General features: G+C 43.0%; 2 protein-coding genes across 3 annotated transcripts in view; both read right to left on the minus strand.

The window, feature by feature from the left end:
- SH3D21 (SH3 domain containing 21) overlaps nt 1–2,141 on the minus strand; it is a gene marked incomplete at both ends in the record, with an annotated part of 13,254 nt that extends 11,113 nt beyond the window's left edge. The window contains 5 exons of the mRNA XM_080922037.1: nt 1,041–1,127; nt 1,213–1,313; nt 1,437–1,482; nt 1,569–1,624; nt 2,054–2,141. Of these exons, the coding sequence (XP_080778163.1) occupies nt 1,041–1,127; nt 1,213–1,313; nt 1,437–1,482; nt 1,569–1,624; nt 2,054–2,141 (378 nt within the window). The remainder of the gene's footprint in view (nt 1–1,040; nt 1,128–1,212; nt 1,314–1,436; nt 1,483–1,568; nt 1,625–2,053) is intronic.
- A 1,579-nt stretch (nt 2,142–3,720) lies between these two features.
- Nucleotides 3,721–41,694, minus strand: THRAP3 (thyroid hormone receptor associated protein 3). 2 transcript variants are annotated; one of them, XM_080921178.1, is made up of 12 exons: nt 41,609–41,694; nt 32,658–32,739; nt 24,834–24,987; nt 18,407–19,309; nt 16,419–17,114; nt 14,587–14,759; nt 13,737–13,848; nt 11,742–11,826; nt 9,997–10,184; nt 7,115–7,310; nt 6,570–6,713; nt 3,721–5,255 (listed from the first exon to the last, which is right to left on the minus strand). In XM_080921178.1, the coding sequence occupies exons 3-12, from the start codon at nt 24,968–24,970 to the stop codon at nt 5,034–5,036; spliced, it is 2,856 nt and encodes a 951-aa protein (XP_080777304.1). In that variant the 5' UTR covers nt 24,971–24,987; nt 32,658–32,739; nt 41,609–41,694; the 3' UTR covers nt 3,721–5,033. The 2 variants fall into 2 exon arrangements, with proteins under 2 accessions (XP_080777304.1, XP_080777305.1); XM_080921179.1 differs by lacking the exon at nt 41,609–41,694 and adding an exon at nt 40,853–40,970.
- Nucleotides 41,695–64,697: the final 23,003 nt, after the last annotated feature.

Genomic DNA, 64,697 nt, shown 5'->3' on the forward strand with positions numbered 1-64,697 from the left:
AAAAAAAAAAATATATATATATATATATATATTAGACTACAAGAACAAGTCCCAACAGTTCAAAGTCCAGTCTCATCTAGGGGTAACCCTCCAGCTGGATCCAAGGAGTTCCATTACCCCTGTTTTATTTTATTTTGTGTGTGTGTAAAATGTGTACACTCAAGTGTAAGCAGCAGGTTCAAATAGGAAATCTTTCTTGATCCCTTTTCTAATTTTTTTTTTTTCTTTTTGTCTTTTCATGACATGGCTTCTCTGTGTAGGCTGTCCTGGTAATTAATATCGAACTCAAGAGATCTACCAGCCTCTGTCTCCTGTGTGCTAGGATTAAAGGCTATCATGCCCCACTTTCTACCTAATTTTTTTGGGGGGGGGCTAAGCTTTTTTCTTTTTGTCTTTGTTTTATTTTTAAGATTTATTTCATGTATGTGGGTACACTGTCAATATCTTCAGACACACCAGAAGGGGGCACTGGATCCCATTACAGATGGTTGTGAGCCACCATGTGGTTGCTGGGAATTGAACTCAGGACCTCTGGAAGAGCAGTCAGTGTTCTTAACCGCTGAGCCACCTCTCCAGCCCTCTCCCTAAATTTTTAAAGTAAAATCTCTCAATCAAACACAGAGCTCACCAGTATGGTCTGTTTTGTCTCCTGACCTTCCTGAAACACAGAGGAGCTATTACGTCCACTTGCCATTTTTATGGGTTCTGAGTGCCTGTCTGCATTTTTATGTGCCCCGAGCCACATATCTCTTCAGCTTATCCCTAGATGTTTTTAGAGTTCTGTGTCCCTTTATCTAGTGATCCAGCAAATCTAGGACCCCTCACTTTCCTTTTTCCTATTCTTCTGAGACAGGGTTCTCTGTGGAACTGGTTCTCCTGAACAACTTGCTTTATGGATTAGGCTGGCCTTAAACTCAGGGATGCATTTGTCTCTGCCCTGGATGCTGGGACTAAAGGCATGTACCACTATACTCAGTTGCCCAATTTTTTTAAAATTAGCATTTCCTTTCTCCTCCCCACACCTGGGGTTCCATACTCACTGGGGGCGGTGGGATTACAAAGTTGTCTGGAAAAACTCCTCTTCTGCCTTGGCATTCTCCTTCCCACCAGCCCTTATCCTCGGTTGTCTGGTTGGGAAACAAGTCATTGGGGAGGTGAGTATCAAGTTTTTGCCTGGGTCCCTACTCTTCTGTACCCCTAATCTTCTCCTACCTTTCTCAGAACTTTCACCAGGTCCCCTTTCTGCAGCGCCAACTCATCCGGGGCCTCGGGCTGGTAGTCAAATAGAACCCTGCAGGTCTCAGGGCAGGGGACTAAAAGAAGGTCATTCTACTGTGTAGCCCTTCCCTCAGCAGCTAGTGACTCCCTCCAACAACCTAGTTGGCTCACCTCCCACAAGGCAGGGTACTTTGGGAGGGCCTCTTTGGCGTGCTCACCTGTCCGAAGGTAGTCCGGAGGGCTGTCATAGGTCAAGTTGCTCAGCTATTAGGGACAGAGAAAGGGGAGAACAAGGTGAGTCTCAAGCCATTTCAGAATTCACTGGTTGAGTCCACCATGACCCAGTTTACCTTAGGAGGCCTCTGTGAAGTAGGGATGATTGAAGGCATGTCTGTATTTCCAAGGCCTGCAGAGGAACAATCGATGGTGTAAGGGAGGCACTAACTTAGCTAGGTCAAGGGAGAGGGTCAAAGGGGTCATGGGGTCAGGAGGGTCACTGGGAGGGTCACTGAAGATTGCTGAGTCTGGTCCCAGGGGATCACAGGGTCACGGTCTCACTTGGGGGCCCACTGTCCAGCAATTCCACAAAGTTGGATGGGAAGGCTCCCAATTGCCCGTTCTTCTTTCCCAGCCACCAGCCGTCCTCAATCTGGGGAGGGGGAAGGATGCGGGAGCATCTGGTTCTGCTCAAGAGTAACTGAGGTGTCTATCCTAGGTTCTACCCAAGGACTACCTCCTCCCCAGTTGCCTCCCTTTCCATCGCCCCCACCCTTACTTTACTCTTTTCTATGTGAAGAGCTCCAGCATCTCCCCAAGTCCCCTAGCACTTCCTCACCTCCTTTATCACTTCCAAAATCTCCCCAATTTGAAGCTTCAGCTCGTCTGCCTGCTCTGGATGGTAGTTGAAGTTCACTTTGCACCATCTTTGGGAGTCCCGAGAGTTAATGGGGTGACCTAGGCCAGACAAGCAGGAAAGCAGCTCGAGCAGGGAGCCCCATCTGCAGCACTGGGGAAGAGATGGACCCCAGAACTCCCTTAAGTAGCTCCAGGCCCCGCCCTCGAGCGGAGCATTGTACTTCAAGCCAATCAGAGGGCTGCAAAATAGCTCCAGCTGTCCCACCCACAGCCGTCATGCTCCACGCGGGCAGTGAACCCCCACCCGCCGGCCCAGTGCCCGACTCACCGCGACGGCGCGGAAAGCGAGGTCTGGACTCGGTGAGGCCCCAAAGGGCCTGGGGAATCTCCTGGGAAAATCACATGGGAGCGGCACTCAGTACAAAGCCTGAGGCTGAGGCCGGAGCCACTCCCATTCTCCCGCTCGGCCATACCCGCACCAGGCCTCACCTGCACCAGGCGCTTGGGGAAGAGACCACGGCGGCCCCGCAGCTCCCCGAGCAGCCAACCCCGAGCGGGCCCCGCGCACACCTGCTGGATCACGTCCCCCGGAGCTAGACTCAGCTCGTCCTCCGTCTGAGCACGGTATCTGGCCAGGACCAGGACCTCTGCCGGCGGAAGCGGGCTAAGATTGGCTGGGGGACGTCCCTGGACTCTGCCCTTCGGGAAGTGGGGTACAGAAGAATCCATCCCGAACCCCACACACATACCCATGACTTCTGGAGCGCCCTGTACAGCCTGACCGGCAGGCTAGGTATTGGGTGCACGGAGAGCGGGTGAGGGAGGCCACCAGGCTGGATGTGGTGGATGAGGCGGAGACTCGAGTCATAGGTCAGGATCCAGGTACAAGGAGTGGGCGGCCTGGCTCAGCAGGTTGGGCCCCAATTCCCGAAGGAGGAGTCTAGGGTCTTAGCCCAGGGCTCAGGTAACAGCTCCCCCAAGAGCTCTACTATTAAGTACAACTACTAAATTCTAATCTAGTCAAGTCTCCCAACCTAGGCCAAACTTCACGGTCTTTTATACATTTCCTGGCCCACCCTCTTCTGGCTTGCAAGTTCTTAGCTGCAGGGGAAGGTAGGAAAGGTACATACCAGGGTGGGGCCATTCCTGGGAAAGCGGCATACTGGCTCCGGTCTCTTAAGAGCCAGACAGGTATATTCCAAACTCCTAATCGCCCCCCCCCCCACCGCCAGCTGAGCTTTGACTCATTTGGGGGCCTAGTTGGATTTCTGACTACCATTGGAGATTATCCTTGGGGAAAGGCAGGAAGAAACCTTTAATAAGGCCCAGCAAGAGTCTGAAGGTTAGGGTCCACCCATAAATGGTTTACCAGCTGGGCTAGGCTCACCTGAAAGTCCTCTTCCTTCTGAGCCACTGACTTGACCCCTGCCCCACCACGAAGGAGGCTAAAGTCCTGGCTTCTGGCATGGTAGTTAGGTTTGGGTCTTGGAGGTATAAAAAGCACAGAATGCAGCCACTCCATTGAGAGAACAAGAGGTGCTTCTTCCCAGAGAAGGAAGACGGGTGTGTGGGACTTCTCCAGAACCTGTCTACGGCCCCAGGTCACTCTCACAAACAACACACAGTCCATTTATTTACATCTGCCACTTCATTTATTGTTTTTATTTGCAGGAGGAGTTGAAACAAAAATTTAAGGGTTTTTTTTTCTCTCCCCTAAACATGAATCATTCAAGTAAAACCAATTTAACTACTGAAATTAGCAAAGTAAAGGGAAGTATGCACAACAACCCAAGAGCGAAGGCTAGGGGAGGAGGGTGCCGTCGGCATCCAATAGATGCTCGGATGCAGTGGTTCACCTGTGGGGACCGCCACCCCGGAAGGCAAGCACAAGACCCTTTAATGAGGATGTCCCCAACATCTGAAAATGTTTCAACCCAAAACGTAAGGTTAACAAAAAGAAAAAAAAAAAAAAGAAAAAAACCCAAAAACACACAACCCCACAGACCACCCAGCCATAACCACCATCCTTAATCAATCATAGGCGTTTCTTTTCATTTTATAAAAAGATTAATAAAAAATATTGAAAAAATTATTTTCTCATCTTATATTTGTAAAGATAATAGAATTCAGAAGTTTCTTAGAAAACCCCGTCCAGAAACCGCCCTCCAGTTTCCACTCCGTTTGCTGAAGACCAGCAGGACTACAAAGTTTGGGATACTGGAGCTGCTGGTGGAGAGTGGGAAGCCCAGCCCAGGAGAAATCAGACAAGAGCAGGGTGCACAGGGGAGGCTGGGAGCAACTCCATGTGACACATGGCTGTGTAGAAAGGGGACACGAGGTGATCAGAAAGGCCTTAAACTCCTCCTTAACATACAAAACCGGTTTGTACAAAGATCCAAGCAGTTTGGTCCCAAACTGAGGTGAACACTTCAATTTTTATTCACATGCTTTGTTTTCTCTCAAGAATCAGTTGCCCAAATTAAAATCTTTATGCTAATATTACTACATATACCCCCAAAAAAAGAAAAAAGGAAAAATATAAGGACTTTTTAAAACTCAGGACAGGAAGGGACTGAAAACCAAATTCCTATTTAGTTTCAAAGGAAATGAAATTAAGAAAAGTTGGTTTCTAATTGGGGGTGAAGTAGGGATGGGACCACAAAACCAAAACAAAGTCCAAGCATCAGCATCATTCTCCCTACCCTGCCCCCACCCCACACACTACCAACAGCAGGAGCCCAGTGTGTGTGGTCTGTTGGAAACGTGGCCTGATGTAGGCTCGGTGGCAGCATTCTGTCCAGTGAGACGGCACCAGGGACACACTCTGCTGTAGTGGGATTCTGTGTGGCTAGTGGGTTGTGGGGTGGGGTTTTCAGGATCTTCTTGAGGCTCCTTGTTTAGCTCCACCAGCCTCTCCCAGCGCCTTTCTCCAGGGGAAAGGGCTCCATTAAGAGTGGCCCCTACTCAGCTGAGGGCTGTAAACTGTCCTTCTCTTCTCTGTTCTCTGTCCCGCTCTCATCGTCTTCAATCTCTCCCTCCTCGCCACTGAACTTGTCATGGGCCCACTTGGGGCTGGTACTGGATTTCCTGAACATGAACCGTCCCCGTCCCCGGGGGAAGGCTCCTCGGCCACGGCCTCGGCTCATCCATTTGTCGCTGCCCTCGCCTTCCCGGTCATCATGCTGCAAGGAAAGCAGACTGGATCAGTGCTGGTGTTCTCTCCTGTACCCACATCCTCACAGGCAGAGCCCACAGAGAGCCCAGGCCTCAGCCTCCCTTTTGCCTTTCTCTCACTCAAAATGCCGACAAGGCTCAGACCCAAGAACATCAGTGGTGTACCTTAGAACTCTAAGGAACTAAGGCAATAGTGTGAACATTGCGGACAGCGGCAGAATGATAGAACACCTTCAAAAAGCAGGAAGACCAAGGCATCATCTCATTTCACCCGTTTACCCTACTACTATCATTATTATGCAAATCCTATAATTATTTAGAATACCATTTCTCAAAAAAATCTCGAAAGTTAATCATGCTAACATGAAATGGAACTGGGCCATTAGATAAAGAAGAGCTGGCAGAAGACACGCCCGAGGCCCCAGCACTTTCAAATCTCCCACCCCAGGTTGCCCTCTTGAGCTGTATTAAGGAGGCAATGTGTCACAGAAGGAAAAGCAACTTACACCTCCAACAATCCCTGTTCTGAGTTTCCCACAGCAGAGAGCTAACCAAAACATGGATGAATGAGACATTTTGAAAACCTGTACTGACAACCGCATCTAATTATTAGACTTCGTAGTATGAGGCACCACCTCAAAAGCTAGTCTTAGCTTCTGAAGCTCAGCCAAGCTGCTAGCTGCTTCTGTCCAAGGCCGCAATGTGACATAATGATCAGATCAGATTGGCCATGCTCCTTCTGGTGGCAAACAGAAGCAGGGAAGGGCCTTTATAAGGCCCTTCTTTTCACAACAACCCCACACCCAGTCTTCTAGAAGCTTCAAATTGGCTCCGAGCAACTGGGCACAACCCTCAAGAGTCACACAGGCTTGGATATAGGCCTGCTGAATCATAACGAGGCCAAGAGTTACTGACTAGGTAACAGTACAGAGGAGCTGGAATGATCCACAACTTAGGTGAGGGAAAATCTCAGTTGCATTTCATTATAGCAACATATTTTTCTCCTCAAACAGGTCTAGAACTGCCTTTCATATCAATCCAGTAACAGAGGGTGACAGAGAATGGGGGAGTGAGTGAGGAGTCAAAGATCACAGGATAAGAAAGGCAACAGTAACATCTCTTGCTTGTTCTGGAATCCATAAACACCCAGAAGAACCAAAACTGACTTAGCCCTCCAGAGGCTGCACAATCCTAACAGATGCACAGTGCTCTAAGTCTGTGCACACATTTAGGCACATGGTCAGACAGACCAATTAAAGCCTTCAAATGAGCCACTGAGTTAAAGGGCTCTCTGGTCCTTTCTGCTTAGTCCAGACACCTACCAAGTAATACTTCTTGCTCTTAGGTGTATACTCTGGATCCCATTCTTCTTCCCGGCTTCTCTTTTGAAAATCATTGTTGCTGTTGTTGTTATTGTTACCGGAATAGTTTCCTCTGCCCCAACCTCTCCCTCTTGCTCGAAATTGCTGTAAAAACAAAAGCAACAGGAACATAGGTGAGCAGTAGAAGGTCCCCTGTGTTTTGCTAGGAAATTTCCTGACAGGGAATGGAAGTTGTCTCCCAGTCAAGTAGTTTCTACCCATCCCTTTCTCCACCCGCCCCCGCCCCCCAAGCAGACAGTCCAGGGGGTATACATAGCCAGAGGCCTTCCTTCAAGCAAGATCTAAGGTATTGGGGAAAATTCTGGGTTGGGAAGCTATAAAAGGCTTTGGAAGAGATTAAAAACAGAGAAACAAGTGAATGTAGAAGTTTAGGGAACCAAAGAATCTACAACTGACTAGCTCTCAAACTGTAGGCAAAAGAACTGGTATCCTACTGAGATTTAATTAGGACTAGAAGGAACCAGAAGTAAGAGGGAGGCCCTTACAAAGGTTCCCCGAGCTCTGCCGCCTCTTTCATTTGGACCCACGAAGTCTTTGGTCCCCAATCTAGATTTGTCAAAACCTGTGGTGCTCTCCTCCCTCTCCTCTGCTTCCTCAGGATACTCCTCTGCTTTGTAGGAGTGAGATGACTGGGAAGAGGAGGAGGAGGACCTAGACCGGTCTCTTGCTCTGCGGTGCTTCCTACATAGACAAAAAGAAAGAAATCAACACTGGTTTGGCAGCCAGACAGATAAACTACCAAGAAACTAACTCACCAACTTGTCCACCCAACCCAACAATAGACCTGGGGCTTCCTCCTGGTTCTCCAATCATTTTCAGTGATACAACAGTTTCTAGGCCTGTGGTAAATATGTATCACACATACAGAACACAAACAACCACGGCCTCCAGTATCACTCTAACACATGAATCAACAGAGAAGACAAGTAGGCCTGTGAGTCACACTGGCTGGTGCTGGTACCACAGCAAAGCCCCTTTGTTAGTGTGCTGTCACTACTAGTACTAAACAAAACGCTGTGCTGTGGGTGGGTGAAGGGTGTGGGTGGCACTCTGAGGATGAAACACCTTACTGATAAAACAAGTATTCAACAAAGTGACCAGGGAATTCCACATTACTTAGTTTATAGGTAACAGAGCTGAGCAGAGCCTTGATTCAAACTGAATTCTAATTAGCCCACTCCTATTCTAACCACCCCATACAAAGCTCTAATAGGCTGTGCTGTTAAGCCCAGAATCGGCAGTAACTCTTTCTGGAGTAATTTCTCTTCCATTCTCTTCATCTGGGGGAAATTACAGACTAGACAAACTAGATGAATATGATGACTAAGTGTCTATACACTACAGAATGGTACCAACCCTGCCAAAGGGAACAGAGAAGTCTACTTCTCAGTTCTTCATTTATGAAAAGCACTTTGGGGTTGGAGAGTTGGCTCAACTATTAAGGGCACTTGTTTGATTCCCAGCACCCACATGGCAGCTCAAAACCACTAATAACTCCAGTCCCCAGGAGCCAACACTCTTTCTTGGCCTCCTTCAGCACCAGGCATACATTTGAGAAAAACAGTCATACACATTTTTAAAAAAGGAATTTGCCCTCTATACTGGCTGGTTTTGTGCCAAAGTGACACAAGCTACAGTCATCACAGAAAGGAGCCTCAGTTGAGGAAAGGCCTCTATGAAATCCAACTGTAAGTCATTTTCTCAATTAGTGATCAATGGGGGAAGGGCCTAGCCCACTGTGGGTGGTGCCACCCCTGGGCTGGTAGACCTGAGTTCTATAAAAAGGTAGACTGTGTAAGCCAGGGGAAACAAACCAGTACGCAGCACCCCTCATTGCCTCTGCATCAGCTCCTGCCTCCAGGTTCCAGCCCTGCTTGAGTTCCTGTCCTGACTTCCTCCAGTAATGAACTATAGCTCTTGAAAGTAAGCCAAATAAAATAAACCCTTTCCTCCCCAACTTGCTTTTTAGCTGTGGTGTTTCATCACAAAAGTAGAAACTCTTGACTAAGACATCTTCCTTCACCCCCACTTATTTTAATATCTACTTATGAAAAGGAGAAGCTTACACTGTTCTTCTCATGACCAAAATGTGAAAATACAACCACTTTGACTCAGTGCTATTGCAAAAAGTTCTGAGAAGTTTACACTCTAGCAGTCCCCATTTAAGCAGTGGTGGTGCATGCCTTCCAACCCAGCACTCAAGAGGCAAGAGATAGGTGGATCTCTGTGAGTTCAAGGCCAGTCTGTCAAGGCGATACAGAGAAATCCTATCTTGAAAAACCAAACCCAAATCAAAACAACAAAAATGTCAAAACAGTTTTTACTTTTTGTTTTCTGTACAGTTGTACATAGTAATAAGAAAATCATGCAATCAAATAATTTTCCTTTGACTCAGTCACTCAAGCATGCTGTGCCCAAAGGAAGCCAAAAGGGCATCTGTTGGGTCCCTAGGACTGACTGGATGGTTCTGAGTTGTCATATGGGTGCTGGGAATCAAACAAGTACCTTCTGTAAACTGGGGGACTAGAGCGGCTTAGTGGTTAAGAGCACTGGCTGCTCTTTCAGAGGACCTACGTTCAATTCCCAGCATCCACATGGCAGCTCACACACTTCCTTAACTCCAATTCCAGGAAATGACACCTTCACACAAACATAGGCAGGCAAAACACAAAGGCATATAAAGTAAAATAAATAAATAAATAAAATAAAAAATAGAAAAACTATGGAGTACCTTGAGGTCTCTACTTCTGGGAGCTTGGTTCTTCTGACACCTTAGAGTTATTTAGTAGCCCACTGTTACCTTGTTAGGGCTGGTATTGCCCTGTAAACCTGCTTAAGCAACTTAATAGTTACACTGCAACTCAAGGTTGGCATACTTCAGAAAGAACCAGCAGAATTACTTTTTTACACTCAATCCTAAGGTTCTTGTGGGAATTTGCCCCTCTTCACCAGTGACAATGTAGTGCACATTTATCAGCCCAACCTTGAGAGGTAAACAAGGACCAGGAATTCAAGCCACCCCAAGCCAGCCTGAGACACCTGAGAGAAAAGCCTGCCAGTTCAAGTTTGGAACAGCAGAGAGGTTGTTTTTTGAGAAGGTAATTCCTAACCAGTGTAACCAGGACAGTTTTTTGAGAAGGTAATTCCTAACCAGTGTACCACAAAAGCCCAAAGGAACATGCTGTGTGCTCTCATGTAATCTCAATGCTGGAGGGGCAGAGTTTGAGCAGTCTCTTCTACATAGTAACTTTTAATCCAGTCAGGGTTTTGTGTTCAGACTCTGTAGTAAAAGGCAAAACAAAACTACTACCACCAAGACAGTGAGATTACTCCAAAATCTAGGGTGACAGGCAGGGGCATCACATACTTCTGCTTTTTTGATCCTTTGTGGCTTTTCTCTGTCTTTTCAGTTGATCTTTCTCTTGAGTGGCTAGAGTCTCTGGAATCCACCGACTCTCTTGATTTACCTCGCTTAAGATCTCTCTCCTTATGTTTTTTACGACGTTCAATATCAAGGCGAAGATCAACAGGATCATCTTTGTATTTTCCCTCAGCCTGCCAAAAAGATGTCAAAATTACAGTTTTGGGATCCAGAACTGCTGACTCTCATTCTCAAATGTGGTTTCTACTAATGGAAGCCCTGGGGATCTAAGAGCCTCGTCCCAGCCAGGTTTTGTTTTGTTCTCCAAAAGAACAATCAAGGTGCTATCTCTTGAAAATGTTGTATGAATTTTACTTTGTTTCCTATGTCCCAGTAATAACTGGCTAGGTGTTCACACGGAGATGGCCAAAATGAGTACTGAAAGGTGTTTGTATTAGGTTTACAGGAAACGCTTAACTTCTCTCTACCTAAAGCAGCTACTGTGTAGAACTACCCTAAAGTATTTTAAGAAGTAAGAAAAGATAAAAAAGCAACATTGGCCAGATCACCTCTACAATGCCTTCAATAACACCCTGGGAAAATTTAAGAGGGTGAATGCCTAAGATGGTTTCAGGGACACCATGCACTAGGACTGGACTAATGGAAACAAGCCCTCGACAACAGGAAGCTGTCCACTCTATTAACATCTCACATACATGAACCATAGACTTCCTGATGCAATACTATTTCATTGAAAATAATAGCAAGAATGATAGGAAGGTTTATTATTTTATCAATCTGCTTCTGAGAGGGTCTAAGCCAATAAACAGACAAATAAATGACAACAAATGACAAATGCAGCAACCGCTCCTGGGGCCACTAGACAGCATCACTGAGTAGCTAGCTGTTGGAGGCATGGAGCACAGACTTCTGCTGCTTCACTAGGGCCAGGCATGTGGAAATAGGGAAAAGGGAGGGTAGAAGACCAGAGATTGCACAAGAGTGTCTCTCAACATTTTCAACCAAAAAGACAAATTTTTTTGAAAAAAATTTAAGACAATATATTTTTAAAAAAGGTTTCAGCAGCACAGAACAGCCATCTTTCATTTCAAGTTTCAACTGTATATATAAATAATGATCAATTAATAATATTAAGATCTTAAAAATTCCATCCATTTATTTTATAGTAAGAGACTGCATGAGTTTAAACCTCTTAGTAACAGTGTTATGTGCACATCATTGTAAATACAGCCAGGCCATTTTAAATTAACAGTAACTGACAGATGATATGGTACAATGTTAGGAAAAAACAAAAAAGCGCACCAGCTGTTGAACACAGTGTACTGACTTTAGATATGAATATTTCACTCTGCTCTGACATGCATGTCTTTCTGAAATCATGGTTGAAAATAGTGCATGTAGACAGTTGATTTGATAATACTTACAAGCAGAAAAATATCACAAAAAGTTTCTTCTCTCATCATGGGCACTTGTTCCAAAACGCCTCTCTTTTTTTTCTCAAGCTCACCTCAATAGACTCTGGGGTCATTTACCATATTCTAACCACTTCACAAAGGTTGTTGATACATTTTAATAAAAATTAACCCTTTGTAGTTCATTTTTAGAATTATGCCCATCCTTAAAAGAAAAACACAAACTTAAGTAGAGAGTAATTTAAACAAACACATTTCTGTCAAGTTCATGCCCAACGCACTCATTTGTTGGAATTACTGATCAAAGCAACAGTTCACCTTGTAGCCAGGTTCCCGTGGACTTTTCAATTCCTCATGAGTCAAACCATGCTTTCTGAATGTACTGGGGGAAATGTCTATCCTCCTAAAATTAAAAATATAGAAATTGTATACTATTCTACAGAACAATATTGGTTATCATTCTAGATCCTAAGGAATGTAATGCAGTCATAGATACACAGTTACTTTTCATAGTTTATTGCTTTAGCCCCAGCACTGGGGAGGCAGAAAGAGTTCCAGGATAACCAGGGCTACACAGAAAAATTCTGACTCAAAAAGCAAACAAAAAGTATCAGTTTATTTGTATTTGCGTGTGCCTGTGCATTCATGTGCTCACCTTTAATGCACAAGCTACAGCAAGCAGGGAGGTCAGAGGACAACTTATGGGAGTTGGCAACATGCAGTTTTACTGGTTGAGCCATCTTGACAGTCTAAGTTCTTTTCTTTCTTTGTTTTTGAGCAGGGGAAGGGGAATTGAACTCAAAGCCTTGCATATATACTAGGCAAGCACTCTACTACTAAACTATGGCCCCCAGCACTCCATTCTTATTTTGTTTTTGAGACAATCTATGAAGTCATACATAGCTGTCCTGAAACTTGCTATGTAGACTGAGCTGGCCTCAAACTCAGATCTGTTTGTCTCTGCCTCCCAGTGCTGGGAGTAAAAATTTTTATCGCCATGCTCAGCCTCTGTTCCTTCCCAACAGAGCTACTGGTTTGCAAGATAGATTCAATTTTAGATCTACTGCCCTGACTACATATATATGTTCTGCTAAACTCAAAGAGCAGTTTCCATCTTGAGAATCTGAGTGTATGGGTTCATTATTTTTCTGTGAGACTAGTTCTAGTGAGAAACTGTCCTAGGGGAACAGACCCTACCAGATGCTGTACCTAAGGCTGTTTTTACAAACTTGGTCTTCCCCTGTACTAATCTGATCAACTACTAAGGGCTTACAGGTATGATCAAGTTTGTTTTCATACAAGATCTTCATGTGCCTGACAAATTCCCAAATTACAAGTTTAATTAAAAAAAAAAAAGATGATGATGATGATTTATTTCTCTTTCCGTCATCTTGGCACCTGTGGAGGCCTGCTGGAAACAGGATTTCTAAAAAAAACTCAAGTATGTCTGGAAGGCTGTGATGCAAGGACATTTTTGCTGGCTACAAGCACACAGCTCTTCTTAAAATTGAAGGTGTTTATGCCAGAGATGAAACTGAGTTCTACTTAGGCAACAATGTACAAAGCAAAAAAACAATACAGTGACTCCAGGAGACAAATCAAACAAAATAGAGTTATCTGGGGAAAGTACTCAGGCCCATGGAAACAGTGCTAAATTCCAAAGCAACCTTTCTGGAAAAGCCATTTGACACAGAATCTGTGTGGTGCTGTATCCATCCTGGATTTAAACTATTGAAGAGTAAATAAATAAAAGTAGATTTGTGCTCTGATTTAGACAAACAAACAAACAAAAAAAAAAGATTTATTTTATGTATATGAATGAGTACACTATAGCTGTCTTCAAACACACAAGAAAAGGGTATAGGGTCCCATTACAGATGGTTGTGAGCTACCTTGTGGTTGCTGGGAAGAACAGTCAGTGTTCTTAACTACTGAGCCTTCTCTCCAGCCCATTAATTACAAGTTTTAAACTTGCTGGACCTTACTTTACTTAAACCCCTTGAAGTAAGACAATTTTAAGCTTCTCCCTTAACCCTCTTCTCCAGCAACTCCTCCTAAACAAAATATATAAAATATATAAGGTTGCTTAAAAGAAGTCAGTGTTTATTCTTACTACAGGAACATGAGGTAACTGGACCCAATATGATAAAACTACAGCCTTCAAAGCATTCTTTCTACTTTCAAATACCAATGTCCCCAGATATTCAAGAACCCGAAAGTATTAGCCTAAATTTTGGATCAAAAGTACATTAGTGAGTACTTTACAAATGTACAAAGTACATTACAACCCCAGTGTAAGGTTGAAGACCTCACCTGTGTATCTCTGGGCTTTTCTTATTTTTAGCTGCTTCTTGTTCACTTCCTCTCTTTAGGTATTTAGTAAAGCGTTCATGCAATGTCATTCCAGAGGATCCAAAGTGATGCTCTATTAAGATTCAAAGAAATACATTAGTAAGCTATCAAAGGCAGATACAATGTTCAACTCCCCCAAGAACCTATAGCCACAGAGATACAACTACTCAAGTATTCACAAGTATTTAAAAAGGAAGGAAAAGCAGCTGGTTCAGAAACAATCCAATGTTGGGTTTCTAGTTTGCTCTCATATCTTAGGAACATGATACAAGGACAGAGGACCCTGGTGCTCACCTCCCTTTGGGGCACAGGACCAATTACTACTGGACTTTAACTCTAGATTGAGCCTGTAGCCAGCCCAGTTCAGCTTTCTGAATCATTGTTCTTGGCAATTTCTCAACCTGCCCAGCTCCATTTTCTCAGAGGCCAATAGAAAGTGGGAAAGAAAGGTTGCTGTGCTCCCAGGACACAAGTTTGCTTTCTAGCACCCTTCTCAGACAGCTCAAAAGCAAATGTAACTCTAGCTCCAAGGGCATCTGATACCTTCTTCTGGTCTCCATGGGAACCTCCCATCCCAAACACATACACATAAATAAATGTAAAACAAATCTTTAAAAAGTCACTCTTCATACTTTTGTGTTGAAAATTTTGTTATCATGATTAAAGATTGCTAGCATTTCAAAACACTCATGGAAATTTCTTGCTGAAAGTTGTTCCTTTAACCTAGCCCGCAGCTTCAAAGACCCGAGACTTCTTCATTCCCTAGTCATACTGTTTTAGAAAGACAAATATGCAGAAATAATCAACTTACCTTTAACATGGTGAACAATGGTCACTATGTGCTGGGCAAACAATTCTGAGGGGCTACGCTGAGACTGAGCTGACTGTATGTGCTGGAAAATGGAACGAAATTCCTGCTCCTTTTTGTTGCTATGGACTAGATCCCGACAGAGCTTTCGTTCCTGAGCCAATAAGCCACTGGGTCTGAAAAACAAATACATGGAGATTCAATTTAACAAGAGATACAGAAAGTCAGAATTCTTTAACCATAAAAACATTCTAATTCTCAAGATAGCTGGCTGTGAACTTGTGTTTTCTGCCTCAGTCTCCTCAGTACTGGGACTGCACAAATGGGACAGCCTTTATAGGCTCGTGTGAGGGTGTAGAATGCTGGGCATCAAAACCAGAGCCTTGTACATACTAAGTATCTGGGTCTTTGAACACTGAACCATAGCTTCCTCTCATTTTGTGGCAGGGAGGGGAAGATAAAAGTGTGTGAAATACACAAGTAACAGTCAGAAGACAACTTGTAGGAGTCATTTCTTTCCTTCCAAATCACCAACCAGGTTTAGTGAATCTTGCCAACCCTCCTTCCTTTTTTCTTTCTGAGACAGTTCCAAAGTTTTTCTGTTTGTTTTTCCTTTGTTTTTGAGACAAGGTTTTTCTGTGTAGCCTTGACTGTCCTGGAACTAGCTCTGTAGATCAAGCTGGCCTCAGACTGCCTCTTCCTCCTGAGTGCTGGGATTAAAGGTGTGGCACCAACTGCCTGGCAATTCCAAGGAGTTTTAAAGCCTATCCACAAATGTTCCTTCTGTTTTCTATCACATTACAGCTAAGAAAAGGTTGGTCCAAAATTCACTGAGAATCTTCAAGTAGGGAAGTATCAAACCTTAGTGACTGTACTTAAAATTTTAACAATGAAGATACTGTAAACAATCAACTATGACAATCGGCTATGAAGGTCATTCAATGAGGCAACATAAAGAAGCAAAGAGTAAGGCTGGTGAGATGGTTCAGTGGGTACAGGTGATGGCCACCAAGCCAAGGCCCACATGGCAAAAAGAAAAAACTCATTCCCACAAGATGTCCTTTGACCTTCACATGCATGCTATAGCATGTCTGCCCCCCCCCCACACTTTTTTTTCTTTTTAAAGACTTATTATATACACTGTAGCTGTCTTCAGACACACCAGAAGAGGGCATCAGATTCCATTACAGATGGTTGTGAGCCACCATGTGGTTGCTGGGAATTGAACTCAGGACCTCTGGAAGAGCAATCAATGCTCTTAACCACTGAGCCATCTCTCCAGCCCCCCTCCCAGCTTCTTAAACAGAAGTGGAAAGAATGGAGCGTAATGGAGCGTGTGGCTAGAACACCACTCAGGCAAAGTTCCAACTGATTGGGTAGATTAAGTCAAAAAGCAGCCAGTCTGGGCTCTACCATGCTTTCCTGAAGTTAGAGGAAGAACGGAAGAGGCTGAGTCCATTAATTTGAAGTTTTCTGATATTTAATAGTGGCAAAAATAATCAGATTCTGGTGACCCACATAAAATAAGAGACACAATTCTCAAGTGTCTTCATAGGTAAAAGAGACAATGTGGGTGGGAGTTGGCTTGAAGGGAAAACAGACCAAAATAGTCGCTCCAAGTTCCCAGAAACAAAGAAAGCCAGCCACCAAGGGCTAAAAGATTCTTTACCCCAACAATGCTCATGGGCCAGCATCACTCTCCACTCCAGGGACAGATATAAAGATGCTGGCACTGACAGGTGGCAGCAAAAGAACCTTTCCATCCTCAGAAGACTGGATAAGAAAAACTATTTAGGCCATTAGAGCCCTGAGGGTCAACAAGGAGCACTCCTCACCGTGCAAGGTCCTCATCGAAGGAGTCCATCCGGACATTGACCTGGGCCTCCCGAGTAATGGAAAAGGAAGACTTCCCTGAGGAAAAGTCTCCTTTGTTTCCCAGCTTGTCACGGCTCTCAGATGTCTTCCTTGGGGGAGGCGATGAACTTTTCTCCTGGACCGCCTTGTATGCAGTCACCCGGAAATTCTTTTCTGGCACAAAGCCCCTGTGTCCACTGTCGCTCCTCTTGGACCCTCCACGTTCCTCCTTTCGGGATCTCTCTGTGAAGGGCTCCTCCTCCAGCTCCTCCGCTTTCCTCTGCTTTTCCTTCCCTGCATGCAGGCTCTCCCACTTGCCTGACTTCTCTTCCTCTTGGTTTTTGCTTGCACCAGCTATGACTTTAGACATAAATTTGGGCTCATCATCAAACTCTGGTTCCTTCCTTCCCTTACTTTTGTCCTTATCTTGCTCATCCATCTCCTCCTTGTGGAAGTCAGCCATCTTTTTCTCAAAGTCATCCCGGAGCTTATACCTTTTGGGCGACTGGCTGCCTCGGAAGGGCTTCTCAGTGTCCGTCTTGGGAGCAAATGGATCAGATTTCATTTTGACATCAGCATCAGAGAAGCCCCCTTTATCCTTCAGCTTCTCTTTATCAGAATTTGTTTGTTTCTGCTCCTTATCCTTCCCATTCTCCGTCTTCTGCTCTTCCAGATACCTAGTTATAAAGACACAAAGGAGACACACAGAGGCTTCCTAAGCCTCCTGGCTCTATCACAGCACCTGTTCCTGCTCTGGTTTCAAATCTCTGAGCAAACATACCTATCTCCCACTATTTATCAGAACTGTCTACCTGTTCTTTTCTAATGACTCCTAATAATTTATGAACCCTAATAATTTAAGAGTCAGTGGAACTGTGCCTTATGAAAACCAAAAAACTAGAAGAACAAGTTATTTAGGATACTGAAATTGTTTTTTACTTACCTGCAATGTGGTCTAAGGGGAAAACAACTAAAGTCTTACCCCAACTTTCACTCATTCATTAAAATCTGCTTTCAGCAAAGCAAACAGAATGTTCAACCTTGGACTGTTTTGATTTTATACAACTCACATTTGGAAATACAAGTCTCAAAAAGAGACTTCAAATTTGCTTCAAGTCACCTAGAAGATCTACATAATGAAACATACTGTGAACACATAAAAACAAAATACTTGTTAATGGGGGAAAGAGTACAAAGGAAGGTGGCAAAGTCATTATTCTCCTAAATAAAAAAGCAGGGACCAGATTCAAACCTACACTCAGTCCTGACAAGGACTAAAACATACACTGCAAAGCAACCTAACTGCAGACTTTGAACATATGTAATTATGGGCAATTAATGGGCAACACTAATGAACATGGCAAAGAACCATAGCACAGCAGGTACCAGAGAAAGTGCTAGCAAGATAAATAACGGAAGGAACCTCTTGCTGAGTCTCCCTTGACTAAACCTATCTGGCACTTTTCCTGTAACTTCTGACTACATACAATCCACATAGAAACAATTCTTTATCACCCACCTTGGGTTTTTAAATAATGGCTCTCCTGGATTAACTCTTGGCCTTTCCTATTTTGCTCATTCTCTTCAGTGTGGCTCTTCATCATGTACATCAAACATGGCAAGATGGTGGGTTCTAGAGGTTTATTGCTCCAATGGCCAGTCATGTTAGTAAAGACGTATTTTTTGGTAGCTGACTCTCAAACCATTACTAATTTCTAGCTTAGATTGGTAGAAGCGGGGGGGGGGGGGGGGGGATCACTGCAAACTAGTCTAAAGAAACTTGCATTACAATAAATATTTAGAAAAGCTACAGTTAAGCTAAAGGTTTCCTTGGGTGATGCCTTTAATGAAAAGGTAAGGAAACAGGTACCACCTTATCACTATTAATCAGAGCAGTAACTCGGGCATTATCATCACAATTAAGCTGCTGGCTAGTGACCACTTGGGGATGGGAAAATGAGATACTTACCTTTTTGTGTACGCTGCTCCTCCCGAAGAAACGCTCTCCTCTTTCTGAGATGAACCATATGCAGAGCCAGTGGCTGGTGGACTCTTACCCACAGGGCTCTTTTTAGATGGACTCAAAGACCCAGAACCATGGTCAAACTGACCTTGGTGTGCTCCAGACTGATATCCAGCACCACCTGACATAGATGAGCCCATCTGGGATGCATTAGAAAGTGGAGGACTAGGTTTTGGCACAGGGCTAGGGCGTGGTGACCTTCGCCTAACCACCACAGACTGGAGGGGGCTTTTGAGAGCTGGACTTCTCTCCCGGGGACTCAAATCAGAAACTGAGGCCCGAGATGCAGAACCAGTGCCATAGGTGGTGGCATCTGGCCATGGTTTTGAGCTCTCAGACCCTTTTATATCTTGAGAGCTGCCTCCAGAGAATGTCTGCTCCTTAGCCTCATCCCCCTGGTTATCGCCAGCTGCCTGAGATGGCCGGCTATCCTTGGAAGAGGACTTTTTCTCTTTTGTAGACTTTCGCTTAGACGACTCAACTCTGCTGTGGTTGGAGGACGACCGGGAGGATGAGGAGCGTCTTGACCTGTCAGAGGATGACTTATCAGAGTTCCTAGAATGGCTCCTTGACCGTGGTGAAGGGGACCTTCTCTTTGGGGACCGGGATCGAGAACGGCCCCTACGAGGGCTGTATGCTTGCCGGTAGTTCTGCCAATTGGAACGGTAGTTTCCATAGCCACCTCGGTTATACTGGCCCCAGGGATAAAAGCCTCGGTTTCGCCCACGGAAGTAATAGGGCCTCCTGTAGCCTCTGTTGTGACCTCGGAAATCTCGATTCTGATATACTCTGGGGTGATTTCTTTCTCTGTTATGAGCTGGAGAATATGATCTGGAACGAGACCTAGAACTGCAGAGAAAGGGAATGGGAAATTTTTTTTTACAGAGCATTTTCATTTTAAAAAAACTGCCAACAAAGTTAACACTGCAATTCGTACAGTTCTGTATTTATTTTCCGTTTTGTTGTAAAAGTAAGGGTATAAACTTTCCCTCAATTTTATAAACTAAATAAAGACTACAGGCACAAAACACTCAATAGGTGGCCAGAGGTAAAAGCTCTATGTGCAGGTGAGTACTGGTGACTACCTGGGTCTCTGGCTCTAACACTTCATTCTAGTTTCCTTAATAGATGAAAGTCTTACATAGAAGACCTGAGGTTGTAAAAGCACAATTGTAGCAGCTTGCCATCAAACAAAGAACACAGCTATTAAAAAGCTCAAAAGAATCTGCCAAAATCAGGTCAGAAAAACATGAAACACTACTTTTGTGCTAGAGACTGGAAATGGTTTAATTTAGGTCAAATTTCTGTGGCTGAGCTTCATGATGTCACTGAGGTGCCACAAGGTGGCACTATCTGACTGTAAGGCATTCAAGCACAGGAACAGTCACTTCCCCATAGTGTGAATGAACATCTTTAAACTCATCAGCAAGGCCAGAACTGTTATTTTATTTACAGGGCTGTGATGGAGCCAAGGTCTACTGACAGAACCACGAGGACTCAAGGATACAATGCCTTGAACAACCAGGAGCCATCAAAAAGGCCAAAGCCAGGACTAGCGTACTGGCTGGTTTATGTCAACTTGACACAAGTTACAATCATCAGAGAGGAAAGAGTCTCAATTGAGAAAATATTTCCTAAGATTGGCTGTAAGCAAATTTGCACTACGTAACACATTTTCTTAATTAGTGATTGATGGAGGAGGACCTAGCCTATTGTTGGCAGGGCCATCACCAGGCTGGCGTTCCTGGGTTCTATAAAAATATAGGCTGAGCAAGCCACCTAAGTAGCACTACTCCATGGCCTCTGTATCAGCTAGCTCCTGCCTTCAGATCCTTAGCCTGTGTGAGTTTCTGTCCTGATTTCTCTCAGTGATGAACAGCAATGGAAGTATAAGCTAAATAAACCTTTTGGCTTCTCAACTCATTTTTGGTCATGTTGCATCATAGCAGTAGTAACCCTAACCAAGATAGTGAAGAAGTCAAAGATCAGGGTAGTCAGCGATAAGTCTTGACAACCCAAGTTCCATTTTTGGTTTGATCTGATCTCAAGGACCCACATGCCAGAGAGAACCAACTCCCACAAGTTGTCTTCTTATTTCCAGATATGTGCTGTAACACACACATACAACAATAAAGTAATTTTTAAAAGTGGCTTGTACAAATTCACTGAGTTCTCTCCTCTCTACCACCCCCCCTTGGTATGGCGCTATCTAAGGATAGCCCTGGCTAGCATGGAACTTACTATGCAGACTAGGCTGGCCTTACACTTCCAAAGAACTGTCTCCTCTGCCCACTAAGTGCTAGGATTAAGGACACTTGATGAAGTTCTTAAATACCAGTTATTCTGCCAATCATAATATTAATATTACTAAGGGATACTAAAAAAATTATCTCAAGATATAAAATAAAATCCCTTCAGGAACAATAACATAATCAAAGTATATGGTATTCATGTATGGAAATCAATAATGAAATTTACTATTTTGTATTAATTAAAATAAAGTCTAGCCAGGCATGGTAATGCACACCTATTAACCTCAGCACTTTCAAGGTAAGGCAGTAGCATCAGGAAAAGGCAAGAATATCTCAAAGCTACGCAGCAATGAGTATTGTCTCAATAAACAACAAAAACAACTAGGGAATGAAGAACTGGGTCAAAGGCTAAAAGGATTTGCTACTCCTCCAGAGGACCAGAATTTGGTTCCCCATACCCGCAGCATTTCATAATGTGTAAGCTGTCACAGCTGTAACTCCAGCTCCAGAAGATTTGATGTCTTCTAGCTTCTGCAGGCACAGGCACAAACACAAAACAAAAACCTTCAGTCGAGCATGTTAGTATACACATGCAATCTTAAGTTATCTGGGAGGCCTGGACAGGAGAATTGAAGCTAGAGGATGGTCTAGGTGATTTAGCAAGACCCAGTTTGAAAACAAAAATTAGAAGATATATAGTTTACTGGTACAACACTTCAGTAAAAACATAGTCTTTCTAGATAGTATATTTGCCTGAGAGGCTTTTTTTGCGGGGGTGGGGGAACTGCGTATAACCAATCAGAACCTTACATACACTCAGCAAGCACTCTCTCATGGAGCAACATTGAGCCATGTTTGATTCTGTTTTTGAGATAGGGTCTGACTATGCAGTCTTGACTGGCTTTAAATTCAAAGATCTCCCAAATGTTGGGACTAAAAGAGGACATGTGCCAGAATGCCTGGCTATATGTGCTTTTAAAATGATAGTTCCCGAGGCTTGCCAGATAGCTCACCAGATAACCATGTCTGTCACTAAGCACTTCAACTCAGAGTTCAATCCCTGGGACACACATAAAAGAAGAGAATCAACTCCTGCAATCTATTGTCTGACCTCATGTTAACTATGGCACTGTATGTACACATACACACACATTAATTAATTAATAAGGAGTTAGAGATGACAGCAGTTAAGAGCATTTGCTCTTGCAGCAGACCTCACATGCTAGCTCACAACTATATATTAGCTCCAGTTCCAAGGAATCTGCTACTCTCTACTAGTCTCCAAGGTCACTGTATACATGTGGTTCACAAACGCACACAATCAGACAAACATTCATAGAGATAAAATAAAAACAAACCTTTGAAAAAGTAATACGTTTCCTCCCCCTTACCTTTATTCAAGGTCTTGTTTTGCAAAATCTCTTATGACAATGCAGAATCAAAAATATTAAGTGATAAATTCCAAAATTAACTAGTTCTTTAGTACCCCATTTATTTATTGTGTTGGATGTATTATGTCAGGTGTATTACACATAGGAGGTTAGAGAACAACTCTTCTACCTTGAGGATCCCAGGGATCAGGCTTGGTTCCAACTTCCTTTATCCACTAAGCCACCTTGCCGGCCTAGTTCTTTAGTATTTACCATTTTAACAATTTTTATTATGGTAAATTTTTATTAATAGTATACTCATTCATTGCTGTTAATTTCTTTTTGTAGTTAATTTGTATATTAAACTTTATCATAGAAGTGTATACAGAAAAACATAAAACTATGTGTAGGGATCAGGCCTAGCTGTGATACCAGATACACACAGATTCTTGGAGACAGTAATTCCCTTTGGGAAGTGTTCTCATCTTAAGGATTTGATAAATAAGCAAACTGTGTCTTTAAGAAGAAGTTTAATCTAAAGATGAAACAGAATTGGTTTTCTAGTATTGTCCACTGTTCTTAGATCTATTTATCTAGACCATAAAGAATAACTAGCAAAGATGTATCTAACTGCTGATTAACAGTTACTATCTAAGCAAAATTTAAAAGTCAAGAATAAAAACTTACCTTTTATAGTTTTCATTCAGAAACAGTTAACAATTAAAAAGGGAGAGGCAGAGGCAGGCTATGAGAAGAAATATGACCCCACTGAAGGAGATCCATCACCAGCACTAAAGAAGGTGATAAGTCATGTTCCCATACTTAGGCCTACTACTGCTCTGTTACCAATTACTAAAGTAAGGGAGGATCCTGTGGTCCCCTGCATCTAAAGCTGCAGTCACTAAGATGCAGAAACACAAGGTTCTGCAGACTGCAAAAGTAGTTAAGGTCACTGAAAAGGATACAGTCTGAAATAAAGGGGGGGAGTGGGAGGGGAAGCAACTTTCTCCAATTCTATAGAACTCAGCACTTAGATAATTTAAAGGCATGGTTTCTTAAACTTTCAGGATACTTTCCTTATAGGAGAGGGAAAACAAAAAGAGAAAACAAAAGCAAAACCTTGAACCAGATAAGCCAGAAATAAAAAGCTGAGCATACAGTGGCAAACAATCTGCTTCTTAAAAACAGAAGTCAGTCAACAGTCAAAACAAAAAATGTTTTCTAGGGGGAAAAAATTCTTCTAGAATTTACAATCTCCTAGGTAACAAGATAGCACTTAAATTGGCTCTCGACCTACCCAACAAATTGCCTGTTTACGACAATGCTCCTTCATTCTCAAGTCAATCTCCACGCCAAATGTGTAGATCAGGAGACAATCTGCCCAGAATTCCCGCTGGTTCAGAGTTGGTTGGCATGTTTCGATTTGGTCTTTATCAGTTCAATTTTGTTGTTTAGCTTTGGCTGTTCAGTCATGCTTGGCTTTGAACCACTTATTTAGCTTCCATTTACTGAATTAAATTTTAAAATGGTATCTTTCAGAATAAAATGAGCTGAAAATGAAATTTAAGTCACCTAAATCAAGATTGGGTGCTCGCAAGGCAGGACTCTGTTCCATCATCCCATGGCCTTGACATTAATCTCTTGAGGGATCAACATAAAAATCAGTATTCACACATCCCCTTTTGTCTAATCTCTAGACTAAAATTAATTTTGAGGCTGACTTTTCACAGATTTCACTAAGATTTAACTTACGTTTTTGTTAGGAAAAGTTTTTTTTTTTTTTAAACCAATTACACATTTAATGTCATCAAAAATAATGACTTTGTGAGGTTTAGGTTCATAAAGAAACGGTCAAGAAAAAGATTGTGGATCCTACTTATTAGAATTTCTAAGAGGATAAAATGATACAGTAATACCTTGCTAGTTCAATGGGGGTTGGGGGGGGAACTTTACAAAGATCCCCTTGGATATTTACAACAGTGGTTCCCAAAATTCACAAGAAAAAAAATTATAAGCATTAAAATTAATCCTTAGAGAAAAATTTAAACCTTTTTAACCACCCCAGAATTCAAGATACCAAAACTTAAGGATCTCAAAGTCAGTACCACCCTGGACTATATGATCTGTCATGAAAAGAACAAAACTACCACTCTTTCAATGAATGAGAAACCTGCCTTAACAAACTATCCAAAGAAGATGCTGGGCATCTACTGGAAACATAACAAATGAAGATGTTTATTGAAAGTTTGAAAACTAAAAAAAAAAACAAAAAAAAAAAACCCAATCATTTTCACATTTAGCAAAAGAAAACTGTTAGTGTTTATAACTGACTTTCATTTTAAGATTTGTTTGTTAAATTAAACCAACTTGTTAGCGACCAGCAGATTGAATACATACCTATGATACCTGGTAAATCTCTAAAAGTTAACTGAGTTTAGTGTATTATGGATTCTCCCCCAATGGAATGCTGTCAATACTGTAAATCCTTAGTTGTCCTTTCCTTACTGATAATTAAGTTTGGCATAAGCTTTCAAAATCACATTATCAAAAGATAATCATATAATTTCAACCAGAGTTTAAACACAAATAAAATGCTCTCTTCTAAAATGAGTAGAAGTACAGTGCTGTCAAACAGAAATGACGTAAACAATCTTGCAATGAATGCCCACCCTACCTGCCATGAGACAGGAGTCCTTCAATACCCAAACCAAACCAATCAGCACCTCAACATACAAAACCATACCCCCTTACCTCAGCCTGCGCTTCCTTGAACGAGAGACAGATCGGCTTCGGGACCGAGACTTTGAAAACGAACGAGACCGAGATCTAGATGCAGATCTTGATCGAGAAGAGCGAGACCCAGACTTGGATTTGTTTGTTTTTGACATCTTGGAAGAGTTTATACCTAATGTAAGAGGATATAGTCAAACAAAAACAAAGAGTTCTACAAATCTCAACTTCTCTAAGCACTGAGGGCCACAGGGGGAGACACAACACAATTATTAAAAGCCAACTCATAGCCAGGAATTCATGGCTATGTTCATGAACACCAATAATCCCAGGACCTGGAAGGAGAGGGAGGAGGACAGGAAGGTCTATGTAGTTACAGGCCAATCAGAGCTCCATCCATAATGAGACTCCAACTCAAAAACCAAAACAACCTTACTTTATCCTTTTCATGTGTAGATGTTGGGGCCAGAGAGGTAAGTAGTTAAGAATACTGCTGCTCTATCAGAGGACCTTAGTTCAGTTCCTACCACAATGTGGCTTGCAGCCATATATGAACCACTCTTTGAACAGACAATAAAGAATATCAAATCCCCTAAGTTACAGTAGACTGTTTTAAGTTGCTCAATAAAGATGCTGAGAATCTATATAAGGTTCCCTACCAGAGTAGTACAGTTTCACTGACTGGACCACTCTCTAGCCCAAGACTAGATTTCTAGCAATCAGAACTCAAGGCCTCACACTTTCATGACAAATACCATCTCCCCAACCTTACTGATTTCCTAGTTTCCATATTCTGTCTGTCTGTCTCTGTCTCTTGGTTCTCTAAGAGAGAATTTGTATAGCCTTGGCTATCCTAAACTTGGCTCTGTAGACCAGGGTGACTTCAAATTCTGCCTCCGAAAAGTTGGAATTAAGGGTATGCACCAGCAAGAGTCATACCTAAAATAAGTAGTTTCAAGGCTAAGTATGGTAGTATATACATTTAATCATTATACTCAGGAAACAGCAGATCTCTGTGAATCTGAGGCCAGCCTGGTCTATGTAGCAAGCTCTAGACCAGCCATGGCTACAAAATGAGAGCCTATTTCTGTCACCAGCTAAGGGGAAAAAAAAATATCAATATCTTACATTGTTAGGCCTTCATAGCATATATTTCTCACAATCAGCACTGTCTTGGCCTTTTATGATTTAATGAATGTGCTGGAGTGTTTTGCATACATGTCTGTGTGTCAAGTACCTTTGAAATCTCAGGATTTAGAGTTATGGATGGTGGGTGGTAAGGGACCACCAAGCAGCTTCAGGAAACCAACCTTGAATCCTTTGTAAGAACTGTAAGTGCTCTTAATCATTGAACCATCTCTAGTCCCTCCCTGAGATATTTATTATCAACAGAATTAAAGCATAGGTGGGTCTTGTGATAGCACTCTTTCACTTAAAGGCCGTGGTATATCACAAAAAAGGAGGGAGGGAAGATGGGAACTTTCAATAGCTACACTAATGGCAGCACACAGAAATTCCTGTGAAACAGCAAGGTAACTGAGACATGGCCGAGGTTTCATCTAGGTCAATTGGTAAAGTGGCTGCCTAACTCATAGAAAGGTCCTGGGTTCAATCTGCACCAAATAAAACTGAGTATGGGAGTATGCTTGACATCCCAGCACTGAGAAGATGGGCAAGAGGATCAGAAATCAAGTAAAGCTCACCAAACCCTGGAGGAGATATAAAACAGAGAGATTCTGTACTGGCTGGTTTTGTGTCAACTTGACACAAGCTGGAGTTATCAAAGAGGAGCCTCAGTTGAAGAAATGCCTCCATGAGATCCAGCTGTAAGGCATTTTATCAACTAGTGATGGGGGGGAGGGGGCAGCCCATTGTGGGTAGTGCCATCCCTGGGCTGGTAGACTTGGGTTCTATAAGAAAACAAGCTGAGCAAGCCAGGGGAAGCAAGTCAGTAAGTGACATCCCTCCATGGCCTCTGCATCAGCTCCTGCTTCCTGACCTGCTTGGGTTTCAGTCCTGACTTCCTTTGGTGATGAACAGCGATATGGAAGTGTAAGCTGAATAAACCCTTTCCTCCCCAACTTGCTTCTTGGTCATGTTTGTTCAGGAGTAGAAACCCTAGGAGAGACCCTATCTCAAAAAAAAAAAAAGAAAAAAAAAGGGGGTGTGTGTGTGTGGTGGAAATAAAAAAGGGGAAAAAATCCACCAGCCATAGCATTAAAACAACACACCCTGTTTATGTTATTTGCCTCAGGGTAGTCGAGGCAGGAAAGAGCTCAGGTGAAATTTTAAACGTGTTTACTATTTTCTTTGTTTCTCCTGAGACTGTGAGACTGTACTCTTACTCTCCAGAGTAAAAGGAAGAGGGGAAAGGGGGAAACAGCAGCAGAAACAGCTGAGGCACCTCTAGGGAACAATTCAAAAAAAAAAAAAAAAAAACCACACTTCTACAAGAATCAAGTTACAGACCTCTTTCTGACACTTCGATTAAGTGGATGCTATTTTGTACTATAAATCATGTAAAAAACATTCAATTCTAGGATCTTACAGTTTATATTATTCACACCTCACATTCCTTTATACAAAAGGAAAATGTAAGACATAGGGACATAGGGGGAAGACTGACCATCCATAAAGCAAGAAAAGAGCAAATAATTCACTTGCAGCTCTCAGAATGAACCAACAACCTGTCAATACCAGGACTTTGAACTTCTGGCCTACAGAACTATCAGACTCCAACAACACTATTTAAATCATATTTTGTTACAGAAGCCACAGCAAATTCAGTAACTCTGCACTACCTACACAATTTCTGGGATTTTGTTTTTTTTAAAATGGTTTATTCTTTTTATATTTTTTATGTGCATGTATGTCTGTATGAAGGTGTCGGATCCTCTGGAACTAGAATTACAAACATTTGTAAACTCCCATGTGGGCTGTGGGAACTGAACCCTGGTACTCTGTAAGAGTAGCCATGGTCTTGATTAAACAGAAGCTTTGGGAGGAAAGGGGAAAAGGTCTTGCCTCTGTGGACCCTAACATCACTGTGCAGAAAGATCAATGATTATAAAGCCATTGTGGTGGTATATACCTGTAAATTCTAATACTGGAAAGTGAATGTAGGAAGGTAGGAGTTTAAAGCCAGGGTATGAGACAGAAAGAAAAGGATAGGAAAAAAAAATAATCAAAACCAAAACACTGTAGCTGATCTTTGCTACTTTGTGGGTCCTCCTTTTCCCCACCCTTTATCCCCTTGGTTTCACCTCTAATAACTAAATAGGAAAGAAAGAATAGGAGAGAGATCCTTGAATCTAATTTTTGTTTCTTCTTTGAACACAACTAACAAACTGCAACCACACTACCACCACCATGAACCACCTGCATTTATATATATACCCTCTGAAAACTCCCCAGAATTTCAAATGTCACACAATCGCAGAAACTATCTACAACTGGCAAAACCATGCTTCTAGAGCATGAGGCAGATCATAGCTGCTGCAAAGCAGTCCCATATCCTCACACCTGGGATTAAAACAAAACCATTTTCTTAAAATACTTCTGTGCTTTTTAAAGAAATAAAAATTCCAAAATAGTCACTATACAAAATAAAATAATAGGAGCTGGGGGTATTGCTTAGTCAAAAAAGCATTTGTCTTTCAAGTATGGGGACCTGACTTTTAGCCCCAGAAACCCATGTTTAAAACAAAGCAAGATGTGAATAACTGTTTCTTAAAAAAAAAAAAAAAAAAGGAACTTATTTGTTATATATAAGTACACTGTAGCTGTCTTCAGATACACCAGAAGAGGGCATCAGATCCCATTACAGATGGTTGTGAGCCACCATGTGGTTGCTGGGATTTGAACTCAGGACCTCTGGAAGAGCAACCAGTGCTCTTAACCACTGAGCCATCTCTCCAGCCCAGAGAATGACTGTTTCTTGCTCCATCCAAAATAGTAAATAACATACAAGTTAGTCTGTTCAATTTAAATAATAAAATAGGTACCCAAATAATACATATTTAAGGTTGTTTTAGTGTATTTATTTTGCCTTTGTATATATTTATGCATCCAATGCATGCTTGGTGCCCTTGGATGCCAAAAGGCATAAGATTCCCTAAGACTGGAGTTATATATGATTATGAGTTGCTATGTGGGAACTAGACCCAGGTCATCTTATGCAAGAGCAGTAAGCTGGGTTTTTTTAATTAATTTTTCTGTATGTGTGGGTGTTTTGCCTACATATATGTGCATGTCTAGTGCCTATGGAGGCCAAGGCCAGAAGAGGACATTGAGTTCCCTCTGGAACTGAGTTACAGATGGCAGTGAGCCACCAACTGGGTGCTAGAAATTAAACCCAGGTCCCCTGCAAGAACAACAGAAGCTCTGAACCAGAGTCATCTCTCCAACCCCAGAGCAGTAACTTAACTTAGAAGCTATCTCTCCAGTCCCTGGCACTCAGTACATCTTAAATTGGGTTTTGTACTAGGGTGGCTAGAAGGCATATTTTAAAACTTCCTTTAATTTCAGAGATTTTATTCTTATTGTGATTTACTTGTTTAAGTAATAAGTGGTCAGATATCTTCTTATACAAAGTAAACTGCTGTATTACACTGAAGAAATATACTAAAAGAAAGACCTGTATTACTAAGACAGCAGTGGCAGCAGTGGCACACACTGGGAATCCCAGCACTTGGGAGGCAGATGGATCTCTGTGAGTTCAAGGTTATCCTGGTGCACAAAGACATTTCCAAGATAGCAAGGGCTAAAAACAGAAACCCTGCCTGTCTCCAAAAAAAAAAAAAAAAAAAAAAAAAAAAAAAAAAAAAAAAAGTCTGATGCTGTTGTGGGTGGGCAGAAATCAACAGTAAGCTGAGGGGCCACTCATTTAAAACTTCCCTTACAATAATATTCCCAGTGTAAGCAACTTGTGATATCTTCTCTAGAGAATTTACTCAATATAAAGGGTCTACTATGGTATGATCATCTATGCAATTAATTTTTCACCAGTAGGGAAAGAATAAACCACAGAGCTGGTAGTTCAGGCAATCTTTGACTCACCCCAGAGGCTCCTTTCTATGTCCCTCAGAGAGAGTGATGGCAATTCAGTATGCATTTAAATGAGTATGCATTACCATGGGAATATTTCCTCACTTCTTAAACTGAGCTTTTCTGACTTAATGGCCTATGATATCCTTCCAATTTTCATTATTAAACCAAATTGGCGGCCAATTGTTATGTTAAGACTTTTTTTTTTAAATCACGGTGTATGTGTAACATGGGTGCCAACAGAGGCCATCTCAGATCCCCTACAAGTGGAGTTACAAGTACTTGTGATATGCCCAATATGGTGTTGGGAACCAAATCTGGGTTGGTCTTCAGTCCTCTGGAAAGCAGTAAGTGCTCTTAACCACTGAGCCACTTCTCCAGCTTTTCTTAAATAAAATTATTACTAGATTCAGATACAGTGGTACAAACCCAGAAACCCAGCTATTGAAGAGCTGAAGTGAAATATTCCAAAGGCTGGTTAGGTCATGGTCTCTACAGTATATAATCATGCTCTGAACACTAATGCACATAGCCATTCATCTCTGGATTTTTATACAAAGCCTATTCACAACTGTATTGGAAAAAATATGGTAGCTTAAATGAGAATGGGCACCATAGGCAAAATGTGAACATTTGGTCCCAGCTGGTGGAACTATTCAGGGAAGATCAGAAATGTATGGTCTTGTTAGAGTGGACTTTAAGGTTTTTTTGTTTTGTTTCTTAAGATTTATTTATCAGAAGAGGGCATCATATCTTATTACAGATGGTTGTGAAGCCACCATGTGGTTGCTGGGATTTGAACTCAGGACCTCTGGAAGATCAGTCAGTGCTCTTAACCGCTGAGCCATCTTTTCAGCCCAACTTTAAGGTTTTAAAAAGCCTGAGTCATGCACAGTGTTTTGTCTCTCTGCTTACTGTTTGTGGATCTGGATATGAGTTCTCAGCTACTGTTCCAGTGCCCTGCCTGGCTGCCTGCTACAATGTTCCCCACCATGATAGTCATGGAATGTACTCTAATCCTCTGGAACCTATGAGCCCCAAATGAAACTCTTTCAAGTTGCATTTGCCATGGCAATAGAAAAGACAGTTTTACATCTTATTTTTCCAGACATGGTTTTTCTGTGTAGCCCTAGGGGGCTGTGGCTAAACTAAAACTCTGTATTTTGTCCATATCCAATCTCAGTACCTCTGCACCCATCACCAATCCCTTCCTTCCCAAGCAGGTCTTGTCTCTGTTGTAAGCCTGGAGATGGAGGATTTGTACATGCTAAGATACAGTCTTGATTCCAGCAGTTTAAATTTTTTAAAGATTTACTTTATGGAGTTTTCTTTTTCTTTATTTTTTTTTTTTGTCTGCATACATGTATATGCACCACATGCATCTCAAAATTGGAGTTACAAATAACTGTGAGACCCCCATATGGGTACTGGAAACCAAATCTTAGTCAGTGCTCTTAACTACTGAGCCATCTCTCCAGCCCCAATAGTATAATCTCTTGGAGTTGTACTTGCTACCCAACATTTTTGTGCTCTCTTTGCTTAAGAAACTAACACAGAAAGGTGTTCTAAAATCAAAATAAACAAAGGAAAAATAAAAGAGAAACAAACAAAAAATACCCAGAAAAACTAGGGAAGGCATGCCTATAAAAGGCCAGCTTGTACTACAAAAGATCCCATCTCAAAACAAAAGCAAATCAAAAACAAAAACAAATCTGGGTTTGTAGATTTAGCTTCCTAGTTCTGGTTGACAAAACAAAGTTTCTCCTTCTATCCCTTTTATTTTTTTAAGATTTATTTATTTTATGTATGTTGAGTACACTGTAGCTGTCTTCAAACACACCAGAAGAGGGCATCAGATCCCATTATAGATGGATGTGAGCCACCATGTAGTTGCTGGGAGTTGAACTCAGGACCTTTGGAAGAGTCAGTGCTCTAACCACTGAGCCATCTCTCCAGTCCCCACTTATACCTTTTTTTGGGGGGTGGGTGAACGGTTATAGTCTGTAACCCAACCTGACCCCATAATTTAGTCATTCTGCCTCAGCCTTCTGGATGCTAGAATTACAGACACATAAGCCACATCCTGACTTCAATTTTTCTTTTCCTTACTTAGGAGAGGAGATTGGGTCTCCAGTCCAAGCTGTTCTAAAACTCACTATGTAACTCTCCTACTTTCATCACCCAAGAACTCAGATTAGCATTATAAACCTAATCAAAGACTTCTTAAATAACAGGGCTTATTATGTTATTATATGTCATTATGTTGTGGTGGCTTTGCCTTTAATTCCAGCCTCAGAAAGCAAAGACAGACATCTCTGAGTTTGAGGACAGACTGGTCTACAAGAAGTTTTAAGCAAACCAGGGCTACATAGGGTAACACTGTCTCAAAACAAACAATAACTATATATCCTGGGGGCTAGAGAGATGACTTAGTAGTTAAGAGCACTTGTGCAAATCATGAGGACCAGAGTTCAGATCCAAGAAAGAATCTCTGGGGCCTAGTGGGAAAATATGAGCTCCAGGTTCAGAGACTCTGCTTCACAGAAATAGATCAGAGTAAAAAAGAAAGATCCCAATGCCTTCTCCTGGCTCTGTATGAACACATTACAACATAGAACTGAGATTTAGAGATCCCGTGGATTTAGAACACCTCTGGATAATAAATTCAATGTAACTGGTGTGTGGGAGTGGGGTGTGTTTTGAGACAGGGACTCACTATAAAGCCCTGGCTGAACTGGACCATAAATGTTTCTTAAAATGAGCGTGGGAATTAAGATTCTCTTACCACCAAGCATTTACCTTAGTAGAATTCAACTTGAACTGCCTCCAAAAAACACCAGCAGCACCACTGGCTTCTCCAATTTACAGTCAGGGTATAACTCTGCAATGAGAGAAAGTGATAAAATAGCTACTATACCTTAAAGATTCTGTTATTGCTTAAAACCCACAGCAAATATTCTACTTTAGAGGCTGGAGAGCTGGCTCATTTATTAAGTAAAAGTGCTTGCTATAGTTACTTGTGGTAACATATGCCTTTATTCCTAGCACCTGGGAGGAAAAGACAACTAGAGCTCTAAGCCCGGTCTACATAGTGAATACCAGGACAGCCAAGGCTATAAATTGAAACTGTCTCAAAAATAAAAGTAAAATATCCCTATCCCAACTGTTTGCTATTCAATTGTGAGAACCTAAGTCACTAGCATGAACTTAAAATCTGGGTGTGTGAATGTGTGTAGTAGTGTGCATGCGTGTGGTTTTTCCCAGTGTTAAAGGAAAAGGGGAAGAAGTATTACAGATGACCAGCACTAACAGATGAGTATCTATCAACCATCAATTCTGCCAGTAATAATAACTCTAAGCTGAAGTTAAAATGGAATTCTATTCTTAAACTGGGTGGAGTGGTACCTGCCTAGAATCAACATTTAGGAGGCTAAGACAAGAAAACTGACGGTTTAGAGTGAGCAAAATAATTATGTCTCAAAAAAATTGGGGAGGGGAGTATACCTTTACAAGATGTAAGGGCACTTGATGTCAAGACTAGCCTCAACTCCCCAAGATCCATAAGACTCCTGAAAGTTGTTCTCTGATCTCAACATCCACCCCCTTTCATACATAGAAGAACATGCAATAAAAATTTTTGTTTCAAAAAAGAGAGGGGGACTAGAGAGCTAGCAGTTGAATCTCTGTGAATTCCAGGACAATTATAGCTACACAAAGTACCTTGTCTCAGAAAAAATAAACAACAAAAAGGTGGGAGAAAGATGACTGGTAATGCAGCTCAGTAGCCAAGGATGCAAAAGCAGCAGCAGATTCAATCCCCAATAATTTAATCCAGGTAGATATGCCTACATGCATGCCAGTGATTCCATCACTATGAACTAAGAGCACTTGCTGCTCTTCTAGAAAACCCAAATTTGGTTGCCTGGTTATGACCCACACACACATTATATGGTCTGAAACAAGAAAAGTGGTTCAAGATCATCTGCAGCTACATAGTTTGAGGCTAACCTATACTGTAACACTATTAAAAACAAAACAGAAAGGAAAGAAACACAGATTAAGTTGTCTATGCCTTAGAAAACCAGACAACTAAATTGAAACCGTGGCTACCTCGAGCGCGCGTGCGTGTGTGTGTGTGTGTGTGTGTGTGTGTGTGCGCGCGCGCGCGTCAACCTCTATTATCACACATATACAATTCTTACCCAGAAAAATCAAAAGACCATGTGTGATGGCTATTCCTGGTTATCAATTTGACTACATATATAATTAACTAAAATACAACAGCTGAGCACACCTGAGGGACTTTTTTCTTTTCTTTTTTCAAGTATACAGAGTATGTTGTATACCCAGTCAGGGACAGTAGCAAGCCACCAACCATGTATGTAGGTGCTGGGAATTGAACTTGGGTCCTATGGAATAGCAGTCAGTGCTCTTAACTGATGAGCCATTTCTCCAGCCAGCCCAGAAGAATTTTTCAACAATTAGGTCATTTAAGTGGGAAGACCCTCTTCTGATCTGATCTTTGAAGTGGTTAGATACACTTTTAATCCATATCTTTTTTCTAACCTCCCTGCACCCCACACCAAGGAGACAGAGTCTCACTTTGTAGCTCTGACTATTCTGGAATCCAATCTGTAAACTAGACTGTCCTTGAACTCGGAGACCCACCTGTCTCTGCCTCATTAGTGCTGGGGATAAGGGCTTACACCTCCACTGCTCAGCCCTGGTTGTAATTTTAGTGTAATAACTAAATCTAAATGTAGCACAGGGCCAAATGCATTTGAGAAGTTTTAGTGTGGCCTACTAGCACTACTTAGTACTCTACCAAACAAAGTAGTAAAAGTCCTTACTTCCATTTATTATTGAAGACCCAGAATGACTAATAAATAAAATGAGTTAAGTCTGTGGCTGTTTCAATTTTTTTAAGCTATAGTAAAGTTTCACTGAAATATTGAACTTTACAATATATATGCATTATTTCTATTTGTCAAATGTATACACATTATTCTCAAAATAGACAAGGAATAAAAAAATTTTCTTCCAGAAGTTCCAAGTAATTTGTATTCAAAAGCCTATTAAAAGCTGATAAAGTTTGGTCAGTTTAATCCCAGCACAAAGGCAGAGGCAGGAGGATCTAAGTTTCAAAACAGTCAAAGCTACACGGAAAAACCCCATCTTTAAAACAAAAAAGCTGAAAAGATGGTAAAGTGCTTGCCCTGTAAGAAGAGGATGCCCAAACTCTTAAGAGGCAGCTAAAAGCAGTTGTGAGCCACCAAACATGGGTGCTGAGACTCTAACCTGAGTCCTCTGCAATAACAGTGCCTGCTCTTAAGCTCTGAGTCATCTCTCTGGTCGCTTCTTTTAGATACAGCTTTTGGGTCTGAAGAGATGGCTCAGTGGTTAAGAGCACTGGATGATCTTCTAGAGGTCCTGAGTTCAAATCCCAGCAACTACATGGTGGCTCACAACCATCTGTAATCACAACACCTTCAGGTGTGTCTGAAGACAGCTACAGTGTAGTTATATATAATAAATAAACCTTAAAAGAATTTAGATACAGCTTTCACTGTGTAGCCTCGACTAGCCTGGGACTCACTATATAGCCTAAGATGGGACTGAACGCTAGAAATCCACTACAGAGTGATAGGACCAAAGGTATAAACCACTCTGATCAGCAGATTCTCATTCATTCTCAAAGTTTTGTTTCTTAAACACCCACATGCAAGCATCAGAGAACAATTTGCAGGAGTCAGTTCTCTCCTTCACCATCTGGGACTTGGGGGTCAGACTCTAATCATCAGATTCACTGGTAAGCACCTTTCTTTCTTTCCTAATATTGGTTAAGACTCCAAGATACTAGTTTTACTATCATTGATGCTAAGAATAAAAGCCAAAGCCTCCTGAAGTAATGCTGGCTTTCTCACAATGAAATTTCCTGAATAACTTTAGAAACACCCTCATCTCAGTGAACCATTCTATCAATTCTCCGTAACTCAACCTTTCTACTAAAATAGAGGGAAGTCAGTTCTTAATCATTTATCCCAAAGAAAAAGAACTACTAAAAGCAAAGCAATGGCTTTCACAGATTTGTATTAATTTTAAAAATAAAAATTCTCAGTGTCACTTATGAAGTTACAATCACTCTGAGTTTGTCCACTTTTCTTTCATAGAAGCTAACCACCCTTCTCCATCTGGTCATTCACAAATGACACTGTTTTTCCTCTTTCCATTTACTGCCCCCTTCCTTTGAGCAGTTGTCAAGTCTTAAAGCACAATCATCTCTCGAATGTTAATAAAGAGCAGAGTGAGCTTGGTAGCAGGGACTCATTCCTTTAACCCAGAGCTCAGAAAGGTGGTAGTCTCTAAATTTGAGGCCAGCCTGGTCTGGTCTACAGAGTCAGGACAACCAGGGCTACACAGAGAAACTCTCAAAACAAAACAACAAAATAATTCAATTAATTCCAGGGGTTGTTTTTTTAAGCAGTATCAGAATTTGAACCTAGAGCCTCAGAATGCTAAGTAGGCTCCCCACATCCTAAAGCCCCTCAGAGTTTTCATTTGAGGCAGTCTTGCTGTGCTTTGCTACTAGGACTTACTTCAGACTTGTTAATGTTGACCTTGAAAGTAAGTGATCATGAGCCTCAGCTTCAGAAGCCATTGGAACTAAAGGCACAACCAGGGCAAACCATGGTAAATCTCAGACAACCAGTCCAAACTCTTGGACTTGGCCTTTCCCTTTGTTTGGCCTTCTGAGACAGACTAAGCTTGCAGTTACATTTCAGATACTACAAAGCAAAGCAAAGGAAAGCAAAAAAAAAAAAAAAAAAAAGAGGGGGGAGGGGGAGAGAGAGAGGGAGGGAGAGGGAGGGAGGGAGAGAAAGAGAGAGAGAGACTGAATATAAATAAGCTAAAAAGGCAAGGGCAGATCTTTTTAAAGGCACTGCCTTCTAAAACTCCTTGTGCTTCAGTTCCAAAACAAAGTACTTCCTGTTTTAGGGGACCCTCCCTTTAAAAGAAAGAAAGAAACAAACAAACAAACAGACAAAGAAAACTTTCTAAAAAATGTTATCAGGCCAGCCTTGGATCCCAGCACTTAGGAGGAAGCAAGTGTAACTCTCTGAGCAGGTCAGCCTGTTCTACAAAGTGAGCTCTAAAAGAGCCAAGTTTGTAGAGACCCTGTCTCAAAGGGCTGTCTGTAATCAAGATAGTGAGGGAAAAAAATTTTTAATAAAAGTTTCAGAAAACAAAATTTAAGATTAAATAAAGCCCAAATAAATAAATAAAAGCCACCAAGGAAATAAGGCACCAGCATTTTTTTCTTTCCCCGAAGTGAAGAGGTGGCTGCAGAAAGTAAAATGCTAAATCTCTAGTAGGCCAGACTCTCTGAACTGATCATACTGGTACTGTCAGGTCTGAAAGCCAGCCCCTCCACACCCAGTTACAGAACACTCAGAGACCTGCATCACAAGTGCAGAATGGGACAGCAGATTAAAATGCCTGCAATAAACAGACCAGGAGGACACTGCCCCATGTCTGGATCCCTATCAGGCTGTGGTAAGGGTGAGGAGGTCTGTGGCAACCACGAAAAGACACATCTCAATCACAAGAGATCACTGCTATAAAACAAACAGATCTACAGCTTGCTAGAATTAATTTTTCAAGAGCAGCCCAAATCTGTATTTACATATATCTATTTTCAAATACTAACAATTCATTCAATTTAACTCCATGTAAACCAAACAAAATCAATCTACAGACTGGATTTAGTCCAAGAGACTTAATTTTTCAACCTCTACCATAAAAACATGGAAATTCCATTAGCACCTAAGGCAGATATATCTCCTATGCTTTCAATAAAGCATACTTTTTAATGCAGACCTGAAAACCACCTGTTCTCACACCAGACTTTCCACTTCTGCCACTAAAATATCTACAAACAAGATCTAAAGGAGCCAGTTGAGCCGTCTTCAGATATTTGCCAAGTTAAGGGCAGCCTGGGCAACCAGTCTTTAAAAAAAAAAAAAAAAGACAGGTGGAGGTGGCCCATACCTTTAATCCCAGCACTCAAGAAGCAAAGAAGGCGTTAGGGGGATCTTTGAGTTTGAGGCCAGACAGGTCTACACAGAAACTGTCTCCAAAAAAAAAAAAAAAAAAAGAGGGAAAAAACCCCAATGTAAACAAAACAGCAAATTAACTTATGTGAAACTAAATTTTAGCTTCCTCACATCTTCAAGACAAAAGGAAACTAAGAATATCTAATTTCTAAAGCACATCATTTAATTATTTCTTTGAAAAAAAAAAAGTTTCTTTAAAGACTAATTAAGACAATCTTTTAGGCCTTTACCTTTTTATAGGTTATAATCCTACATTACAAGATCTAAAGCAAGTGCTCTTTGGTGTTTAATTAGCATTTATTAGTTATAGAAAGGGGCTTCATCACAACCTTTTGGGGGGCAGGGGACTCAAAACAGGGTCTCTGTATCCCTGTCTGTCCTGGAACTCTATCTGAACCTCCTTAGCCTCTCTCTCACAAAGCTAAACTTTTTGATATTTATAAATATAATAGACATTTCTAAAAATGTGCACATTGCATAAAAATTATACAGAGATCCTGGCCATCTTGAACTCTCTGGATCATACAGTAATACTGTCTTGACACTGGAGAACATAAAGCTAATCCCCAACGTCTATGCTATAATTCTATCATACACCTCTATCCATTCTACACTAGGCTAGTGCTATCTCCAGCCTAGACTAGTAGATTAGCCTCTTCATTACCCCCGATAGACACCAAGCTCTGCAAAAATGATTTAATATATGAACTGCTTCCCATAACCTACGTCACAAATCTTTCCTGTCTTCATCTGTACTGGTGAAAAATCCCTTCACCAACCTACCGTATCTCTTAATTCAAATTAAAACATTCATGCCTGTTGACCATACTTGGCTTTCTTTAAAAAAAAAGAAAGAGCAAACAATCAAGAAGAAAATTTACCTATTCCTGTTTGAGCACCTACTATTCCTTCCTCCTGAGTATTCTCTCTTTAATACCCACAAAACTGGTTCCTTACTTTTCTCCAAAAGAACTCTAGCCAGGTAGGGTAACATTCCTCTAGTCCAAGTACTCAGGAGGAAGAAGCTGAGGCCAACCTGATGTACATATCAGCTGCCAGGCAGGCCTTCAGCTGGTAATCACACTGCCTTGGCTTCCTGCATTGACTTCTCAAAGCCTAACCACGTGCTGGGAATATGCAGGCACTACTGAATCATTCACCCACTCATAGCTATTTAGTTCGTTGACCCTAGATATTTATGAAGCAATCTACCAAAATCTAGTACTTGGTCGAAAGCATTAATTACATTTCTTTAATTCAGGATCTCATAATTCTCCTAAGAGGCAAGGTAGCATTCTAAAAATCTACCCAATGTAAACTATATAAAAGCCAGGCATGGTGGCTGGTGTCCTTAAGACATCACCAAGACAGCCTAAACTCAGAGATCCTGTCTCAAAGGGGGGAAAAAAACTAAAATGAACTTAAGTTTGAGCTCTTCAGGCAGCCTAATACCTCTTTTGTGCAAATCTTGGACACACTGCAAAAGTTTCTTCCAAAAATTAACTAATACAAAGCAGATCACTTTTCATAATATAGTTTTGGTTTGTTGAAGAGAAGATCTCTACACAGGCCCAGCTGCCCTAGAATTAAGCAAACCAGGCTGATCTTGAACTGAGAGATCACCTGTCTCTGCTTCTCAAGTCTTAAATGTATGCTCTACCTAGCCCAGCTGTCACAGTTTTCTCTTTCTTTTGCACTAAGGAAACCCAATACTTAAGATTGCCAGAACTGTACTTAGTCTGCAGACTAAAATATCAATCTTACTAAGTGTGACTGTTCACCTGAGCAGTCACCAACATGCAGGAGGAGAGGCCTTACCTAGAGACTAAATCAATCTCTAAAACTAGAGATCCTACATGGGTAGTAAAAAAAATTAAAAAAAAAAAAAAAAAAACAATTAAAAAGTCTGTCTCTTTCTCTCCTGAGACAGGTTCTCACTATGCAATTCTGGCTGGCCTGGAACTCAGAAACCTGCCTACCAGCAGTGCCTTGGTGTGATTAAAGAACCACCACACCCAGTCATCCAGCCATATAGTAACCTCCAACAAGTTCTTTTTACAAAATGTAATCAAACCAGAATGATGGGCTCACCTTTGAGAGGCAGCAGGAGGCTGGTATCAGCCAGAGGTACACAGTCATACGTGTACCTCTTTAAAAAAACAAAACACACACACACAAGAAAAAAACCGAGTTGGGTATAGAGGCAAAGCCTGTTTTAAAAAAAAAAAAAAAAAAAAAAAAAAAACAGCACTGAGGTAGAAGCGGGAGGCTCAAGAATTCAAGGCCAATATCAGCTACATACAATTTAGAGGCCAGTCTGAACCTTGTATGGGGCAAAAGCAAAAATAAATAAATAAATACATACATACGTACATACATATATATATATATATATATATATATATATGCAATCATGCCGAAATAGTTGCATTACCTTTTGATTCGCAAAGTATTAACATTAATTCAGTATACAGGTCTGCAAACAAAGAACTAAAAAACTGCAAAGAACTGGTTTTTTTTCACAAGTTTCAAGGCACCAGCTGTCTTTTTTTATATAGAATATATACGTTTAAGCTGTCTAAATAGGTTTGACTAGTCAGACAATTTCTCCACAAACAAAACTAGGAAAGATCTGAACGGTAACAAGGGGCTAATCTTCAGTTAATTTCATTGAATATTTACAATAACCCACTAAAGGTAGCCAGGGCTGTGCACTGCATCTTAGAAAAGGAAGAAAGAAAAAAAAAAGTACGTGGAAGTAAAAACTAAAATTTAAAATCAAAAGCTGGTAAAGTCGACTTTACTGGCTCTGTCCTATTACGTCCTTGCCACATTTCTTCTATCCAATAAACAACCTCCCCGTTAACACTGTACTCTCACCGATGGCTTCCAACTTCTGGGCCACCAATGTTGCCGCCAACTACCGCCGCCACGCTCCACCCGTTAAGATTCAGAAGAGCAAAGAAAAGAGAAAAAAGTTTAAGTGTGGGACACAACTGCTTCTCATAAGCAGGGCACACGCCATTCACCAAAGGAACGCAAGTCAGCCTCACTTGCAACCAAAGGAAAAAACTGGCAACTATTTTTTCCGATAGGAAATAAACTTGGACTCTGCCTCTTTTGGCCACAAAGGAGGAGGAAGAAAAAAAACAAAAAAATAAAAATAAAAACAAAAAAGCAAACAATAAAAGAAACGGAAGGAAGTATTAACATTTAGCGTGTTATCTGCCACATGCGTCCTAGAAGACGGAACCAGGCCAATAGAGACTCGGTGGGGGAAGGGCGTTCAAGAGTTCCCGGAAAAAAAGAAATGTTAAATAATGGGGTTCGTCCAACCAGGGTAAGGGGAATGTAGAGTTGGTGGGAGCTGTCGGTCCCGCACAGTGCACAGAAGTGTGCAAGCTGTTCCAGAGAGAAGGAGGCCGGAGCCTGGAGAACTAGGCCGGAGCGGAGGAAAGCGCTGAAGGGCGGGGAGGGGGAGGAGCCGATGGAGCAGGCCCGGGCTCAGCGTGGGGGAGCCGCCGTACGCTAGGCCTTCCACTCGCCGGGGACCAGCCGGCACCGAGAAAAGAGAAAAACCCCAAAACACAGAGATTAGTTGAGGTGTCCTAACTCCCATCAGCTGCGTTCACTCACCTTGAGCGGCCGAAGCGACTACAGCTGCAGTCTCGCAACGGCACAACCGGCCCGAACCTCGCCCCCGCCCGATAGCGCGCCCCGCGTCCCCGCTCTCGGACGACGGCGGCTACCGCCTCGGTCCGCTACCTCCTGGGAAGTGTAGTCCTAGGATCCTCTCTTCTGACTCAGCGGACGTCCTCTTGAACTCCATTTCCCACAAAGCTAAGCGAGCGTTGGGCCCGCCGCTTTGCGTCACGCGCCCAAAGATCGGCGGTCACGTGGGCAGCTGCGTTGTGTCTCCATCCCCCTACCCCCGCTCCAGCCTGGGTGGCCTGAGGAAGAGGGAGGGAGGTGGACGGAAGAGGCCGGGGCGTTGCTGACGCCACTGCCCCCACCATTTTGGAGAGGCCTCTCCGGGGAACTGAGGGAGGGCCTGAGCCCCACCCACTCATCTGCTTGCTTATGTCCCCGGAAAGTTTCTGGTTTTGTGGCCACCAGACCTCATTCTTTGCCCTACCCTTTTCCCGCTTTCTGACCTTGAGCAGATCGTTTGTGTATAAAGCGAGGTTCATAATTTAGTTGTTGGGAGGCCCTGACAAAGGAAGGCACTTAACGATCACCCGGAGTCCGGAAAATGCAATGCAAAATGGAAAAGAGTTGTTTTGATAGTGTGACCTCAGGGGACCCAGAAGCCCGGAGGAGAATCATATTTTCTCCTACAGCCGCCTGCAGTCCCATTTAATGACAATAAGAGCCTAAAGAGGTTTTTAGTTTTGGGTGATTTGGGGGGTAGGGGGCGGTTCTAGGCAGGATTTCTCTGTATCCCTGGCTATCCTGAAACACTAGACCAGGCTGGCCTCAAACTTGGCCCAGAGAGGTTTTTTAAGAGTACGGGCCCAGGAAGTATGATGTACCCACTGAGCCACAAATGTCTTGGAAAGTGAAGCCCTGGAATTTGTGTTTTCTTCTTTAATCACACACGGCTTTACAGCTGCCTGGTTTTCTCTCTACAGTTACTTGCCCAAATGAATGCTGCACATGTATGCGTTCCAATGTCACCTTTTCTGTCGTGCATTTACTAGTGGCTACTCCAATCTCTATACTGTAGTACCTACTGAAAACGTTCCTGTTCAGATGGAATGGTATCCTGGGATTCGGAAAGCCCAGGAACCACACAGCTCTGAGAGGAAGCTTCCTCAGCAGAGGCATTGCCCGGGAGCCTCTGCCCTGATCCTTCTTCACTTCTTCTCTTTGTTGCTTCTTCTTGGCTTCTTCCACTGAGAAAGTCACAACAGGCAGCAAATCTCAAAAAGAGATTTATTGGGAGGGTTCAGGGTACAGAAAGACGAATCCAAAAGTGGCTGTCTCCGCTCCTAGAAGTGGACAGCAGGCAGGAGAACAGAGGACAGAGCTTATATAGGATTTATTTGGGGGTGGGGCTTTTCAGGACAGAGATTTTTCAGAGTACGGATTGGTGGAATTTCAAGTCCCCGAACTTGGGAAGCTCAAGGATTGGTGGCTTTCCCCCCCACCCTTTTCCCAGTATTGGGCCCATGGATTAGGATGGCCTAAAATGCCATCACCGTTGAACTGTGAATGGAGGCTGGAGAGTTGATGCCACGTGTGGTAGTACCTCACGACGGGCAGAGGTGGGGGAAGCAGTTGCTGCCGTTTAGACAGTTCCTTTCGGTGTGCTGCTCAGGGACTACAGCACCCCTTCTGTCATCAACAGGCTGTGAGCTTTTTGAAAACAGATGTTAGGGTTGGCCTGATTTTGTATTAAATGCTCAATTCTGTACCCCAAGATCTGGTTGTCCCAAGACGAACCAATCCTTATGTACAGCTTTTGTCGTGCATACCAACACCAATAGCAGCACCAGACTAACCCCAGAGATGAGTCTGGATGAATTTCTCTGAATACCAGGACAAGGTAGACGAAATACACACATCGGTAATCTGCTTGTCAAGAGAGACCAAGCTCAACTCAACCCGGAAGCTCTCAGGTCTCAGCAGCATTCCCACTTCCTCTCTCCTGAAGCATTTCCTGCGAGCAAAATACTACTCTAACTGCTCTTGAGATGTGTGGTTTTGGTTTAAATTTCAGTTCACGGGTTTTCTGGGTGTGGTTTACATGCCGAGCTCAAAGCAAAATACTGCAAATGCAGTGATAAGCTAAATGAGAACTATCTGCCTCTTCTTGGGTTCAGCAACTGTCCCATGGTCCTCACCTCTCTTCTCATCCAGTTCCCTCTCTCCTCCACTGATCTCCTGTGTTCTCCGAGCCTTTACATCCTGCCATTGTTTGAGCTGTTTAACTCGTTTCTAAATGTCAAGGTCATCCTGTTACAAAGTGAGTTTGAGGAGTCTGGGGCCACAAGAGACCCTGTCTCAAAATTAAAAAAAAAAAAAAAAAGTCTTACTATGTAGTCTAGGCTGACCTGTATCTCAGAATTCACCTGACTCTACCTCCTGAATGTTAGGATTACAGGTTGTACTATACCACCCAGTTCTGTTAATTTCGTCAACCAGAATCCTATCTTGGGGCTTCTCTATTGCTATAATAAAAGGCCTCGACCAAAACAACCTGAAGAGGGAAGGGTTTCTTTCAGCTTACATCTCATGCCACACTCCGTCAGTAAGGGAAGTCACCATAGGGCCTCAAGCAGTACAGGGATAGGACATAGGACAGCTGCTTACTGACTTGCTCCCAGTGGCTCACACATCCCTCTTTCTAATAGCTCTGGGCCAGGAGCTATTACCCAGAGGGTAGCACTGTCCTCAGTGAGCTGGCCCCTCACACGCCAATCACCAACAAGAAGAAACACAGGTTTCCTCTTCCAAATGCCTCTGGCTTATTTAACATAAAAAGACTGGTATAGCCGGGCTTCATGCTGACACTGAGAGTACAAAGGCTAAGCTTTTTTTTCCCATAATTTTTATTAGATACTGTGTATTTATATTTGAGATTTTATCCCTTTTATTCCCCCACCCCAAGGCTAAGCTTTTTTTAAAGTAATTTTTTAAAGAAAGCCTTAACAAGTCATTGTGTGAATATAAAACACATTTCTACCTCTTGGAAGTATCTGTAAATTTGATAATAAAACCCTGCAAATTAGAAAATCATTGCTATTTATATAATTTATTGCTCATGTGAACATTCTCAGGATTCACATAACAGAGGATGTTTTAATAAGAAAATATGCTAAATTTTGAAAAAAATGAAACAAAAACAAAACAAAAAAAAAAAAATCCTGTCACTTCCCTTTAAGAGCTAACTTCCAACCTGGCAGACAATACTAAGTATCCTATCACAGCCTGGCGGTGGTGGCACACATCTTTAACCTCAGCTCTCAGGAGGCAGAGGCAGGCAGATTCCTGTGAGTTCGAGGCCAGCTTGGTCTACAAAGCAAGTTTCAGCACAGTCAAGGATACATGGGGAAACCCTGTCTTGAAAACCCAATAGTAGTAGTAGTAGTAGTAGTAGTAGTAGTAGTAATGGAATCCTATCACAAGTAACACAACTGTTACTATGTGAGTGAAATACAGGAAATGACATGTCTTGATAATATAGAACAATGAATACATACAGGCTAAGAGACAACACTAACCCAACCCATTTCATTTGGCAACAAGATAGCTTTTACTACATTTTTAAGTAGTTGAAGAAAACTCAAAAGAATATGTTGTGACAAGCTGGGGAGGTAGCTCAAAGGTTAAAAGTGCCAGCCATCCAAATGTGATGTAATTCCAGGACAGATCATTAGAACAAGCTGGCTAGGCAAAAAGCTTTATCTTTAAGCTCTGGGGTGAGTTAAGAGGTCCTGCCTCATTAAATCAAGCGGGCTGTGATTGAAGCAGACCCTGAGGTGACTCAGTAGATATAGGCACCTGAAAACCTGAGTTAATCCCCAAGACCTACATTGTAGAAGGAGAAATGTTAGTATAGCATTTTTATACAGTATGTGAAGGTGTGTTTTCATCCTTCCTCACCTGCCTAAGGCATTCTCTGATTGGCTTTTTAAGAATTTATTTATTTGGACTAGAGAGATGGCTCAGTGGTTAAGAGCACTGGCTGCTCTTCCAGAGGTCCTGAGTTCAATTCCCAGCAACCACATGGTGGCTCACAACCATCTGTAATGGGATCTGATGCCCTCTTCTGGTGTGTCTGAGGACAACAACAGTGTGCTCACATTAAATGAATGAAATCTTAAAAAAAAAAAGTATTTATTTTATGTATGTGAATACACTGTTGCTGTCTTCAGATTTCAGATACATCCAAAGAGGTGTATTAGATCCCATTACGGATGCTTGTGAGCTACCATGTGGTTGCTGAGAATTGAACTCAGGACCTCTGGAAGAACAGTCAATGCTCTTAACTTCTGAGCCATCTCCACAGCCCTATGCTTGGTTTTAATAAAGAGCTGACCGCCTATAACCATAACCAGAAGGGAAAGGGAAGGCGGGACTTCCAGTTAGAGGTATAGACTATGGGAATAATCAGACACTGGGGAATTTGCCACTGAAACACAGAGGAAGTCAGCTGTACCCGGACTGACTGAGGTAGCGGGCCACGTAACAAACCGAGAGACATGAACTACAATTAGTTGTATTAGAGCTATCTGGGAGGTAGCCAGCAAAGGCCTACACTCAATAAGTAATGAGTCTCTGGGTCATTATCTGGGAGCCGGCGGGGTCAAGACAGTCCAGACATAGAAAAATGAATCCTGTGATTTGCATTTAGACCCCCACAAACACTTAATCACAGACTTGCTGTCTCTCATATACACATGGAGTTTTTTTTTATTTTAAAATTTATTTCATATGTATACATGTTTTGCTTTTATATATAATCTATTCTCCACTTGTGACTGAGGAGACCCGAAAAGGGAATCAGCTTCCCCTGAAACTGGAGTTAGATACAGTCATGAGCCACCATGTGGGTCCTGGGCACCCATACCATGTCCTCTGCCAGAGCAACAAGCACTCTTAAGTACGGAGCCATCACTCCAACCTGAGTTGGGGCTAGGGAGATGGCTCAGCAGTTAAAAGCACTGACTATTCTTCCAAAGGTCCTGAGTTCAATTCCCAGCAACCAACATGGTAGCTCACAACCATCTGTAATGGGATCGGATGCCCTCTTCTGGTGTCTGAAGACAGCAACATAAAATAAATAAATAATTCTTTAAAAAAATTACTAGGTCATGGTCAGGAGTGATAGCATACACCTTTAACCCCAGCACTTGGGAGGCAGAGGCAGGCAGAGGCAAGCAGATTTCTAGGCCAGCCGGGTCTACAGAGTGAAATCCAGGACTGTTGGGGGTTTGATTTGTGTTTACATGGAAGTCCGCTGCAGGTCCCTGCCTACAGTTTTTTTTTTTTTTTTTTTTTTTTTGGACAGGTCAATAAAGAGCCAATGACCAATGGCTGGGCAGGGGGACAGAAGCAGCACTTTTAGGATTTCTGGGCAAGAAACAGAGGGAAGAAGGAGCAGAGACACCATGACAAGGAACCAGAGAGATCAGACTTAAGAGCCCGTTGACATGTTAAGAGTCAGGGTATCGGCCCCAGAAGCCACTCCCCCGACTGGGTCTCAGGTAGCAGAGATGAAATATAGACTTAGCAAATATTAATTCAGGAATATTGGAGGGGAATGTTAGCAATGTGGAGGTTCAGGAATGGCCCGGCCGTTGAGCTAGTAAGGCCTATTAAAAATAATGCTGTGCTGTGTCTTTCATTGGTAAATCCAGAGCTCTTGGGCAGGTGCAGGGCCACACATGCTTCAGTCAGGAACATAGACGACTTTTAAATATTTACTGAAACACAAGACAGCCAGGTTACACAGGAAAATCCTGTCTCTAAAAAACAAAAACCCAGCAATAACAACAAAAGATGAACAAAGCCATTCATAGAAAGAATGGTCCAGTGACTAATAATGCTTATGTTCTTCTGGAGTATGTAAGTTGGCTTCCCAGCAGCCACATTGGGTGGCTCACAACTGCATATAATCCTGATGCCCTCTTCTGGCCTCCGCTGGCATCCACTCATATACAGCTTACACTCGCGCAGATATATACACTTACGAGTCTTTGAAAAAGGAGACTCAAATTATCCATGTTCATTTTTCCACTGTTTAAGAAATTATTGCATGGCTGGCAGTGGTAACCCCAGCAACCAAGAGGCAGAGGCAGGCAAATCTCTGTGAGTTCCAGGACAGCCAGGGCTATTAATTAATTAATTAATTAAAAATAGCCACCACCTATGTATTTGCTTGTGTGTGTGTGGCTGTGAAGAGTCAAGAGCTTACCAAAGGCTCTATGGTCTGCAAAGCCTACATATTGACCTATTGGCACCTTACAGAAAAAGCTTACTGGTTCTTGGTGTAGGATCTGCAGGTCCTGCTATAGGCTAGCAGGTCAGGGGGCATCTTGCCAGCATAAGCTCATGCACATGCCTGAACTCTCAGCAGAAGGTGGTTATAATTTGCATGTGGGTATGTTTTCTCCTTCCCGCCTGGGGGTGGGGACTGAAGTTACTGAAGGCTTAGGACAAAACCAGAAGTTCCTAGGCACTAGAAGACATTTACCATTCAGAGTTATCATTTACCAAGGCCAGGCTCCAGGAGACTCAGAGTTGAATTATTCCAGAGCCAAATGGGGCTTCCAGATGGGGAGGAAATAAAGCTAAGTAACCTGAGAAAACCAACATGAGTCCAGCTTTCTTTGTCTCTATCTCTATCTTTGAGTCATGAGGCGTTGCATAGTTGTCCATAAAAGAAACGGTTCTCTCTCTTCAAAGGGAGTAAGGTATAGTTTATTCTGGAATCCAGTATGACTATGGACGGGGAACACAGATTTTAGATCACCCCAAATTCTATGTTCCAACTGTTACTAATTTGAAGTTTTTATAGTAACAGAAGAAAGTTGTAAATCAATAGTTTGTTCTAATCTATTGATGGAGCCCAGTGTTGATGGTGCACACCTTTAATCCCAACAGTGGAGAGGCAGAGGCAGGTGGACCTCTGTGAGTTCAAGCCAATCCTGGTCTACAGAGTGAGTTCCAGTACAGCCAGGGCTACACAGAGAGATACTGTCTCAAAACAAACAAACAAGCAAAACAAAAACTCAAATACATTGGTGGAAATGCTAAGTATGCAGTTACAGAAAATCAGGGACATATCAGCAAGAGGCCTCAGATAGTATCTGATGATACTGTTACCCTTTTAATCAGTGAAAAGAAGGGTTTTGTTAGGTTGATACATTTCTATGTTTTTTCCCTTAGTTACAGGATATCAGTTAGGTTAGACATAGAGGTGAGCAAGGAATGGCTACTTAAGAGACTAGAAACAGTCCAAGATCATTGAATTAGACCTGGATCTGCAACATTCCAACCTTTCACCAATCAAGTGGGTTTTTTTTTGTTTGTTTGTTTGTTTTTAAGATTTATTTACTCTATGCATATGAGCACACTGTAGCTGTCTTCAGACACACCAGAAGAGGGCATTAGATCCCATTACAGATGGTTGAGAGCCACCTTGTGGTTGCTAGGGATTGAACTCAGAACCTTTGGAAGAGCAGTCAGTGCTTTTAACCTCTGAGCCATCTCTCCAGCCCTTATTATTATTATTATTATTATTATTATTATTATTATTATTATTATTATTACAAACCAATCAAGTTTTTAATCAGTTATAATCAGCCATGAAGAAGTTTCAGAGGAAGGAGCAGCTTCCTCCTGGGAGTGATATTCAAGGCTCCCTTTGACATCTTCCAGGGCCTCTGGTGGGCCTCTGAGTGCTGCTGTTGGCAGGAGGAAATGGATACCCAGGCAGCAAGACTAGTTGCCTTTGGAGCCACAACAAACAACTGTGATCATGACCTTCATACATGCATACAAACATACATGCATACAGACACATGCAGGCAAAAACACCCATACACATAAAATAAAACTAAGTATTTTTGAAAAACCGAGGATCTGAAAAGATAGCTCAGTGATACAGAGCCATTGTTGCTCTTACAGAGAATCAGACTAGATTCCCAGCACCCATATGGTGGCTCACATCATTCATAACTCCAGACCCAGGGGAATCCAATGCCCTCTTCTGACTTCCAAAGACACTGGGCATGCACATGGAACACATTACACATGCAAGCAAAATGCTTATAGAAATAAAATAATAAAATCTAAAAAAATTTAGCTGGGCTGTGGTGGCTCACACCTTTAATCCCAGCACATGGAAGGCAGAGGCAGTCAGATAAGCCTGATGTATAGAGGGAATTCCTGTTGGCCAGGGCTACTTAGAAAAACTCAGTCTCAAAAAACAAAACAAAATTTAAAAAAAACCCAAAACAAATAAAAAGTCAGAGACCAGGCCTATCAGATCTAGGAGGTTTGAGCAAGTTGAAAATTACAGCTCTTCCCCAAAGAGTTCAGGTTGGATAACTTTGCAGAAATTGCTATACACTGTGTTTCAAAGGAATGGGGTAATGCATCAAATGTTGGGTGCGTGGACCTTGTATGACAGTTTCATACAGGAGAAAATTAAGATTCAAGAAGAAAAGTCACTTGCTTGAAGCCACACAGCTAAAAGCAATCAATGAAAGATGGGAGTGGGGCTGGAGAGATGGCTCAGTAGTTACGAACACTGACTGCTCCTTAAGAGGTCCTGAGTTCAAATCCCAGCCACCACAGGGTGGCTCACAACCATCTGTAATGAGATCTGAGATCTGATGCCCTCTTCTGGTGTATCTGAAGACAGTGTACTTATATATGTATGATAAATAAAATAATTAAAAAAAAAAAGAGGGGCTGGAGAAATGGTTCAGCGGTTAAGAGCACTGGCTGTTCTTCCAGAGGTCCTGAGTTCAAGTCCCAGCATCCATATGGTGGCTCACAACCATCTGTCATGGGATCTGATGCCCTCTTCTGGTGTGTCTGAAGAGAGTGACAGTGTACTTACATACATAAAATAAATAATTCTTAAAAAAAAAAAAAAAGAAAGATGGGAACTTACATCTCTTTGTTCAATCTCTAGTAGAAAGAAGGACAAGATCTGACACCAAAACCTGTAAATAAACTGTAAACTTAAATCATAGTCAAAATAGATCCAGGGGTGATAACATCTGATCCCTTCCTAGCTACTTTACTATTTTTATTGGATTTTAGTTCTGAGACAGAGTTTTGCTATACCATTTTTTTGGTGTGTGTGGAATGTGTGTCCACGAATGTGCAATATGTGATAGCTTACCATGTGTGTGCATCCCCGTGAAAGCCAGAAGAAGGTCTTTCTGCTCCTGGAGCTGGAGTTGCCAATGGCTGCCACTCCAAGATGGGTGCTGAACTGGACTCAGGTCCTGTCTGAAGATCAGAGAAAATTTGCAGGAGTTGTAACAACACTTAATGGCAGGCTCCTTTATCCACAGAGCTATCTCAACGACCTCCTTTATTTTCCTGTTATCAATTGCCATAGTTTGAGGCAGGGTCTCCTCATGTAGCCCAGGCTGGCCTTGAACCAAGGAGCTTCCTTCCTCAGCCACCAGAGTGCTGGGATTCTAGGTGTGTACCGCTAGCCTGGAACTGTCAGAGCTCTTGAGGCTGTTACCATGTTGGTGGTATGAACTATATAGTACCATACTGTGTTCAACTTGCTCCAACCCCACCTACAGTAATTTCAGGCTGATAGTTTGACATTGGCCATAAGAACTGGAGAAAACTGCAAACCTTGTCCTTTCGGAAAGCACCCTTCCCTACTCCCCCCATGTCACTTGTAAGTGGCTTCCAGCACACCAGGGAACTCCAAAACCTCCCTGTGACTGGGCTTCCCAGCAGCCTGCCAAGCAGAGAGTTTCCAGTAGACAAGCTGATGTAGAATGACTAAAGAAAACTAAAAACATAGCCCAGGCTGACTAGGATCTTCTTCTCTTACCTCTGACTTCACAAGCTTGTTCATCACAACCAGGCGTGAGCTGTCTCTTACATCTGATTCTATGGAATAAAATGCATGCTACCAACGAGTGGTAGGATACACCTGCAACCATAGCTCTTGGAAGGAGGAGATGTAGTAGGATTTCTTTAAGTGTGAGGCCAGCTTGATCCACACAGTAAATTCTAAGCCAGCCAGGGCTACATAGTAAGACTTTCTCCTCAAAAAACAAGCCAACACTTGCTCTCTTGCTTTCCCTTCCCCCCTTGTCCTTCCTCTCCCCATTCACTTCCCCCTTCTCTCTCCACATGCTCATGGCCGGCCTCTATATCTCTACTTCTCTTCCTCCCTTCTCTCTGCCTCCACTACCTTCTTAACTCCCCCCCATGACCTGAAAAAAACTCTATTCTTACTATAAAAAACAAAACAAGCCAACAGACAAAATGTATGCATGTTGCTATATTACCCTGTACATACACCCCAGAGCTCATCTTTCTTTCTGAGCATGCCCTAGGATATCACAGAACACACTTTCTAGATGGAATGAAAATAGATGCTTAGGCAAGGCTGTGTTGCTAAATACCTCTAAGCACTGGAGAGGCAAAAGCAAACAGATCCACTGAGTTCAAGGCCAGTCTTCTTCCCTGACCTGTCCAAGAATATCTCGTTCTATTTAGCAATGGTGATGAACACCTTTAGTTCCAGTACTGGGGAAGCAGAGGCAGGCAGATTTCTGTGAGTTTGAGGCCAGCCTGGTCTACAGAGTGAGTTCCAGGACAACTACAGAAAAACCCTCCCTTGAAAGAAAAGTGTGCATATGTATGTGCATGTCATATATATATGTCATATATATATATATATATATATCTTGCTTTAAAGTCAACATGAATAGGAGGCAAGATCACAAGGCCAAGAGCTGCTGAGATTATTTACTGATCCCTCACCCACAGCAGCAAAATCCATTTCTCTCTGTGAGCTTTCCAACTCCTATTTATTCTCTGACCTGCTTCTTTGGTCCATGTCTTTGGTGGTGTCCCTGTTTGTCCCATTTTTCACTCTGTGTCTTGCCATCTGTTCTGGTAGGATCCTTGTGTTCTGAGAGTGGCCCATGCCTTGGGCATGTGTACTCCCCACCCACAGGAACTACTCCTGCCACCTCTGCCCGGGAGCTGAGCCAAGTGGTAGGCAGAGGGGGGTGGATAAAGACAGGGAGTGTGGAAGGTCTCCACTCTTCCCACCCACCCTATCCTTCCCTAACTGTGAGGGGGCCAGAGAGGCCTGGAGCACTAGCCAGGCTTTTTTAAAAAAGATTTATTTACTTATTTATTATATATGAGTACACTATAGCTGTTTTCAGCCACACCAGAAGGGGGCATCAGGTCTCATTACAGATGGTCATGAGCCACCATGTGGTTGCTGGGATTTGAACTCAGGACCTCTGGAAGAGCAGTCAGTGCTCTAACCACTGAGCCATCCCTCCAGCCCACTAGTCAGGCTTTTGAGCCTAGGACTAAGTCTGTATGTTCAACCTTCTGTGCCCTTTCCACCTCTCCACTGATTCCATGCACACACACGCGCGCGCACGCACACACACACACACACACACACACACACACACACACACACACACGCACCAGCTCCCTAAATTTCTCCTCTAGGCGGTCCAATAGCTATTATTAAAACAACTGAGAAGTGGACAAGTCCTTAATGTTGGCTCCACCCTGGGTACCAACTGACACAAAACTCCTGACCGCCCCGGAGCCTAGGACCTGCTAGGCTCAAAAGACCTGAAGTCTGTGACCTCTGCTGTGGGCCTAGTTTTCAGAACCCAGAGTGCAGCGTCCAAAACCAGAACATGGCTTCAAAGTATTGAATCCTGGGACTTATACCCAGCCTAATGGCCAGTTTCTGTCACCAGGGCCCATCCCTCCCTGTCCTCTCACTCCCAGTCCCGAGCAGCTTAGGCTACTGTGTGCTAGGCTAGTGTGGTGCAGGCTGAGTTATTCAGCAAGGCCCGGTCCTGTAACCAACACTGTGCACATTCAAGGACTGAGTGTACCCTAACCCCGAAGGACTTCTGACGTTCAACCTTACTCAAACAAAAAAGGCAAAAACAGGGGCAAGGGCTAGTGGGCTGAACGGAGAAAGATGAAGACAGAGGACTGGGAGTAGGGAGGGTTGTTGGGAAAGATGGAGAATGCTAGGTCTGGCTTGATGTCAAAACACTAGCAAGTTAATTTTTTTTTTTTTTTTTGAGACGGGAATTTCACTGTGTACCCCTTTTATGACCCAGAACTTACAGTCTAGACTGGGTTGGCCTAAAACCCGCAGATCAGCCTGTCTCCACCTCCCCAGCTCTGAGATTAAAGGCAGGAGCCATGATGCTCAGTTTAGATAGTTTTAGCACAAGTATATCTCGGCCCACGGTACATGTCTGTATCTCACCTTGGGAAGCTTGAAAATGTGAAGGTCAGGACCGGAGAGATAGCTCAGTGGTTAAGAGCACTGACTGCTCTTCCAGAGGTCCTAAGTTCAATTTCCAGCAACCACATAGTGGCTCACAACCATCTGTAATGGGATCTGATGCCCTCTTCTGGTGTGTCTGAAAACAGCGACAGTGTACTTATATACATTAAAGAAAGAAAGAAAATAAGATTTATTTATTGTATATATGTGAGTGCTCTTAATTGCTGAGCCGTCTCTCCAGCCCCAAATAAATAAATCTTAAAAATAGTGATAATAATAAAGTTCAAAGCTAGCCTGAGCCCAGGCATGTAAGCGTGTAGGATGCAGGCATGATAATCCACACCTTTTTTTTTTTTAAAGATTTTATGTATTTATTTTATGTATATAAGTACACTGCTGCTGTCTTCAGATAAACCAGAAGAGGGCGCCAGATCTCATTATAGATGATTGTGAGCCACCGTGTGGATGTTTAACCCATACCTTTTATCCTGGCACTTTGGTGGGAGAAAGAGGCAGGCAGATCTCTTTGAGGCTAGCCTAGTCTGCAAAGCAAGCTCAAGGCTAGCTAGAGCAGTCTAAATTGGCCTTGAATTTGAAATTCTCCTTGGGAGTCTCCTCAGCCTTCTGAATAACAGGACTACATTTATGTGACATCATGTTGGTCTCTGGTGCTTGTTTTAATGTGTTCAGTTTGGCAGCCTGAGTGGGGAATGATCAGTCCTTTCCCATGGCTCTTGTTTTTTTTTGTTGTTGTTGTTTGTTTGTTTGTTTGTTTTTTTGCTAGTAGCTATAGGTGCGGATGCAGGGAATATGTCTGACACTGCCCACACTGGGGTAAGGACAACCTTAGAGGACCTTTATTTTATTTTTATCACTTAAATCTTCAATTTTTGTTTGTTTTTCGAGACAGGGTTTCTCTGTGTATCCCTGACTATCCAGGAATCTCTTGTAGACCAGGCTGGCCTCGAACTTACAGAGATCTGCCTGCCTCTGCAGTTCTTTTATTTTAAGCATATGCCTGCACCAGTGTCTATATACCGCACGCATGCAGTACCAGAGGGAGACAGAAGAGGGCAGTAGATCCCCACTTGAAGTGCCAGGCAATATAAGCTGCCGTGTAGATGCTGGGACTGGAACTCGGGTTCCCTAAGAGAAGACAGGGCTCTTCACTCTCTAGCTCTCATTTGATTTATTTGTGTGTGTGTGTGTGTGTGTGTGTAGGTCAGAGGACAATTTAGAGTCAAAGCTCTGATGTCACCTTTCTGTGGTCCCAGGGATAGAACTCAGATCGCCGGGTTTCATGGCTCATCTTTACCAGCTGAGCCTTCTCTTGGCCATATATCTGTTTTTAAATAATATTTATTTGTGCCCAGCGTGGCAGCACACAGCATTAATCCCAGCATTTGTGAGGCAAAGGCAAGTGGATCTCAGTGAGTTAGGCTATCCATAAACACACAACAAGAACCTATCTCCAAAAAAATATGTTTAAGCTGTGGAAAAAAACACATTTATTTATTAATGTGCACTGCACAGCACAGGATAAAGGTTAGGTCTCTGCCTTCCATCTTGTTCAGCCAGGGCCTCTTCCATTTGCTACTGTGATCCGCATTCCAGACAGCTGACCTGAAAGCTTCTGGAAAATTCTGTCTCTACCTCCAGTCTTGCCTTTGGAGTTCTGAGTTGCACTTTGCAATTGCATTTGGATTTTTCTTATTTGATCGTTGGGGTTTTTTGTTTTGTTTTGTTTTGTTGTTTTTTGAGACGGTTTCCCTGTGTATCCCTGGCTGTCCTGGACTCGATCTGTAGACCAGGCTGGCCTTAAACTCACAGAGATCCGCCTGCCTCCGCCTCCTGAGTGCCGGGATTAAAGGAGTGCGCCACCACCACACTCAGCATTTTTATGTGGGTTCTGAGGATCAAACTTGGGTTGTCTGTGGCCAGAGCTCTGTATCTCCCCAAACCGTATTAGTTTAACTTTGTGGGAATCAGCATTAGAGCAGCTCGGTATCGATGGTTCTAGTGGGGGGACTTGGAAACTTTCTTGCTGCAGATTCATTCCTATCTTCCTGTCCCCAGTCCCACCACCTCCCTTCCATGGTGACTTCAATCTCTTCTTGCCCACAGTCAGTTTCCTACAGCAATGGTTTCTCATCGTGAGAGAGAGAAAGCAAGCTTCCTGACTTAACAGGACACAACGCACTGGGTGCAGGGCCCCTGCCTCACGTCTAGCATACGGGACATCTTCCCTTTCACCGTGCGCAGTCTGCTGCTGTCTCCTAGGCTCTGCAGCCTTTTCTGGCTTCTGCTGTGTTGCTCATGTTTCTTGCCCGGCCTTTATTGCACAGAACCTGCTGCATGCCAGCACTGGGAAGGACACCGTGAATTGCCAGACCGGAGCATTTCAGCTGCTATGACTCACATTCTGGCAGAGAAGCATTGCTGGGCAAACAGTGAGCGACAAGGAGTTGCTTGTTGTCCTGGGGTGATCCAGAACCCTGGGTAAAAGGAGGCCTCTGGGAAGAAGGGCTAGTTAAGATTTGAACCAACCAACCATCAGGGACCAGGCAGGCAGTGTCTTGGCACAGGGGCAGATTGTCAAAGGCTCTGGGACTCAGAAGGAATCTGTGAGCTTGTGAGGTGTGGTGTGTGTGTGTGTGTGTGTGTGTGTGTGTGTGTGTGCAGGCACATGTGGCAGTCAGACCTTGTATGTCTTACCAAAAGAACGATAGGGTTTTATATGGGTACTCTGCTCTGTCCAGTCTTTAATGGGTTCTGGGGATTTGAACTATGGTATCTGATGCTTTAGGGGCAAGCGCTTTACTCATTGAGCCATCACTGCAGCCCCTGTACAGAGATCTCGAGTCCGGCGCGGTAGAAACACAGGAGAGAGAATAAGAGCCACAGGTGAGAAGTCCTCTGGAAGCTACTCCACTGATCCCGGAGCCTGCCTTTGTGTCTGAGGGCAATGAGGAAGACCGGGAGGGACCTTAGGAGGGGTACTCAGGCATCCTTCGGATGTAGTGCAGAGATGACATTGGAGTCTTGCTGCTCTTTCTAGAGTCAGAGATGAGGTGAGGCAGGAATGAGGGTGATCTCCAGAGTCTGGCTTTGGAGGGCTAGTAGTTTCTGGTCCTGCTCTCTGGAAGGTACTGTTTAAGTTCAGATTTGCTAAGTGCTTCAAAGACACTCCGTCTGCCTTTAGTCTCAACAGTCAGAAGGCAGAGGTGTGTGAGTTCAAGGCCAGCCTGGTCTACAGAGTAAGTTCCCGGACAGCCAGGGCTACACAGAGAAACCTTATTTTGAGAAGAGGATGGGGGGGGGGGGGAGGGACATTCAAGTCAAGATGTCCCACATGCAGAGAGGAATCAATAGCTAAACTTAGGGAAGAAGTATGAACTGAGGCTTTTTTTTTTTTTTTTTTTTTTTTTTAGGGAGATGCAGTTAAAACAGATTCTCACTGTGTAGCCCTGACTGGCCTGAAACTCACTTTGAGACCCGATTGGCCTTTACTTCACAGAGATCCACCTGCCTCTGCCTTCTGACTGCTGGAACTAGAGGTGTGGGCCACCACACCTGGCTGGCCTAGAGGTTCTTATTGGGAAACCACAAGCACAAAGATGACAATATGATTCTATTTGTGGGCTGGTGAGACAGCTCAGCAGATAAAAACGTTTGCCAAGTAAGCCGAATGACCTCCATTTTATCCTCAAGACCCAGGTAAAGAGGAGGAGGAAGAATTTACTCCATAAAGTCACCTCCTGCCCTCCGTCATGTGTCTTGGCAGATGTGGATTCCTGTGTGATGCCCAGCTACAAAACTTAATTTAAAAGTGGGTAAAGGATCTGACACTTCTCTAAGAGGAAAAAAAAAGCATCTGACTCACATGTACAGGAATAGATGCTGAACATTACCAAGCTCGAATAGAAAACACAGTAAAAAAAACAAACAAAATGAAACAGAGTGAGTTGCTTCTTCATGCCTACTGAGATAGCCGTCAGTATAAAACACATGTTTACAGGGATGTGAAAAGTTGGTGCCTTTGCCCATTGCCAGGGTAGAAGTGTAAAGCAACCCAGCTGCTATGCAAAAATAGTGAGCCAGGGGCTGGAGAGATGGCTCAGTGGCTAAGAGCACTGACTGCTCTTCCAGAGGTCCTGAGTTCAATTCCCAGCAACCACATGGTGGCTCACAACCATCTTCTGTAATGGGATCTGGTGCCCTCTTCTGGCATGTCTGAGGAGAACTATAGTATACTCACATACATAAAATAAATAAAAAAATTAAATTAAATTAAAAATCAACCCCAAGCCAACCCTCCCCCCAAAAAAGTGGAGCAGTTCCTCAATACATTAAAAATAGAATGGCCAGGCTGGAGAGATGACTCAGTGGCTAAGAGCACTGACTGCTCTTCCAGAGGTCCTGAGTTCAATTCCCAGCAACCACATGGTGGTTCGTAACCATCTGTAATGGGATCTGATGCCCTCTTCTGCATGGAGAGGCTTTCAGTTTTTTTTTTTTTTTTTAAACAGTTCCTCAAACACCTCTGGTCACAGTACTTAGTAGGCAGAAGAAGGTGGATCTATGTGTAATGTATACAGTGCACTCATATACATTAAATAAATAAATCTTAAAAAAAAAAAAAAAAGCTATGTGATCCAGTGATTCTACTTTTGGATGTATGCCCAAAAGACCTGAAAACTAAAGACTCAAACACACTCAGGTACCCACATTCACACAAGCATTCTTCTCAGAATAATCTTGTCCACAGAGGAAAGGGAAGACAAGAGGTTGCCTTGTGCTGAAAAGCCTTAAACAGGAAGGACATTCCAACAGAAGCTACAACATGTCCCAAGCATGAGCATATTGTCCCCAGTGAAATTAGCTAGCCATGAAGTGTTGTGTGAGTCTGTTTGTCTGAGGTGCCAGAGTTACCAGGCATGGTGGCACAAGTTTGTAATTCTAGTATTCAGGTAAACATAAGTGGATTCAAAGTTTGAATCGAGTCTAGGCTGCACAGAGAGGCTTTCAGTTTGTTTTTTTTTTTTTAACAGTTCCTCAAACACCTCTGGTCACAGTACTTAGTAGGCAGAAGAAGGTGGATCTATGAGTTCGGGCCAGCCTGGTCTACAGAGCAAGTTCCAGGACAGCTAGAGCTACACAGAAAGACACTGTCTCAAAATGCCATAATTAGTTAATTAATTAAAACAAAGATATACTGCTCATTTATTTTTAGACAAGTTTTTTTTCCCTTGGTAATTCTTTTTTTTTTTTTTTTTTTTTTTTCCGTTTAGTTTAGTTTAGTTTTGGTGTTGAGACAGAGTTTCTCTGTGTAGCCCTGGCTGTCCTGGAACTTGCTCTGTCGACCAGGCTGGCCTCAAATTCACAGAGATCTGCCTGCCTCTGCCTTCCAAGTGCTGGGACCAAAGATGCCCACCACCACCTCCTGGCTTAGACAACTCTTACTTATCCCAGGCTGGCCTCAGATTTACTTTGTAACAGAGGATGAGTCCAAGGGCTGAGATTATAGGCTTGTATGAATTATCATGCACCATTTCTGTGGCAGTGAGGATCAAACCTAGGACTTCCCAAGCTCACCCCAATAGTAAGCCAGTCAAAGTCTTATCCAGACAAAGTAATAGAGAGTTTAATAAATAGTTTCAGTTGCGGGATATGGAAAGTTTGGAGGGTGGTCATGGTTGCACAATCATAGGGGTTCATTCAATGCTACTGTATACACATTTAAAATAGTGCACAGGAGCCAAGCTTGATGGTGCAGACCTTTGGTTCCAGCCCTAGGGAGGGATAGGCAGACAGACCTCTGTGAGCTTGAAGCCAGCCTCACCACATGGTGATTTTCAGGGCAGCCAGGAATATATAAAGAGACTCTATCTTAAAACAAAAACAAACCCAACCAAACAAAACCCCTAGGGGTAGTGACACACACAGTATTCAGTCTTTGGAGGCAGAAGCAGGGACTCCAGCAGCCTGAGCACAGCAAACACAGCTCTGGCGGGCTGTGCCCTTCTCCCCCATGCCCTCTGCCTTGCTAAAAATCCTTAAGATGATAGCCCTAAAGCTATTCTTCAAGGTCTGTTCCCCTGTTTGGCCACTTCCTCTTCCCGTAGGCTGACCACCAATCCAGCTATCCAAGTAATGAAAATCAGCAATCAAAAGCCCCATTAGCTCACCTCATCAACATGTTCCATTGAAATGAAACACCTCCTCCTAACACGGGGTTTCCTCTTTACCCTTATAAACTGCCATTTGCCTATATGCCAACATCTGTCTAGAGGCAGTCCTTTGTCTGTCAATTCCTTGCCCCACCCCCTATATCTTTTCCCTAAAGATCTCCGGTGTTTATCCTTTATCCCAGTCCTCTGTCCCTCTGGGGCAAATAAATCTTCTTTGTGCTGAGAACTTGGTCTCAGAGTGCCTTGAGCTGACTCCTGGGTTCCCTACAAGAAGGATCGGAGGCTAGAGGTCACTCCTGGCTATACAATGGGTTCAAACCCAACCTGGTCTACAGGAGAACCCATCTGAAATGAACAAACAAAAAAACCCATATATGTATTTGTGTAACCCCATTCAATAAAATTAAAAAACAAAATAGTTCAAATGAACTGAGTATAGTGGCTCGTACCTGTAATCTGCGCACTTAGGAGGGAGAAGCAGGAGGGTTGTGAGGTCAGCCTGGTCTATAGTATATCATGATTTTATCCTAAAACTGGAGGGGGGATAAAATGGTAACTTTTTTTTTTCATTTGAAGTGCTGGAACCTCCTGCTGGGTAATACAGCTAATCTGCACCCCAGCCTGATAACTTACCTTTTTAAAAGTCAGTGCTCTAACCACTGAGCCATCTCTCCAGCCCCAGAGAACAACTTTTGAGAGTCAGTTCTGCCTTGCCACTCTGTGTCCCAGAGATTGAACCCAGATGTCTGACTTGAATGCAAGTGGCATCCAGGGCCTTGTGAACACTAGACATACAGATGTTCTACAACTGAGCTGCATTCCAAGCCTCTGGCTTCCTTTGAAACAGAGTCTGGTGGCTATAGGATTTTTGAAGCTGTCCTACCTCTGTTTCCCACGTCTTGAGCCTCACTCACACCTATTTCCCCAGATAACATCTTTAAAATGTAGTTATATTATCCTTTAGTCTTTACATTTTTAGTTAGGTTTTTTAGTCTTTTTTTAAAGATTTATTTATTTGTTTTATGTGTATGAGTACACCATCACTGTCTTCAGACACACCAGAAGAGGGAACTGGATCCCATTGCAGATGGTTGTTCATCGATATGTGGTTGCTGGGACTTGAACTCAGGACCTCTGGAAGGGCAGGCAGCGCCTTTAACTGCTGAGCCGTCTCTCCAGCCCATCCTTTAGTCTTTAAAATTTAATAATGTTCTTTGCTACAGTGGTTCATGTTTGTAATCCCAGCAGTCAGGGATGTGAGGCCCAAGTGTGAGTTCAAGGTCAGCCTGGACTATATAGCTGGATCTAAAAAAAAAAAAAAGAAAGGAAGGGGGAAAGAAAGAAAGAAAGAAAGAAAGAAAGAAAGAAAGAAAAAGAAAGAAAGAAAAATAAAAGGTGGGAAGTTGGGCTGGAGAGATGGCTCAGTGGTTAAGAGCACTAATTGCTCTTCCAGAGGTCCTGCGTTCAAATCCCAGCAACCACATGGTGGCTCACAATCATCTGTAATGGGATCCGAAGCCCTCTTCTGGTGTGTCTGAAGACAACTACGATGTGCTTATATATAATAAATAAATAAATCTTTTTTTTAAAAAAAAGTTTTTCTCTAGCTTCCACTTGAAGGCCATGTGTGACACGCTCACTTGAGAGCACACCCATACAAAAGAAGTGTGATTTTTGCTTTGTGAGGTTTTTCTTTGTTTATTTTTGTTTTTGTTTTTGACACAGTTAAATACTGTGTATTTAGCTCTGCCTGGCCCAGAACTTGCTGTATAGACCAGGCTGGCCTCAAACTCACATATACCTGCCTGCCTCTGCCTCCTCGGTGCTGGGATTTCAGGTGTGTACCACTACACTCTGCTTAAATAATTACTTTTAAAAATGATATTAGTCAGAGTGTGTGAGTGGTAGAGTTTCTTCTTACATGAGGAAGCTCTGGATCTGATCCCTTGCATCAAAAAGAGAATAACGGGGAGGTGGGGAAGGTATGACATTTGAAATGTAAATACAGAGAATATCCAATAAAATTGAAAGAAAAAGAAAATAATGGGGCTGGGGAGATGACTCAGTGGTTAAGAGCAATGGCTGCTCCAGAGGTCCTGAGTTCAAATTTCAGCAACCAAATGGTGGCTCACAACTATCTGTAAGGAGATCTGAAACCCTCTTCTGGTGTGTCTGAAAATAGCTACAGTGTGCTCATATAAAATAAATAAATAAGTCTTAAAAAAAAGTTTCAGTGCTCTTAACCACTGAGCCATCTCTCCAGCCTGGCATGAAACTTTTATAGAAAATAATGTCACTGTTGAACTTCAGGACACATAAGTAAATTTTAAACTAATGCAAGTGTCACATAGACATGTAGAATCAAAACAGTCCGACTCTTAGCACCTCATTCTGTCCCGTTCACTCTGAAAGAAACTTATCTTGTCTTGGGGTGGAAAGGGTAGGTGAGCTCACAGAGCTCTGATGACTTCCGAACGACCATGGAATTATTTAAAGCCCAGTGGCAGGCTTGGAGGGAGATGGCTCAGCGACTACAAGTGTTTTCTGTATGAGCCTGGGGACATGCTTTCATCCTCAGCTCCCAAGCAAAAAGCCAGGTATACCAGTGCTTACTAATTACTCTGGTGTGGAGAGGTGGGGAAGCAGAGATTAATAGAGCCTTCTGGCCGGCCACTTTAGCCAAACGCAAGCTCCACATTTAAGAGACCCAATTCCTGGCCTTGAACTCACCAGAGCCCCAGAAGCTCATCTTGCACCTTTGGTCCTACTGCCTTTACTTCCCAAATTTCGGGGTCGCAGGCGTGTACCATCATACCCAGACTGAGTGCCAAGATTTCTATATGTTAGCTCAAGGATGCCACTTCATCACAAGCCCCAATCTGCAGGCGAGGAAGTAGAAGCTGACAAAATCAGGGTACCAGTCTAAACTATCCTGGCAAAAAGCCGGGTGGCCAAAGTGTACATGTTCATTTGATCACCAGGGGGAGCCAGGTGCCCGTTAATAGAGAGGCCGGGGTATCCGCCAAGGGGTTAGTTACAGTGAATGTTCTTTTGAGAATGGCTCAGGGGACTAGCGAGCCTGGAGTATCTTGGTACAGAAAGAGTGTGTAGGGGTTGAGGGAGGTGTTGTAAGAGAGCAAGGGTTCAGGAACGTGGGCGGCTGGAGGAGGAGCCAAGAACGTTTTGTGGCCTCCTGGCTCTGCCCTGTCTGACCCTGTTGGGAAAAGCGCAGCATTAGGGAAAAGGAAGTTTCTCTGAAGGGGCGGGCCCCTGCCTCCACCTCCCATGTCCTCAGAGACGCTCCAGAGCCTAGAAGAGACCGGACATTCCTAAGTTTTCTGGCAAGGAAACCAGGAAATCAGACCTCGAGCCAGCCTTCTTTCAGGTCCAGCCAGTTCATTCGAAGCAGCCTTTGCCCCAGGACTTCCCGGAAAAGGCCCGCTGGGCCAGGGGGAGCCACCCTCAGGCTCCTGCTGCAGCTTCCTCTAAGACGTTCCGCTGCGCTGTCCCCTTTCCCAGGCTATGGGTCAGACCTATCTCCTGAGCTCGGGTCCTGTACAGTGAGTGAATGGTTCTCCGTGCGACACTTCTGTGAGCCTCCTTAAATCCTCTTCCACAGTTTCTCGTATATGAATGCCAGTGTCTGTGGGGTTGGACCTGGAAGGTTTGGGATTGTCTTTGATCCTTTTTCAATTTCCCATGACCAATGAGCTTTTCCGCTTCCCCTGTTCATCTCTTGGTTTCCGCCACGCACTGGACCAAGTGCCCAGCATCTTTTCACTAGGACCCGTCTTTACCTGAAGCTCCACTGCTGCTTTCTCCAGTACCGTTTCCAGGCGACAGTCTTGATAACCTGGTTATGTCCCCTACCTGCTGAACCTGTCCTAGTAGCTCCCCTACCGTTCCTCTTTATTAAAGAATAAGTTATTGTTATTTGTGTGTGCGTGTTGGGGGGGGCACACATGGGGCGGTAACTTTGTGGAGTCTGTTCTTTCCTTTAGATGGGTTCCTGGGATCGAACTCATTAAGCTTACATAGCAAGTGGTTCACCAATGAGTCATCCTGCTGTCGGCGGGGGTTGGGGGGTGCGGGGTGTGGTCGGTGCTGTTTATTATTTTTTTGGATCTTTGAGACAGAGTCTCACAGAGTAGCCAGAGCCGGTGTCAAGTTCGTGATTCTTCTGCCCGGTGCTGAGATTGTGGGACCGTGGGTGTGAACCACAGCTCGACGCTCCCAGTGTGCTTGCAATAAACATTAGACTTTTTGTGTGGTGGGTTTCCTGAATGAGCTGGCCCTTCCTATCACTGTGAGACCAAATTCCTCTCATTTTCTCCGGTTCGTCTACCCTGACCCTGTTCACTACAGGCCTTTGCAGGGTTGCCTCTACCTGGAACCCTCTCCCTGCGCACTAGGAACTCTTCAGGGATCTCAGTTCCACCTTTTCCCATAATGCCCTGCTTCATCTCCATGACTGGGGTCAGATCCCTTATTGGTTTTTCTCATGCCACATGAGCTTATGGGCTGCCAG

The sequence above is a fragment of the Micromys minutus genome, assembly GCF_963924665.1.
Source record: "Micromys minutus genome assembly, chromosome: 9".
Classification (NCBI taxonomy): domain Eukaryota; kingdom Metazoa; phylum Chordata; class Mammalia; order Rodentia; family Muridae; genus Micromys; species Micromys minutus.

Bases quoted from the DNA above. Each gene is read 5' to 3' on its own strand.
- THRAP3 (XM_080921178.1), bottom strand. From the start codon at position 24,970: ATGTCAAAAACAAACAAATCCAAGTCTGGGTCTCGCTCTTCTCGATCA. The intron at 19,310-24,833 runs GTAAGGGGGTAT...CTTTCTCTGCAG, and splicing joins TCAAGGAAGCGCAGGCTGAG to TTCTAGGTCTCGTTCCAGAT. The intron at 5,256-6,569 runs GTAGGTGTCTGG...CTTTCCTTGCAG, and splicing joins AGAGCAAGAAGTATTACTTG to CATGATGACCGGGAAGGCGA.